The 68243-nt window shown below is 56.3% G+C and overlaps 3 protein-coding genes across 3 annotated transcripts; 1 reads left to right on the forward strand and 2 right to left on the reverse strand.

The window, feature by feature from the left end:
• Window positions 1-6301: 6301 nt before the first annotated feature.
• On the reverse strand, window positions 6302-8947 carry ARL4A (ADP ribosylation factor like GTPase 4A). Its single transcript, XM_031940724.1, has 2 exons — window positions 8424-8947; window positions 6302-7854 (listed from the first exon to the last, which is right to left on the reverse strand). Exon 2 carries the CDS (start codon window positions 7782-7784, stop codon window positions 7179-7181), a length of 606 nt encoding a protein of 201 aa, XP_031796584.1. The 5' UTR covers window positions 7785-7854; window positions 8424-8947; the 3' UTR covers window positions 6302-7178.
• LOC116419565 (basic proline-rich protein-like) lies at window positions 7783-15153 on the forward strand. Its single transcript, XM_031940282.1, has 9 exons — window positions 7783-8223; window positions 8386-8581; window positions 8711-8885; window positions 9804-11811; window positions 12060-12136; window positions 12755-12784; window positions 13658-13833; window positions 13975-14125; window positions 14802-15153. Exons 1-9 carry the CDS (start codon window positions 7783-7785, stop codon window positions 15151-15153), a joined length of 3606 nt encoding a protein of 1201 aa, XP_031796142.1.
• Window positions 15154-23861: 8708 nt separating this feature from the next.
• Window positions 23862-54155, reverse strand: SCIN (scinderin). Its single transcript, XM_031940283.1, has 18 exons — window positions 53784-54155; window positions 48146-48300; window positions 46887-47048; window positions 40549-40814; window positions 38156-38265; window positions 37443-37576; window positions 37000-37071; window positions 34828-34960; window positions 34143-34231; window positions 33308-33511; window positions 32507-32628; window positions 29850-29940; window positions 28049-28257; window positions 27263-27405; window positions 27005-27126; window positions 26357-26434; window positions 25389-25449; window positions 23862-24839 (listed from the first exon to the last, which is right to left on the reverse strand). Exons 1-18 carry the CDS (start codon window positions 53983-53985, stop codon window positions 24691-24693), a joined length of 2502 nt encoding a protein of 833 aa, XP_031796143.1. The 5' UTR covers window positions 53986-54155; the 3' UTR covers window positions 23862-24690.
• Between the last annotated feature and the right edge of the window lie 14088 nt (window positions 54156-68243).

Consider the following 68243-nt stretch of genomic DNA (forward strand, 5'->3'; position numbering starts at 1 on the left):
GAGTAACTAATTCACAGGATATGAACATAATGCAATGTCACGGTGTTCTCAGAAATCACAAAGGGATGCTTTCAGAGAACCGACCAGATCCACTAATAGGAACTGATGCAACGCAGTGAGGAGAACCAGGAAAACACCCTGTAAAATTAACAGAAAGGACCGTATAGTGGCCAACAAGCACTCCCCAGGCTCCTGCAGAGAGGTAAGGGGTTCGAGAGGAGCTGCTTTTACTTGATTGGTTTATTCTAGAGTTTTGTTTTTCGTTTTTTCCTTGCTCCTCCCAAGGGGGAGGGAAAATGAGGAGAGAGAATATGATTGTTAATTGAAAAAAAAAAAGATTAAAAGAACCTTCAGTTACAGAACAAAGATCTACACTAATTCATGGGGGAATTTCTTTTTTTCGTTTTATGCCTAATTTCGGAATTTAAAGGTAAATACCAAATTTTGACAATTGTCTAAGCCGGGTTTTTTAAATGAAAATGTGGTGACTCGGGGAGGGGAAAATTTTGGCGGTTTTAATAATTTTCCCAAAAACCACCCAATTTACCAATGTTGTGTTTCGGGAGAGGGTCGGGAGATGGGGGAGTTTGGAAAGCCCTGGGGGGGTTTGTCCCGCGATTACGGAGAAGGGTTGTTTTGGATGAAAATTTCCCCCCCCACCCCATACCCCCAAACCCAACCCCCTCCCCCCATCCCAAATACCCTCCCCCAACCCCCCAACCCATACTTCCAAAACCCCCCATACCACCCCATATCCCAAAATCCAACAATCCCACCCTTAACCCCATACCCCCCATACTTTTCCCCAAATTTTTTTAAAAACCCCCCCTTTTCCCTGGGGCCCCCATAAAATTTGTATTTCCCGAGTGTTTCCTTGGGAATTGGCTTTTGAGGGGGTTTTTTATTTTTTTGTGCAAAGAATTGGGCTTTGTTTTGTTTTGGTTCATTAAAACAGCAGGATGGGAAGAAGGAAGTTGTTGTTTGGGGTTTTTGAAGTTTGGGCTTGGGGAGAGGAAGGTTAGCTTTCGGGGTTGAAAAGGGGAGTGGGGAGATCCCTTGGGTTCCCCGTGACCCGGACCGTTGGGAGGGTGGGGAGGTTTGGAGGTTGGGGAGTTTTTGGGTGTTTGCGGGAACCCCGGTGTTTGTGGTTTTTGTGAGAGGGATGATGTCCTGTCCGGGAGTGTTGTTTGGCCGGGCGGGAACCGCCGAGTTGGGCCCGACCCAGTTTGGCGAGGGGAACCTGAAGGGATTGAGGGGGGGTGGGGGTTTCAGCCGTGGAGATTTGAGGACCCTTTTTATCCTGGGCCCTTGGGTTGGGTTTTGCCCGCGCCCCTGCCCGTTAGTGAAGGGCCCAGCGGGAGTGAGAGGGGAAAGTTCCCGGGAATTTTCCTGGCAAAAGGCTATGGGGTTTTGCCCCGGCCGCGGCCCCATTGTGGCCCGGCGGGCACTCCAGCAGTGAGAAGAGGGTGGGGGGTCGGCAGCCCCAGAGGTTTTGAGGGGTGTTTTCGGGATCCCTGGGAGCTGGGGGGGGTGGAGGGATAGGGGGAGGGGAGGGGAGGGGGAGAGGCCAGGCGGGGGGGGGGTTTGGGGGGAGACCCCCAGGCGGGGCGGGATTTGGGGAACCCCCCGGGGGCGCTGCGCGGTTCCCGGGGGTTTTTCCCGCGGGGGGAGGGATAGGGGCAAAGGGGGGTTTGGGGAGGAGGGGAGAGGTTTTCGGGGGCCCCCCTGCAGCCGAACGCACCCCGATGCTTGGGGATGTCCCGATTTCCGGGGGGGGGTTTGGGGGCGGGACCTCCCCGGCAAACCCAAAATAAGGGGTGCCCTGGGGCCCCCCGGGGGGGTGGGGTTTTGGGGCCCCGGGGTTGGGGAAGTTTTTGGGGGGGAAATTTCGGGGAGGGGCCCGGGCCGGCCCGAGATTATTTCCGGGGGGTCCGGGGGGGGAGGGCCGGGCCCGGGTGCGGGGTTTGGGGGCCCCGGGGGGGGGAAAGGGGTCCGGGCCCGGGGTTTTTGGGGGGGGGGGGGTGGGGCCCCTTTTGGGGGTTTTTCGCGGTCTGGGAAAGGGGCGGGGCTCCCCTGGGGGTGTTCCCTCCTTGGGTTTGGGGGTGCCCTGTCCCGGGGGGGGGGGGGGAAGGGATTTGGGAGGGGGGGGCAGGGGGTTTGGGGGAGGAGGGAGAAAGGGTAAAAAAAGGGAGGGAAAGGGGGGGGATAAAAGGGGGGAAAGGGGGGAAGGGGAAGGGGGGGGAAAGGGGGGGGGGAAAAGGGAGGATGGGGGGGGGGGGAAGGGGGGGGGAAGGGGGGGGGGAAGGGGGGGGGGGGGGAAGGGGAGGGGGGGGGGGGGGGGAAGGGGGGGTGGGGGGGGGGGGAAGGGGGGAGGGGGGGGGGTGGGGGAGGGGGGTGGGGAGGGGGGGGAGGGGAGGGGGGGGGGGATGGGGGGGGGGTGGAAAAGGGGGGGGGGGAAGGGGGGAAGGGGGGGGGGGAGGGGGGGATGGGGGAGGGGGGGGATGGGAAAGGAGGGGGGGAAGGGAAGGGGGAGGGGGGGGAAGGGGGGGGGAAGGGGGGGGGGAAGGGGGGGAAAGGGGGGGGGGGGGGGGGAAAGGGGGGGGTGGAAGGGGGGGGGGAAAGGGGAAGGGGGGGGGGGGGGGGAAAGGGGGGGGAAAAGGGGGGGGAAAGGAGGGGGGAAGGGGGGGGGAGAAGGGGGTGGGGGGGAGGAGGGGGGGGGGGGGGGGGATGAAGGAGGGGGGGAAAGAGGGGGATAAGGAAGGGGGGTGGGGAGGGGAGGAAGGAAGGGGGGAGCCTTCCGGGGGCCCCCCCGGGCCCTCCGGCCCTGGGGCCCGGCCCGCAGGCCCAAGGCCCGAAAGGGTTTCCGGGGGGCCCCCCCCCTAACGTGGCCGGGTGGGCCCCCGGGGGCCCGGGGAGGGTAAGGGTTTTTCTTTGTGCCCCGGCCCGGGTATCGGCCGGGGGCCCCCGGCTCACCTGGCCCCGGGGTCCCCCTTTTTTAAAGGAAAAAAATCACCGTAAGGCCCCCGCCCCCAGGCCGGGCAGGGCCTCCCCCTTCCCCTTTGGGCCGCCAGGCCCCGGGGCCCCCGGGCCCCCCCTTTGCTTCCCAGGGGGCCCCCCCCCTTTCCCTAAGCTGGGAATTACGGGGAAAATGCCGGGCCCCCATAGGAAACGCCGTGAGGGTCCCGGCCGAGGCCCCGGGAGCAGAAAATTCCGGGGGACTGGTCCCGGAGGAGGCCCAGGCCCCGGAGGGTTCCTTTTGGGTTTGGGCCCGGGTTTTGGGGCCCATGCCCCTTTCCCCAGCACCGGGCCCTTTCCTTTTGGGAACTGGGAAAACACCTTTCGCCCCCCTAAGGGGCATGAAAAAAAAAAGGCGCACAAGGGGACCCGGGAAAGGGGGGCGTTAAAAACAAACCCAGGAAACGCGAACCCCGAAAGAGGAAACAAAAGTTGGGGAATTTTTTTATTTGTTTGAGTTGGGGAGGGGGGGGTTGGATCCCCCCCGCCCCCTTAAACTTTTGCGAATTTTCACGGAAAAGAAAATTTTGGAAATTTTTTAACTGGCCTTTAGGAAAAACTTTAAAAATTTTTCGGACTCCAAGGCCTCCCCTTTTAAAAAGAAATTGAATTTGTTAAAGGCGAATTCACATTCATAAACAATGAAAACTGTCCTGACTCTCTCCCTGTAAGCACCGGTATCTAAAAGTTTGGACTTTGTTTTGAATACTTTGTTCTGAGAATGATTGGGAAAGAATGGTTTTCTGCCAGTCCTGGAAGTACAACGCCAACTGCCCACCACTAAGTCCTGAGACTGGCGGGACTCGGGATCCTCCAAGGCGGACACCCTGAAGGCTTCCCAGGAGAGATGACCCAGGCTGAGCACTGAAGAAAGCCCCGGGCCCCAGTGACCGAGGATGCCGAGCTCAGGAAGCCCCAAGGGTCCAGTGCGGCTGGAAGGATGCATGGGAGGGCCCTGCTGCGCCATCTGGGCAGGCCCTCAGATGCAGGCGGTTCAGGGACATCCTGGAGGACAGACATGTGGTGGCTCCTTCCTGGGCTGGTTTTCCTCTTTTAAATTCAGCTTTTCACTGAATGCTTACAAGAGGGAAGGACCAGCACCCCAAGGACCGGCTCATCTCTGGGTTACAAGATCTCCTAGATGGGACTAAAAGTCAGGAGAGGATAAAATAAACCCGCGCTGTGGCCAGGTCCTGGGGGTCATGACTCTGCACTACCGGTAAACAGGCGCCACAGTGAACAGGATGGCGAGTTGCTATTGGAAAAGCCGGATCTCTTGCTGTGGACGCCAACAACTTCATTTAGGAAAATCAAGAGGAAAAGGGAGTGTGGAAGACAGCTGTGCACACCAAGTGCCTACTATGTGCCAGACTGGGAGAAGGCAGCACAAGGATCTGAATCTAAAAGGAGAAAATGGGCACACGAGCTAGGGAGGAAAAGGGGCGGCCCAGGGCCGGGCCTCGGGACCCTCCAGGACACAAATGGACCCTGACAACAGGCTGGGCGGACTCACCAGGGTCCAGGGCCCCGCGGATGGGAGACCAGAGAGACAGTTAGTCAGCTTCAGTGATGTCTGTGATTTTAAAAGAACTATGACATGAGAGATGTTCCTATGGAAAAGTTACAATAGTGAGAATCCCACTGAAAGGGTAGGTGTGGGAGAAAGGAGGTTTGGAAGAAACCCAGAGGAGCCGGTCTTTGCCAGGCTGTCTGCCAAAGGGCCCCGTCTTCCAATACTTTCTCCTCCCACATTTGTAAATCCGGGCAACACTGTTGAATTTATCTCTAGTCCCCAAGGAGGGATGATCCTGCTCCTTTTAGGGCTCTGTCACAACTTCACAGCTTCCCGACTCACCTGAAGGCCCTGGCCCACCTGGCCAGCTATCGGGAAATGCATTTGGACCGTTAGGGATCAGCTCTTGGCTTCCAACAGCTTCTGTTAGACAGGGACTTTGTCCGGAGCTTAGTGAATACGGACACTTTCCTCCTATTGTGGAAATCTGGAACTTGATATTTAATATTCCAAAAGGCCATTTCTTTGTGCTTAGGGCATTTCCAAATTTCTTGAGCTAAAACTACTTTTAATTACGCTGAAAATTTAAAAAGCCAATGGAGGGAAGTGAACTTTTTCCCTTCTAACATGATTTGATGGTGACTGGAAAGACTGGGTTAATGACACAGAACGAATGGTGGGGTGAAAATTCTTTGGAGGAAAAAGTGATTTTCATCAAGAACAATGAGTACTTCCCTCCCCCCCCCCCCAAAGTGCTTCGCTTTTGGTGGATTTTCTGCAAACCCACGTGAAAATGATTAATAGAGCAGGGGAGGAAAACGGGTTTTGTAGTTCAGCACTGAAGGGTTGGGTTTCTCAGGCTTAAGTGACTTTCCATGAAGCAACACTAACAGTCATGATTTTAGCCACTCTTCAAAGTGATGCAGCCGTGGGAGGGGGGAGAACTCACACCAACTTCCTCCAAGCAGGAGGTCAGTGCCTCCCTAGTCCCCGACAGGTGCGGGGGAGGGGGGTTAGCAGCAGGGGCCCTGTAGTCTTTCCAACCCAGCAGAACCCATTCAAGTGTGGCCTTAAGAGACCCCGGAGGGGGCCAAGATCACCAAACCCCCGGTCGGTCATTCCGGAGTCCCGAGTGGAGGGGCGCTCCCGGGCATCAGGAAGGTCATTCAGGGCTCCCCCAGAGAGCAGTTACTTACAGGCAGGCCATGGGGGGTTTGTGGCCCTTCATAAAATGCTGGTGAAAAAAGCAACACAAAGGAGGTAACTAAGACATCTGGGGGGCGGTACCTCTTCTGAAAGCGGGTTGTTCTCCCAAGGGGACAAGCTGCGGCAGAAGGGAACAGGTGGGGGGAAGGGCAAGAATGACACAATGACAATAGGTGAGATAAGGTGAAGACAAATTTGTTCACCTGGAAGCCAACCGGGAGGTCAGATTACACCGCAGCTCAGTAGCTTATGGGAACCATTTCAAAGGCTGGAGCCTGAACATTTAAATATTCGATTGTTTTGTTGATGGCCCGCGGCTGACAGCGCCCCATTATGATCCAATACACAGAAGGCGAAAGCGCGTTCTCTCCCAGAAAGCCGGGGGTGGGGGCTTCTCCGGCGACACAGACGGGTGCCCCGCGGGACAAAGTTTAGGTTTCCTCGCGTCCCGTAGCCAAGACGCGCCGAAAGGCCCCCACTCCTTCCGCAGGGAAAGTCGCCCACGCCCCCAGAAATGGCCCCAGCCGAGCGCCTGTCACCCGTGCGGGGCCCAGAACACACAACAGCTGCAGCTTAACTTTTTATTTAAACCCGGATAAAACGGCTTCACCACTATAAAACCAAACAAAAACAACGCCGCTAAAGTGCATTTTTGGTCGCCTTCAGAACAAACAGTGGCTGGTTGTACAATTCAAGTGTCTTTACACGCAGAACGACGGCGATGGCAGTCAGAAGTCATTGCTGGTTGGTAGGAAAGGTCTGTTTGTAAGAGTCACACGAACCACGTCTTCACATTGAACTTCGGGGCTTCCCCGCCCCGGGGGCACCGTGAGAAACCCGACTTCTGCTCCGGCGGGTTTCCGAGGCTGCGCCCCAGCGATAGCTCAGGCAGCTGCCGGACGGGAGGAAGCGGCCTCGGCCCGAATCGCTGCCAGTCCGCTCTGTAAACAAGGACGCAGCGCGGGGCCGCCTCCCGATCCCGCCGAGCCCCCGCCGCTCCAGGGGGCCGGCGCGTAAGTGCTTCCGACACCGGACAAAGAGGCGCCCCGCGGCCCCCGGGCAGGGGAAATGCCCACCCCCCCAAGCTCCCGCGCAGCCCCCGCCCCCCTGCTGCTCCGGGGGGCCGCCCCCAAGTGCTTCCCACGCACAACAAAGCGGAGCCCGGCGGCCCCCGGCTGGGGGGGGGGACGTCCGCCTCCCCGAGCTCGGCCCCCCTCCCTGCCTGGCCCCCGCCCCGGCGCGTCGCACACCAGGCCACGCGCGGTCCATAGCTTTATTTCCCTAGTGCCTCGAGGGGCAATGCCTACAGCTGCGGGGCGCCGGTCGGTGCGAGCCCGCGGGCGGGCGGCGCCGGGGGCCGCGCGCTCCCGGGGGCCGCGGCCCGGCCCGAGCCCGTCCCCCCGGCCCCCGCGGGGCTCGGCTCGGCGGCGCTCAGCCCGCGGCCTCATCTCTTCTTCTTCTGCTGGCGCAGCATCTTCCTGCGCTTGAGGATCATCTCGTGCAGCTTCTCGAGGCCCTCGCGCAGCCCGTCGCCGATGATGGCGCAGGTGGGCTGCAGGTGCCAGGGGGTGGAGGCGGCCAGCTCGCCCACGGCCAGCAGGCGCGCGATCTCGGGCAGCGGCAGCGAGTCGCGCAGGTCCTGCTTGTTGGCCACCAGCAGCACGGGCACGCCCTGGTTCTCGGCCAGGCGCGTGATGCGGTGCAGCTCCGTCTTGGCCTCGTCCATGCGCTCCACGTCCACCGAGTCCACCACGAACACGATGCCGTCGGTGCAGCGCGTGTACGACTTCCAGAGCGGCCGCAGCTTCTCCTGGCCGCCCACGTCCCAGAAGTGGAACGTCACCGTCTTGGCGTTGCCCAGCGTCACGCGCACCTTCTCCGTGTTGAAGCCCTTGGTGGGCACCGTGTTCACGAACTCGCCGAACTGCAGCCGGTACAGCACGGTGGTCTTGCCGGCGCAGTCCAGGCCCAGGATCACGATGTGGAAGCACTGGAAGGGGGGCAGGCCGGCCAGGAGGCCGGGGCCGGGCTCCGACAGCCCATTGCCCATGGCCGAGGCGGGCCCGGCCGCGCCGCCGCCGCCGCCGCGGGCGCCTCCTCCTCCGGCGCGGCTCACCGAGCTGGGGGGCCAAGGACACTCGCGGTCAGACTGGCCGCCCGGGGAGGGCAGGGCGCGCCGCGCCCCGCCCCCTCCGCCCGGCCTCCCCCGGCTGCTGCGCTGCGCTGCGCTGCCCCGAACCGAACCCCGAGCCCGACGTAGCTCCGCTGGCGCCCGCCTCGGCTCCCGAGGCCAATCTGGCCGCTGCGAACTGGGAAGCCGGGCTCGGGCGCCGCGCCCCGCCCCCGCCGCCTCCCATTGGCCGCCGGGCGAGCCGAGGCCCCGCCCCCGCCGCCTCCCATTGGCCGCGCCGCCCCCACCACCGCAGCCCCCACCCCGCTCCCGCGGCTCTCTCGGCTGGCACCACCTGTGGCCCTCCAGTCCGGGAACGGCGCGGCCGCGCGCACGAACACCGGGGCCCCGCCCCTGCCGCGGCGCACGCGCCTGGGCGGCCCCCCCCGCCCCCCCCCCCGCCGACACCTCCCTCCTCCGGGGCAGGTGAGCTCGCCCCGCCCGGCTCCTCCCCGTCGACACTCCCCCCACCTTCCTTCAGATCCTCTCCCCCACCTCCGCGGGACCCGCCGGACTTACCCGCGCCCCGCCCCGGGCCCACTATGCTCGGGGCTGTCGAGATTTCCGGGGCCGGCGCGCGGGCCGAGCGCCTGCCCCAGCCCTTGCCCCGCGGCCCGAACGCCGCGGCCCGCCGGAGAGCGCCCGGGCAGCGGCGGCCCGGAAGGTGAGCCCGGAAGGTGGGAGAGCTCCAGCGCCTCAGGCCAGTCCGCCGGTCCGCACTAACGGTGCTACCGCGGGCCCCGCCCCCTTCGTGGCGTCAGCCCCAGCGTGGCTCCCGATTGGGCGCGCCTAAACCCGTCGCCTAGCGACGTCCAAACAAGGTCGAGGTTCGAACGCGCCTCGCGCCGCCGACCCTGCCCTCTGGCTCAGGCTCCGCCCCTCCTCCCTGCCCACAGACTTGCGGCCCCGCCTTCCTGCCAACGAGCAGCTCCTCCCCCGACTCCTGGCCCCGCCTCCCCGGCTAGCCCCACTCTCTTCCCGGTGAAATCCCGCCCTCCTTCCCGCCTCCCCCGGCCAATCGAATGAGGGGCTCAGAGCCCCGTCTCCTAGCAACGACCAAACAGGGGAATGTCTGGAACGCGCCTACGGAGGCCCCGCCCAGCTCGGTGCTGGGCCCGCCTCCGCCCCGCGGGGGGCGGGGGCGGGGGCGGGGCGGTCCTGTAGCCGGCGGCGCCCTCCTGCGGAGGGAGAGACCGAGGCACCCAGTGAGCTCCGGGCCCTGAGAAGGGGAAACTGAGCGCCAGGAGAATGGGGGAACCCCTTAAGGGCGACGACCCGGAGCCAAACCCCTGACTTGCCCTCAAACCCGCGGGCTCCGAAGTCCCGCCCGGCCGGGAAGGGCCGGCGGGGGCGCCGAAGTCCTGTCCTGGCGCCCCCGGGTCCGAAGAAGAAACCGAGGGTCCTAGGGCAGACCGGGGCAGGCCTCCAGGACCGACTTAAAGCAGCCCCTCCCCCACCCCGGCCTGGCGGTTCGGAGAGCCGGGAGGGAGGGGCCTTAGCCTTGGCCCCGCGGGCAGCCCCGCCCCCGGGTCTCGGAGGGCCGGATTGGCCCCCTTCGGGTCTTTCCTCCACTCCTTGAAACTCCGGGACGGGGACTGGCCTCGGCCCGGCCCCCCCCTTCCTCCCCTTCCCCCCTTTTGGCCCCGTAGATTCCCGGGGAAAACTGAGCAAAGGCGGGGGCCTTGGCCCCTCCCCCCGGGGCCCTCCCACCCCTCCCCGCTGCTGGGACCCCTCGAGCCCCCCGTTGGGGTCCCCAAACCTTCCCCGCTGTGGGACCTCCCCCGGCCCCTGCTGGGGACCCTCCCTAACCCCCCCGCTGCGGGGCCTTACCCCTCCCCCGGGGGGCCCCTGCCAGTCCCCCCCTGGGGATCCCCCTTTTCCCCCCTGGGGACCTCCCAGCCCCCCCCGCGGGATCCTGCCCCTCCCCCTTGGGAATCCCCCAGCCCCTTTGGGCCCGGCCCCGGGGGATAAAGCTGAAGCACGGGGCTTGGCCAGGCCCCACGGTTCAGCCGCGGGCGCCTGGGAGGGCCCCTGGGAGAACGGAAGTGGTGGGTCCGCCTTTTGCACCCCCGGGGGCCCCCGGGGGTCCCCCCTGGCGGGGCGGCCCCCAGGAGAAATCGCCCCTGGCCGGGGCCCCCCGGGAAAGGTCACCCTTTTGGGGCCCCAGGGAGGTCAGCCCTGGCCCAAGGGAGGTCACCCTGGCCAGGCTTGGGGAAGCGGGGCCCCGGGGAGTCAGCCTGGCCGATCCCCGGGGGGGGTCGGCCCCCAGGGAGGGAAGTCAGCCCTGGCCCAAGGGCCCGGGAGTCACCGGCGGGCCTTTGGGAGGGGTCAGCCTGGGGGGCCCCCAGGAGAGTCAGCCCTGGCCCAGGCCCCGAGGGGGTCAGCCCCCAGGCCCCAGAAGTCAGCCCTGGCCCAGGCGCCCCCGCCCCGAGGGAAATCACCCTTTGGGCCCGTACCCAACGGGGAAGGTCAGCCTGGCCCAGGCCCCAGGGGGGTCAGCCGGGGGCCCCAGGTCAGCCCTGGCCCCAGGGCCCCTGGGAAGTCCCGGCCCGGGGGCAGGGGCCCACAGTGGGCCCTTTTGGGGGAGTCAGCCCCTGGCCCCAGGGCCCCTGGGGTCCCAGGCCCCGGGGGTCCCCCCGGGGAATGTTTGGGGGGCAGCCCTGGCAAAGGGGGCCCCGGGGGGTCAGCCCTGGCCCGGGGGCCCAGGGCCCCGGGGGTCAGCCTGGGCCAGGGCCCCGGGAGGTCAGCCCTGGGGCCCCCCGGAGAATCAGCCCTGGCCCGGGGGGGGCCCCCGCAGAAGATCACCTGGGGCCCCAGGGAAGTCCGCCTGGCCCAACGGGAGGGGCCGGGGGGCCCCGGGAGTCAGCCCTGGCCAGGCCCGCGGGAGGTCAGCCCTGGCGGGCCCCGGAGAATCGCCCTGGCGGGGGCCCCTGGGAGTGCCCTGGCCAGGGCCCAGGAAATGCCCTGGCCCAGGGCCCCCAGGGAGTCAGCCCTGGCGGGCCCCCAGGGGTCAGCCCTGGCCGGGGGGGCACCCAGGCGCCCCCGGGAGGAGCCCTGGCCCAGGCCCCGGGGAGGTGCCCTGGCGGGGGCCCGGAGGGAGTCGCCTGGCCAGGGCCCCCGGAGGTCGCCCGGCCCCCTGGGGAGTCAGCCCTGGCACGGCCCCCGCGGGAAGTCAGCCCTGGCGGGTGCCCCGGGAAGGTCAGCCCGGCCCAGGCGCCCCCGGAAAGTCGCCCGGCCAAGGCCCCGGAAGGGTCACCCGGCCAGATGCCCAGCCCAGGGTCACCCTGGCAAGGCCCCCGGGGGGGTCAGCCCTGGCCCGGCCCCTGAGGAGGGAGTCGCCCGGGCCCGGGGTCCACCCGGAAGAGCCCCCGGGAGGTCAGCTAAGGCCCCCGGGGGAGTCAGCCCTGGCACAGGTTCCCCCCGGGAAGGGTTGTCTCCCTCTCCCCTGTGGTCGTTGCCCCCAGCTCCTGGGGAACAAGGTGCCCAGGGGGCGAGGGCCGGCTGGGGCTCCCTTCGTTGTGGGGAAAGGGTGGGAAGGGTCCCGCGGCCGGGGGCTCCCGGGGAGGCGGCCGCCAGGGCAGGGGGGAGGCTCCCAGGAGGGCTCCCCTGCCTCCTCGCGGGCTCCTCCTGCTCAGCTCTGCTGTCGGCGGGTCCCCGGGTCCCGCCCAAGGCAGGGGGCCAGGCGGCTCCTCTCGGGCCCGGGGACCCCGCCGTCGGGCTGGGGCTCCTCTCCCAGCCCGGGGGCTTCTCGGGAGGGCTGGCTCGGCTGGGAGGGGGGGAGGCCTGGGGTGGGGGGCGCAGCCTGGACAAAGGCAAGGAGGGCCCGGCCCCAGCTCATGCCTCAGTCCGGGAGGGAGCGGCTGTGGAGCCAGGCCCGGAACCCAGCACCGGCCACTCTCCTTCCAGGGTGTGCTCCTTCATGGGGAGGCTGGGGATTAGGGACGAGGCAAGAAAACAACCTCTGGTTCTGTTCGGCAGAGTGGAAAAGACATTGAATCTGGAGGAAGAGGAGGGGGTTCTCCCTCCGGACCGTGGCCAGTCGCGTCCTTTCTCTGTCCTGTAACTGTTGGGTCCTTTCTCTTCCGGAACCGTGAGAAACCATAATGAACAAAGTTAAATCCTCTCAGGTCTCCCGGGCCGCCTGGTTCCCCTTAGTTCTTAGCGCTGCTGTGCCAGCCCGACCATTACATCAGCCAAGCATTTATTAAGCCCTACTGTGTGCTGGGGACTGCGTGAGGTGCTGAAGATACAAACAGAACAGGACTTGCCTTCAGTGAGCTTGTGATCCGGGGGGAGAGTGCACAAAGCATCAAGTTGAGAATAGCTACAAGTAAAACCAGACCAATTTGAGGCGGACTGGGGGGGGTCCGAGCTCGAAGCTCCCTGGCAAGAGGTGAGAAGGGAGGGCATTCATTCTGGGGCCAGGGGGAGGGGGAGCCAAGGATGATCCCACCGCTGGAATGGCCCGTGTGTGAGAGGAAATCCTGGCGAACGGACGAGCCTGGGAAGAGCGCTTGGAGCCACATTGTGAGCCATGCAAGGAAAGGCAGGGGAGGTGAGCCTCGAGATGGGGAGGCAGACTGAGACTTGGATGGCCCCAAACCCAAGCCCTGGTTCTCTGTCTGAGGGGCCAGACTAAAAGGGGGCCCCCTTGGAAAGGGGTCCCGGCTGGGGACCCAAGGGGTTTGAACAACAAGCCAGGGACAGGGGGAGGAAGGAGGGATCCGCCGCAGGGTTGGGGGTTCCAAAGGGGTTTTGGAAGGAAAAAAATTAAAGCCAAAACCTCTTTTTGTGGGCCCCTTGGGGAATTTTGCCATTTTCTTCTTTTTGCTCTTTGGGTCTGTCCATAGACAACAGACTGCTATGGCCACCTATTTCAGGTCAGTTGTCTGCAGGCCTTAGGCCCAACATGTGAAACACGAAACGGGAATCGCGATCTTGCCACACTCTGAAATCTCTCTTGTGTCAACACTGGCTGGATCTTCTGAAGACTGGACAGTGGGTCAGGCAGCCAGTCCACAATGTGCATTTATTGAGCACTGACTGTGTGCCGGACACTGGGCTAGGTCCTGTCCTGGTCCTTGAGGAGACACTGTGAACACCACTAGGCAGAATGTGGGAGGCAAAGGAGCCGAGTCTTGGGGAAGCTAAGGAGACAAGGAGCCTTCAGGAGCCGGGGCCATATGTGAGGAGAACCAGACGTGGTGGCTGGGGAGGAGGGAGGGGGGAGCTTGGAGGGAGGAGGAAGCCGCAGAGAGGGACAGAACTTGGCAAAAATGGCACCGGGCAGCGGAGGGCGGCCACGCTGGAGTGCAGAGAGACTTGGGACTCCGCTGGGGAGGACGTTTCAGAGGCCCAGGAGAGAGATAGGGCCGGGGCTCCAGGAGGGGTAGAGTATGTGGTGAACGGAACCCCCAGTGCCCAAGAGGGAGCCTCTAATGGGGCTCAGGAAGCTGGCACAGGAAGTTCCCGGTTAGCTAGAAACAGAAGCCCTGAAAATTGTTCCTCTATAAAGAGAGTTTCTAAAAAGAGAATGATTTGTGAAAAGAGCGGGGTAACAGTTTCCTGGGCTTCCAGCAGGCCAGCCAGACCCTCCCCAATTCTAGCAGCAAAAGGCGGGGAGAGGAGAGGAGAGCCGGTGGCCCCTCTGCCCCCAGGTGATCGCTGGCCCCCCAAAGTGAGGACCCAGGCCCTCCCCTCCCCCTGCTCCGGCCTGAGGCTCCACGTGGCCACACTTGGCTTGCGGACAGCAGGAGTGGACTCCTCTGCACTTGGATGGACACAGAATGTGATGGGGAAAGGCTCCAGGCCGAGCTGCTGAGCGTCCCTGCCTGCTGCCCCCAAGTTCCTGCAGAGCCCAGGGTGGTGCTGGGGCCGCAGGAACCAGCCTGGGTCATGGTGGCTCACGGAAATGAGGGGAGACTGGATGGTCTTTGGGCTCGGGGACGCCCTTCCCACCTGGGAGGCAGCCAGGCGTTCTGTGGATGGAGAGCGGGGGAGGGGGAGACCCCAGGGTGAAAGGGCGACCCTGGGCCAGCCCCCCTCTGTCTGACGCAGTCTCCTCCATAAGACAATAGCACTGATAGCGCCTGCTTCCAGGTGGGCGAGCTGGGGAATTGTGGAGGCCCTGCCAGTCTTAAAGGGCCGGGCACGTGGGGCAAAAGGCGGGTCCTCGAGTCCATTGGCCTGCTTTGTGGGGACCGCTCTGCGGCCGGAGTCGGGTGTGGGAGCGTGTGGGAGAGCATGTGTGTATGTGCGTGTGTGAGCGTGGGTACATGTGTGCAGACACGTGCCCATGCACGCTGGGGGGGAGTTTCTCTCCCATGTCCCCGGCTGTTAGTTAAATGCCATCTTGGCAAGGGTAGCCGGACAGGATCGCTTCTGACCACAGAATACGGTTTTTCTTTCTGAACCAAACCCACCATTTCTAAGCCGAAGGAAACGGGGAGCCGCTGAAGCAGCAACAATTCTGTTCTTGGGACAAAAAGGTATTGGACCCTAAAGATCAGAATCTTCCCAACTCTGTATTGGTTCTAAACTCTTATCTAGGTTTGATCTAGAATTTGCAGCTCCTCCCACCGCTGGAGGGATGATGGGAGATGAGATCCAAGATTCTGCAGAGCATTGGATTCAGATCTGCCCAGCTGGCTCAGGCGCTCCCTTTGGGTGTGTGTGTGTGTGTGTGTGTGTGTGTGTGTGTGTGTGCTCGTGCTTGGGGGAAGAAGCCGTCTTGAAGAAAAGAGATCCCAAGTTTGGAGCTGAATCATTTCAGAAAGTTGGCCCTGAAAGCCAGCGTTGGCTGGAGCGCCCTGCCGAGTTTTGCTCAGTTTAGGATCCGGTCGGGGACGGAAGGGCGAGCAGGCTCTGACAGGCCGGGCCTTGGGCTCCCATTGCCAGATTTCACACTTTGGAACAAGGCCCAGAGCCCAGCCAGCCGCCCTTTCCCCAGAGGACACGCTCCGAGAATGGCTGCCGTGGTCTGAGACGGCATCGGTCAGGAGCCCTCCTGGCAGCCCCTGCAGAGGTCTCCCATCTGGATGCTGGGCGGTTGTCCCAGGGAAGCCCCTCTGAAGGTGCCGCCTCTGACCCAGCCGAACGCGTGAGGGAGAAGCCCTGGAGTCCCCCAGAGTCCGGTCCACAGTCCGTCCTTCTGCCCAGAGTCAAGGCTTCTCCGCCAGCCAGGAGTGCTGGTGGTTCTGTCATCTCAGTCTGGGCCTGGTTTTGTAGCCCCACAGGGGAGTTTTCTTAGCAGAGATACTGGAGACATCGGCCATTTCCTTCTCCAGCTCACTTTGCAGATAAGGAAACTGAGGCAGGTAAGGGACTTGCCCAATCTAGGAAGTGAGGCTGTATTTGAATTTAGGAAGAGGCTCTCCAGGCCCAGCACTGCAGCCACTGTGCCCCCAGGCCCCCGTCCAGGGGATTGTAGCAGTGCTTTTTTTAAACTTGTGAGAGCTCAACATTTTACAAATCCCTTCCCCTAAACTCTCCTACCTGAGGCTTTGACTTGTTGCAGGAGTTGTCACATTAGACTAAAATGTTGATGGATGCTTTCCCCAGATCCCCAAGGGATTTGGAAGGTGGCCATGAGCCACATTCTCTAAGGGCCCACAGCAGCAGCCCAGGCAGTTCCAGATCGTCCCCAGGCTAGCAGCTTGCAAAATGTTTGTGATCTGTTGGCAGCCAATGGCTTTTCCAGCCTCCTTCCAGCTGGGCCAGAACTGGAGACACGGAGCAAAGGGATAAGATATAAATTAATGAGTGAATATGCATCTATTGAGTGCCTACTATATGCCCTAGTGATAACGAGAGAAAAGCCTGGTTCCTCTCCTCAGGAGTTGCAGCAGCCTGCAAGCTCCAGATAGAAAGAAGGATTCCTGGTGCTCACATCTCCCGCCTAGGACCCTTCAGTTAAGCTTTATGTAGGGTAATCTGCCCTAGAGCTACACTTCCCAAAGTCAAAGCTGAAGAGCTTTGGGGGGTTTAAATATATCAGTGCAGTCTCTCTCTCAGCAAAGCCAGTCAGTCAATCGGGTTCTAATCTGCCGCCCCTTGCATCAAATGCATCGAGGGCCAGACCTGGAGTCAGGATGACCTGAATTCAAATATGGCCTCAGACACTGGCTGGACGACCCAGCAAGTCATTTAACCCCGTGTCCCTCAGTTTCCTCATCTGTAAAATAAGCTGGAGGAGGAATCTTTGCCAAGAAAACCCCAAATTGGATCTTGAAGAGTTGAACACAACCAAAGTGAGCTGACGGAAGCATGGCCTTTAAGGGTGTTTGTGTTCTGGATCTAAAGGGTATTGTAACATGGGAGCTGTAGGAGCCTGCCATTCCTTGACTTTGTCATTTCAAAATGAATCGGTGATTGGCCGATATTACATTGCAATCGATGTATGGTTTGTATAGATTTTTAAAATTAGTATTAGCATTTCTTTAGCTGGAATAATAACTGACATTCACATACTTAATTTGTGCTTCTAATAGCTTAGTATCTGAAGCCATAAAGAAAATTTAACTGAATTGCAAAAAAAAAAGAAAAAAGGAGAGATATGGATTGTAATCCAATAGTTGTATTACAATCTGTCTCAGAATTGGACAAATCTACCAAAGAAAAACTAATGGCAAAATTGAAAGAACTGCCAGAAAATGAAGAATTAAAAGATTTATGGAAGTTTCTGATAAATATACATATTTTTCAGCACCAGATGACACTTTTTACAAAAACAGACTATGTTACGGCACAGAAAAATCACAAATGTAAGAAGATACACATGAATAGATATATCAGGGATAACTATAGTATCAGACATCACTAGAAATAGAAATATTAATCTGAACATAAGGATCCCATTGACTTAGTTTTAAAATAATGTTATTTATATCTTATTGCGTTTTTTTATTTTGGTAAATATTCTCATTTTATATTTTAATCTGATACAAGCTGCAGTTGGGAGTGTTGTAGACTACGTGTGGCTCACTTACCACATGTCTGATACCTCTAATTTACAGATCACAAAACAAACATAAAAATCTAATCAATTCAGAGTTAAAACAAAAGGCAATCTTAAATGGATAGTTAATCATGAAAGTCTAAATAATGAATTGGTCAAAAGACAAATTATAGACACTAGTCAATGATTATTATGACGACCACATAAAATTTCTGTAATGTAGCTAAAGCAGTAGTCAAAAAAAAAAATATCTTTTAAAATATTCATTAACAAAATAGGGAAAGAGAACATAAACTGAATGTGGATTTAAAAATGAAGTCAATACATTTAACTCAAAACCAATTTACAAAAGGATAATCTTGAAAATTAGAAGAGAAAGTCAAACTAAAAATTAAAAAAAAAAAAACAGTAGACAAAATCAAACGGTTCTTTGAAAAGACCAACAAAAGTGATCAATTTTTAGCTAACATGATTAAATGAAAATCAGCTTTTATTAAGCTGATGAAAAATGAAATAGATTAAAAGATAAAATGGCAAAAAAATGAAAAGTTCCATTAGAACCACTTAAAATTATAGAACAAAAAAACACAAAACAATAGAGCATTACCTTCAAAAACATAAAATGCTCTAATAGAAGGAACATTTTTCTTTAAAAGTTTGGTAGAATTCTCATATACATCTACCAATACCCAGAATTCTTCCTTTCTTAGTTCCTTTTTAGATAGTTGTATTTCTTTTCTGAGACTGAATTTTTCTTCTCTGTTGGTTTGAACATTTGTATTTTTGACAGTAATGTATTCTTTTATTGTCATGCAACTGAAGAATAGGTTCTAATAACTAATAAATATCCATGTTGTCAGCTAGGTGGCACCACAATGTATAGAGCACCAGGCCCAGACTCAGGAGGACTCATCTCCCTGAGCTGAAATCTGGCCTCAGATACTTCCTAGCTGGGGGACCCTGGACAAGGCACTTCTCCCTGTTTGCCTCAGTTTCCTCATCTGTAAAATGAGCTAGGGAAGATAATGGCAAGATGCTCCCAATATCTTCTCCAGGAAAACCTCAAATGGGGTCATAAGAACAGGATGTGCCTTGAAAACGACTCAACAAAAGTGCCAGATGCTGTGCTAAGTGCCAAGTCAGCAAAAAAGTCAGTCCCTGCCCTCGAGGAGCTTACAATCCAATAGAAGATGTTGCACAAAAAGCAAATGGGAAGGGGAGGGATGCAGCTGAGCCAAGAGGGGATGAAGGTTGGCCAGCCTGACCTCTGACCCAGATTGAAGGTCTCGGACAGGAGGGATGTTCCCTCCTGGTGGCGTTGCCCTTTCTGGAAAGGAATTTAGAACCATCCAAATGAAGTCATGGAAATCTCCAAATCCCTGGACAGTGGATTCCTCTGCTGGGCAGATATTCCAAAGAAGTCACTGCTCAAAAGAAAGGCTCCAAGATTTATAGCAGTAACTTTTGCAGGTGGCCATTGATCAGGGGAATGACCAAACTTGGCGCTGTACCTTCTTGTAAGATGCGACAAGCACAAAGAAAGCACAAAAAAACTGATGAAAAGAGAAGGAAATAGAACCAGGAAACCACAGGCACGGATGACTCCACAAAGCTGGAAGTAAAGAACAACCAGCAAACGGCAGTCATGGAACACTGCAAAGTGATGAAGGCCAAGTTTGGTCTCAAAGAGGAAGCACAAAAAGACAGAACTCCCCGTTCTTTGTACAGAAGTGGGGGGTTCATGGCAGGAGAAGACCGCCTATCAAGAGAAGTTTTTCCAATAGAAGTTTCTCTATTAGTTTTGCTGTTTGTCCTTATTTTTTATAAAGGATTGTTCTCTGAAAGGTCATAGAGATAATGAAGGAAGTATAGGCCACATAAGAACCAAAAATAGCAATTAAAATCTATTGAAAACATTCTAGGACTCATAGAGGTAGTCAGATCACCTGCCATTTTCGGTTAATATGAGCTGAACCAAAAATGTCCTGGTAATCACAATAGAGCTTGTTGTTGTTGAGACTCCTCGATCCATCATTGTCCGTTCGTCCATCGTTTCCATTTTCTCATAGATTGATTGCCCTTTTTTATTTTAGCCTTTGCTATTATATTAGCGTGGAAATGGATTCCTCTAAACAGTACGGACCTTGTCGGGACAACTAAATTAAGAGAGTTGTTTTCACAGGTGACAGAATGCGGTGACGACTGAATATCTTTGACTCCATTAGGAGCAAAGCACATTTGGAAACCATCTTTTCCCACGAGATGAAACATATGCAAATGTATCCTAGTCCATTTAAATCCAGAATGACAAGTGAATAAGGAGCTGATGCTAGAGGATCTTCGTCATCAGAAAAAGCAAACATGAAAATGCTTATCAAGGCGTAAACTAGAGGTGCCACTGAATCTCTTTCTCCTGATTGCATTATGGGAGGAAATTGCTAATCAGTGTCTTCCCTTCGGTGTTGGTGGGAAGAGGGAGAAAGCTGCCGCACTTTTCGGGGGCGATGTGGCCGCTAGCATTTAAAGCCGGCCAGGGGGCTTCCGGATAGACGAGTGGGACGTGCTGCTGCCAGAACTTCTGCCCGTTTGGGTTGTGTGGTGGGAGGGCCCTTCCCGCACAAAGTCTCTGAATTCTAATGCTTGCGAGGCTGGTGGTCGACTCATGCTCCCTGCAAGATGGAGGCCAAACGGTCTTCAGCCATCCAGCATTCTACAAGGGGCCAAGAAGTCTCTTAGAATATCCGAGACAGGAGAAGCCACGTCATCTAGAAAATGGCAGAGCTGAGCAGTTGCTGACGCGAATGGGGCCATCAGGGGGGCTGTGGGGGTCCCTCTGGGAGGCTGGCAACTGCAAGGAAGTAAAAGGCTCTCTCTCCGGAGAGAATGCCAGAAAGTGCCAACCTTGCCGGGGCATTCTCACCCTGTTTTGTGTCTTTAGAAAATAGAAAGAAGCAGCAGCTAGGGGGTGCAGTGGATAGAGCACCAGTCCTAAAGTTAGGAGGAGCTGAGTTCAAATCCAGCCTCAGACACTTAGCACTTCCTAGCTGTGTGACCCTGGGCAAGTCACTTAACCTCAATCACCTCAGCAAAAAACAAATTAGAAAGTTAAATTAATAGCTTTGCCATCCCATGAGGGCATTGTGTAATAACTTGATAGATTTGCTAAATATGATATAGTGTGGATACCTGCTCTGGAGAACCAATCTGTTCTATGGCCCATGTTAGGAGTAAAGTATTCGGTCAGTCTGCTGAGGAAATTGCAAGTCTGGAAATCTTGACGAAAAAAAAAAAATTGACCAATTTAAGCCCTTGGGAAGTTTTAACTTTGTACTTTTTCATTCTCTTTTTAAATAAAAACCCATACATTTTGGCTGTGTTTTATCTCCCCCACCCTCAGCCCTACTATACCAATGATACCTAATGGTCTTGGCTCCCTGGCACTTAAAATCCTTGGCCAAAGCTCACTTGAAGACCTAATGCTGCTCTCTTTCCTCCTTCCTACATCCTTCTCTCACCCAGGTACCGCGCTCTTTCCTTGGGATGGTTTCTTGACCCTAATTGGCACATTGTTATAAAAGAGATTCCATGGGACATCTCCTCTGTCTTGATTGTTCTACTTCCTAGATGCTCTTAAAGAGCTCTGAAACATGCTCCAGCTTTAGTCCATTATTTTCTAATTTTTAAGGAGAGACCTTTCAGATGTAGTGATTTTCTAGCTGTTGAGACTCCTCGATCCATCATTGTCCGTTCGTCCATCGTTTCCATTTTCTCATAGATTGATTGCCCTTTTTTATTTTTGCAATCAGGGGAATCAATGGCCCCCTATTTATCCTCTTGGTAAGCATTTTGTGTTTCCTTTATCTGAGGACGAAGACATATCGCCATCAACTCCTTATTCAGTTGTCATTCTGTGATTTTAATTGATGAGGATGTATTTGTGTTTCATCTCCTTTTTCTTTAACACTCTCCTCCCAGTATTAAACATGAACAGGAACACTGGGAACTCGCCGTGCTTGATTTCTTTAAAGAACAGACAAAAAGCCTTAAACTGTGGAGGGGTCTGTTGCTCTCACCTGGACCTGTTCTCCTGGGGCACATGGATGAGCTGCTCCCTTTGTTCTCTTGCCCCCTACAAGGAAGATTCCTATGGGTGACATGACAGACTTTTGTAGGAGGGGCCCGGAGGGTTCTCTTCACCTCTCCTCCAGGCTCTACTGCTCGTGCTCAGGCCCTGCCTTCTGTTAACCCATGGCCCTGCTCTAGATCATACAGGAGCATCATCAGTGACTATTGAGAGAATGGCATATAGGAGAGATCTAGAACTGACAACTGCTCCAACCATCTCTCCATTTCCTGATGTTGACTTTCATGTTCAGATCTCCTTCTGGAACCTTTTTTTGCCTCCCAAGAATACGCTTAGAACCCCCTGATTCTATCCCCTTGATTTTTATATCTCTAGTGCTAAGGTTTCTCAATCTCTCCTTTTCTAGATTATCTGACTTCATTCTGTTAACTCGGATTTTGGTTTTCTGGGGCACTCGGGTGTTTTAAACAAAAGCTCTCTGTGTTTCCTGTGATTTCCTGAGCAGCGCCCGCCACAGAAGGCTGTAACAGTATGTGGCCTTCTCCAGCTATTTTCCTGTCTCGCGTCTCTCACATTTTAGGGGTATTTTGGGGTCCTTGTCAAGCCCGAATCCATACAGCCCTGGCTGATGTGAGCGGCCTTGCTTCATCCCACTTGTCTGCTGAATCTGTTTCTCTGTTGAGTGGAAATTCTGGTTGGGTTAGTGTATGGTGTGTGCATGTATTTCAGTAGTGTATTTGCCTTGAAACAGCCTTCAGGGAGAGTTGTGATTCATCCGGTCTTTTTTCTTGTGTCTTGGGGGACTGGCGCATGTGTCCATGTCCCTGGCTGATGCAGGGTCCCCAGGTGAAAGACGCTGGAGGTTCCCCTTCTGAACGGGTTGTGATCCTCAAAGGAAGAGCCTTGGAGACCCGGGACTTGTGGGCCTCCATAACTGGTTCTCTCCCTCCACTAACCATGTACTTAGGAAGGGGATTTTCAAATGGCTCCATATTGGGAAATGGTACCAGTGACCAAAGCTTTGGACATTTTCTCTTCATTTTTGGCAATTCTGCTCTTAGTGAGACTCCTCAATTTTGGTGGGCAGTCAATCACTCTAGAAAGGGAGAAGTTTTGCTTCTTCCCACTGAGGTCAAAATAGGGCCTATGAAATGTCCTTGGGTTCTGCCTTTCTTATTATTCATTAAATGAATGGATTGGAGTTTCTGATCTTTAGCAAGGAGGGATCCTTGGTTGCCAAGAACTCCATAATGTGTCTCAATGTGAACTTGGGGGTCCAAGGTCATTGAGGTGGCATAGGGACATGAATGGTGGAGGGAATGTTTGTACTTATAAAATTATTGATTGTGAGGAACTTAATTAGAACTGGACGCTACTTATTGGCACTTAGCAGAGGCTACAGGGAAGCCTAGTGGAGAGCAGCTGGGCCTGGACTCAGAAAGTTCTGAACTCGGGTCCTACCTGCGATGCTTATGAGCTGCTGGGCAAGTCACTTCACCTGTCTGCCTCAGTTTCCTCAACTGAAAAATAGGGAGCATAACACCATTTACTTTTAAGGCTTGTAAAGAGGACCGAGTAGGATCAGAATTGTAAAGCACTTCACCTGTAGGGTCCCATCTGCCTGCCATTTTCTGCTGCTCCAGATAACCCTGATCCGGCCTAGAAGGCAAGAGAAGCTTTGATCCAAAGGCCAAAGTTAGCCTCTGGCTAACATCCCACATAATTTAAGTCATCTCCAGGCTTGGGTCTTTCCTTGTCTGACCTGGTGCTTCAGGGGCCCACTGAGGAAGACGATCTGATAAACCCTTAAGTTGTCAGTAGCCATATTTGTTCTTTGAAGAACATTTATTCCTGTATTAAGAGCAATGCCAGAAAGGACAACATGTCCTTAAAAGGAATGAATCTGGAATGGCGAAATTTCTGGGACTGAGATATTTGGAGGGAGAGAGCTTTTTAGCATCTTCCAAATCATATTACGTACAGTCTACACAACACCTATACCACAGGGCAGCTAGGTAGGTCAGTGGGTAAAGCACCAGAGCCGGAGTCAGTAAGACTCATCTTCCTGAGTTCAAATCTGTCTTCGGACACATAATTAGCTGTGTGACTTAGGGCAAGTCACGACCTTGTTTGCCTCAGTGTCCTCGTCTGTAAAGTGAGCTAGAGAAGGAGATGGCAGATCACTCTAATATCTCTGCCAAGAAAACCCCACATGGGATCAGGAAAGAGGCAGCTGTGATTGAACTACAATGGCTTGAGCTGAAGGTGGCTTGTAGGAGGGAGCCAGGGAAGGACAAAGATGCTACAACGGCAAATTAAGTGACAGGGAACTTGGCAGCTTCTTTCTGGACTCTGGGCAGTGCCCAGGGGGCATTCTCTCTGTGGCACTCCCTCGATGGCACTCCCTGCTCTGATGCCCTAATGGGAACTAGAAGAACCGGTGAAAGGGGGCTCCCCTTTATTGTAGTTTTGCTCAAGGGCCATGAGTTCCACCTACAAGTCAGTTCAGTTGTGCAATTTTCCCAACTTGAAACGATTTCACCAATAAGATTAAAATAGTGCAAGAGATGAAGGGGAAAAAATATAAGCTCTTGAAATTGATCCCTGAGAACAAAGGGGCTTTCCACGGGTGGTCTTGCACCCACTGCCCAGAGGCAGCCCGGTGGTTTCAGATGTGTACTTGTCTGGGAGACAGGAAGACCTGAATTCGAATCATCCCTCAGACCCCGACTAGTTGTGTGACCCCAGGAGAGACACTAAATCTCTGTTTGCTCCAGTTTCCTGCCTCCCAGAGCTGCTGGAAGCACCTAATTAGGTACTTGCCTCTTATTATACCTTGTATACATGTGGATTCCTAGATCAAGCCAGACTTAGCCAACAACATTAATAAAGTAACTCAGGGCAAATTAACGACATAATGATTTAATATTCATGTTTATTCATGTGTTTAAATATTTAAACACATTTAATAGCACAATGAGCTGAGGACAACTGGAGCTGATTGTCACTATATAAGGCATTCATAGCAATTGTTTCTTTTAATATTTAAAGTCTTATTCAAGATTTTAGCCTGTGTTACTAAATATATTTCCAAGTTCGAAAAGCAAAATCTTTTTTTGTTTTTTGGTTTTTCACTAAAAAGTTTGTTTTTAAAGCCCAGGAAAATTAGACTAATAATTAGAAAAATTAGAAAAAGATATTCTTGTTAGAAAATGTTTGGCATAATTACACAGACATTAATTTTCCAGAAAGAAGAAAAAGAACCTAAGCTTTCTTAATGAACTCGGCCTTTCCCGAGCTGTATTCTCCCAAGCAGCATTCCATTCAGCCAAGCCTGATTAAGCACTTCTATGGCAGAATTTTTCTCTATGGGGAAGGAAAAGTCACCTGGGAAAGCAGCCCCCGCAGGGCTAGTTCCCACCCGATGAAGCCCCTTGGGCACAAAGAATAGGCTCCTTTCCTAGGGGCCTGCCAGGGAAGGATTTGGAGGCAGTGAAGTGACAAGAGAGACTCCTGGACCGGTCTCAGAACATGAGCCCCTGGCCTCCCTTAGCCCCCCCGCACAAGGAGAAGCTTTGACCCCCACCGCCCCCAAAGTCCCCGAATGATCCCGTGGCACTGGGGAGCATCATCTTGTGCCCCTGAAAGGCCCTAACCCCAGGCTGGCAGTCTCAGGGCCATCAATGCCATCAGCGGAGGAAGAGAACGCAGCAAATCCAGGTGACTTGTGCCGGCGGCGGGGACATTTACACTGACTGGGAGTTCTCCTGCCACCTGCTCGCGTCCCATCCCAGGAACCAGCCTGTGAACGTGGGCGGCTCGTACCCCTGCTTGACGACGACGATCAGGGTCCCCTGGTCTCTCCCAGAAGGATCTGTCTCCAGGTAGGCTTTGGCTGGGAAGAGAATGGCCACAGCGTCAGGGTCAGTCACCTGTGAGCGAACTGGATGAGAGGAACGCTGCCATCCCAGGGAGAGAGAGCCCAGTGGCCATGGCCATGACCTGGAGGGGGGAGCCGTAGAGGCTGCGCCACAGAACCAGAGCTTGGCAAGCTGGGGGGGGGGGGTTATGTCTCATGGTTTTCTGTGACCTTGGCTGGCTCTGCTGTAAAAGAATCCCTTGTTTTGGCTCTGGAAAAAGCATGAACACCCACCCACCTGCCAACCTTCCAGCCCATGAACATTTATGAAGTGCCTACTGTGTGCCAGGAAGGAGAAAAGTGGGAGGGACAGCAACGACAAAGTCATCCCCTATTCACCAATGTCCCAGGGGCTGCCGGGTCCAGCCCCCTCATTTGGCAGGTGGGTGGTTGGAGGAACCGGGGAGGGGGGTGTTTAGTCTGAACATCTGGGGATGATGGTTTTCAGTGGCTGAGGTGGGGTGAGCCTCGCCCTGTCTGACCCCCAAAAGCAGAGCCCCCCCATCCCCCAGGCAGGGAGCTCACCAGACTTCATGGATTCTGCTCGTTCCACCTCATTCGCATCTTTGCCGATCCAAAGAAATATCTAAAGGGACACAAAGTCGGTCGGGCCGTGTTCACGGTGGGGAAGGGCCCAGGCGGCTGAAGCCGTCCCGGGAAGCTTGGGGATCCTAGTCCTCGCAGAAAAGGCTGAACCCTTGGCTTCCTTTCTGGCCTGGAACCCCAAGTCCGGGCCAGCTTGAGGGGAGGCGGGGAAGCCCGGTAGCCTTAAGTCTGCAGCATCAGGCCTTAAACTGGGATAATGACTCCTCCATGCTACTTGTGCTTCATGGGCTACAATCTTTTTTTTTTGGGGGGGGGGGCTGTAAAGTGGACAGGAGAGGGCACCCAGTCCTGAGGAGCGGTTCTGGGCAGTGGTGGGGCCGCCTCAACCAGGGCCGGGTGGGGATCCTGAGGCACAGGTTGCCTCTGTCTGTACCCCGGCATACAGCAGGGGCTTAATGCTTGTTGACTGAGGGGATGAGAATGTCAGGGCAGACTCTGGGAGCTCCGCCAGGTCCTGATCGGCTCTTTGCTCTGGCTCCCCCCCAGACATTTGATTTCATCAGGAGGGGGTGGGGGAGCAGCACAGGCTGCCCCCCCCCCACGGCCCAGGGTTTGCCTGGGGCACGGAAGGCTCAGAGGAGGAGCCGAGCTTGGGGGATCACAGGGGCCCCCACAGCCCTGCCCCCAGTCTTCTGGCCCTCCCGGCCCCGGAGCCCCTGCCACACAGCACCGAGTGTCGGAATCCCCAGTGGGCAGCGCAGGGAGGCAGGGCAAAGGCGGCCCCACGGCCCAACGGGGGACGCGGACGTTAAGTCCCTTTCTTGACCCATCGGGAGGTTACTCTGGTCTGGGCCACATCCGGCTCCGCCCATAGGAGGCGGGCGTTCCAGGACCCCCTGCAGGACAGAACCCGCCCCCAGGGCCGGGCCCCGCCCCGCCCCCATTACCTGCTTCCAGGTGTCCAGCAGCATGACGTCATCTTCCGCTAAGTCCTCCTGGGTGAATTCTCCCGGCACCTCCTCGATCTGAAACACACGGGGCAGACCTCTGTCTCTGCGTTTCCCCGCTGTCAGGCCCCTGGGGGAGGAACCCGGGGAGCGGCCTTGCCCTGGGGGGCCTGGAAGTGTCACTGTTACTGTTAGCAACGGGCCTCAGGGCCCCCCGAGGCAGGCCTCCCGGGGGGCCGGGACTTGGGGCCCCACCAGCATGAGAGCGGCCACGGGCCGGGGACACGGAGAAAGCTCCCGCGGCCCAGCAAGAACGCGCCTTCCAGAAGGCTTCGCGCCCAAGGATTTCCGGAGCCAGCAAAAGGGCGGCCGGCTACAGCGAGCGTCAGGGGCGCGGGGATGGAGGCCCGGGGGAGCGTGGCTGGAGGCCGGGGGAGGGATGGAGGCCGGGGGGGGAGGAGGCCCGGGGGAGCGGGCTGGAGGCCGGGGAGCGGTGAGGCCGGGGCCCTTGGGCCCAGCCTCCCCCGGGCCCCGGGCCCCCAGCCTGTGCCGGGTCCTGAGTGAGCGGGCCGCAGGAAAGGCGCGCCCGGCAGTGCCCAGGGCCGGAGCCGAGCCCGCGCGGAAGCACGCGGCCCGGGAGATACTCACGAGAAAGCGGCCGGTCTTGTTGGAGCAGCCGAAGAGCCGGGGCGGGTGGTCTTCCACCTGGGCTTCCAGCAGGGGCGAAGTCTGGTACGCTTTCTTCCCACCCAGAGCGGCCCAGAATTCCTCTGTGGGACAGGCGAGAACAGGCTCGAGGGGGTCCCCGCCACCCTGGGGGTGTTCCCGCGCCGCCGGTCCCGATTTCCCCGGCCGCCTGAGGCCCGGGCAAGGACGGGAGGCCTGGCCCCCGCCCGAGGCGCTCACCTGGCTCCTGGCCCTCCGGGACCCTGGCGGTCTGGCACTGGAGCACGCCGCTCAGGTAGCGGGCCCCCTTCTCCTCCTCCTCGCTGGCTCCCCTCCCCACCCAGGTGTAGCCGCCCTTCCGCGGCAGCTTCAGCACGAAGACGCTTGGAACACGAACCAGACCGCCCCCACCTGGAATGGAAGGACCCCGGTGCCCGGAGCCCTCCCCGATTCCAATGGACACAAAAGGGCTGACCCCGCCACTGGGGATAACCCCCCAGAGGGTCTCAGGATGCCCTTTCTCTGCCCCCTGGACTTGGGGCTCCCATTGCATCCCGCTGCCTTCTTGGCCCTGGGCTCGCTCTTTTCCCCCAATCCCAACACTGACATCCCTTCCCAAGACCGTCCTCCCCGGCTCTGTTTGGCTCATCCCTCCTCATTACTCAGACTCCCACAATGCCCTCCTCCTATGAGGAACGTCCTGCCCCGTGGCCCCCCCTCTGCTCCCCCAGGATCTCCGCGAGCCCCTCGGCTCAGGACCGTCCCTCATCCGGCCCCCTTCCCCGCCGGGCCCAGGTTCCTGCCGGCCCACGGTACCGGGGCTTTTGGGACATCAGGCATGTGTGCTCCCGGACATCCTGGGCGCCTGAACCCAGGGGCGGGAAGGAGAAGGCTTTGGGGGGGGGGAAGCTACCTCGGCCACAAGGAGCCCTCTTCTCGGCTCACAAAACAGGCAATTTAAGAGCAGGAGCGGGGAGAAGGAGCCGGGGGAGGGGGACGGCAGCGGACCTCGGGAGGAGCAGACACCGGCCTGCCGAGCCCTTCCCCAGGTGAGGGGCTTTTACCTCCACGATCCTGGTGATGGAGCCCAGGTTCCGACGGATTTGGAAGAGGCGCGTGGCGGCCGGGGGGGCCTGGCCCCCTTTCCTGGACGTCCCGTTCTTGTAAACAATGAGGGGCTTGTCTTTAAATAGGCTCAGCAAGTGCGCCGGCTCCTTACCTTGGGAGACACGGACCTGGGGGCGGGGGACAGGGCTGTGAGGAAGGAGACCCCCCTCCCAGATCAGAAGGGGCGGCTCTGGAGGTCCCCGGGCACGTGACCAGGGGGCTTCTGAAGGCTGGATCAGGTGGGGGGATGCCACAGCCACGCTTGGGGGGGGGGGAGTGGGAAGAGCCCAGACCGAGTTTCTCTCTGCCTGATTCCCCTAAGGCTCAGAGAGAGCCATGGGGACACTCCGGATTTAGTGTCTGTTGCCCAGCCCCTCTCCCTGACACATGGAACCACCGGGATGTGCAGCCCCCCACCCTCACCTCCATTCTCCTTCCATCTGCCCAGCATAACCTCCAGCAAGAAGGCCCAGAGGGCAGCTGGGAAGGGGGTCGGGGAGGTCCCAGCGGCCTGAGCAGAGCCACGGCTGGCACCGGGGTCTGCCAGGGAAGACACCTAGGATGGGCACCAGCCAGCCAGGCCCCTGCCAGGGACCCCGCCCATCTGGGAGCTCGTCAGCTCAACTCTTGGGCCTCAAGTCACGCGGTCCACAAGCTCTGCAGCTCCGGCCGCGGCCTGGGCTTGGGAAGTCCAGAGTGGGGTGTGGGTCCCTGCTCCTTTGGGAAGGGGCCACGGCCCAGCAGGGACAACCATCTGCTAATGAACCAGGCAGGTCTGGGACCCCCCTTAGATGTGGGGAAGCCGTGCCCCTGGCCTGAGGGGTGCCCCGGGCTGAGCCTCAAAGAGAGGCCTGCTCCAGGCAGGATCAGAGGCAGCAGGGCCCGAGCCCCAGGGACAAAGCCCAAGCCCGGGGAGCAATGGATTTCCCGGCTGCCGAGGCTGCCTTCATGTGGGCAACCCTGCGGCCTGGCCCGCCATCTAGTGGCCACAAGCAGCCTCTGGCTTGGGCTGGGTTTGCCCCGGCCAGCTCCGTGCCCAGAGGGAGAAGCCCCCCTGGCTCAGTCTGTGGCTCCATTCAGCTCGCACCAGTTCCCAACGTGGCCCCTCAGCACCCGCGGGGCCCGCAGACCCTCTCCCTCGGAGGGCTCCCTTCTGGCTTCTGCCCCAGTGCCTCTCCTGGGCCGGGGCTTTGAGGAAGCACTGGGGGACACACCACACTCAGGATCAGTCGCTCCATGGGGGGCCACGGGGGCTCGGCTGCGGCTGGAGCCCAAAACGGCTCCGTCCTGGGCTCGAGGATGGCGCTTAAGCGGGTACCGGGAACAGAGGCGCGGCCGAGCCCCCAAACGCTCCCCCGGCCACTGAGAACTTGGGCACTTGGGGGGTGAGCGCGGGGCCCGGGGCCGGGCGGGCAGGGGCCGGGCAGGGCACTTCTGCCCCCGAGCCCGAGGCCTGCTGAGGCTGTGAGGGGAGGCCGCTCCCCGGAAACAATCCTGAAAGCCTGAGAACTGACAGGCCCGGAGGCCTGACCGGAGCCTCATGGGACTCAGTGTTGTGTGTGCAGCAAGGGCTCAGTGGTGCGCCCCGGGACCCTCTCCAGGGACGCAGAGCTGCCAAGGAAAGCTCCAGTCAGGGGGAGGCCTTGGAATAAACTGGTGGCTTGCAGGCAGCACTGGGGGCCAAGGAAGACCCGCGGGTGAGGAGCCGGCGCGCACTGACCTGCACCGGCCTCCCTCCCAACGAGCGGTCCAGCTGAACGGTCAGGAACGCCGAGGCGGTCAGCTCGTCCCTGGTCGAGTGGGCGCCCTGCCTGCAGAGACGGACAGAGCAGCGCCCTGAGCAGGCGCTCCCCGCCCGCCGGGTCCCGGAGGAGCCTCAGCGCCCCCGTGTGTAACACGGCTGCCGTCGGCCTCTGCTGAGAGGCCGGTCAGTGTTGGGGGTGACGCCCCGCACCCCCAGTGCGCCCATCTGCTCCTTTACACGGAGCTTGTGCCGGGCAGTTTAGCCTGAAACGCGCCCGAGACAGATCGGGGGTGACACGGTCCGAGAGGCTCCGGGGAAGCCGGGGGCAGGGCTCAGTCCCAGCCAGTCAGCGGCCAGCAGGGGGCAGCCTCCGGGCCCAGCTGGGGCCGCCTGGGAAACCCGCCGTGCCCGGACAGAGCAGCCAAGCTGCCCCTGCAAACACAAGGGGCCGCCGCTGGGAACAGCGCCCCCTGGCCCCGGGAGCAGGGCTGGAGCTTAAAGGAAAAGCCGAAAGGAGAAGAGAGCTCCGAGCGCACAGAGGCCGGCGGGGGAGGGGAACACGCCGCGGGCAAAGCGTCCCGAAGGAGGGGGAGGGGCGGCTTCAGGCCCAGAGGCTTCGTGAAAGCCACTGAAAGGGGATGAAACGTGGGCCCGCGGCCGGATGTGGAAAGTGAGGAACGTGACGGGGAAAACTCCAGCAGGCAAATGCGCGCTGGCGCCTCTGGGGGGCGGCGACAGTCAGACCGAGAAGCGACAAACCAGGAGAAAACACGTGAAAACGGCTGGAGGAGAGACTGGGAGGCCACTAAGGAAAAGGCCCCGGCGGTCTAGAATATTCTAGAAACACTCCTCGGAAGCGCCGCCCTCCCCGTGGCGCGGAGGGCCCGAGGAGCGCTGGGGCCAAGCTCCGAAAGCAATTTTAAACGTGTCAAGTTCCTTAACATTTGGCGACAGCCAGGACCGCCCAGGGGCTGTAGCTTCTGGAACAAAGAATCGGAGGGCGTAGAACGCGGAACATCCCGGAAGGAGAAGGACCGGGGTCACCCGAGCATTCCCTGACTGCCCAGCCAGTCAGCGTCCTCCAGAGAAGGGGGGGAGGGGCTTCGGCGGAGAGACTCATCCCTACCGGGGAAACTGGACAGAAAATTCCATCCAGAACATAGGACTCAAAAGGGAGACAACCGGGAACACGTGGATCGGGGGGCGTGCGCTGGTGACGTGTGGGGTGGGATTGGGGCCCCCCGACTTGGGGCTTCCTTGGCTTCTGGCCTGGGATCTGCCTCGGCAAACTGAGCCCTCCCCCCCCCCAGCCTCCAGCCCTGCCCGAGGGCGATTGGAAGTCCCTGCCTCAGCCTCGGGACTCTCCCAGAATTCCGCGCGCTCCGTGATGGGCTTCTCATGAACTCTGCCAGGAGACGCCTCGTGCCGCTGCTCCGGGACCTGTGCGGTTGCCCTTCTCAACCCCCGGCCCGTGCACGGCCTCTGGAAAGGAGGGAGGGGCGGGAGCGGGGCAGACCCCGTGAGGAGGAGGCGCGAAGGAGGGAGGGGACGCGCCGCGCCCTGAGAGGGAAGAATCAGTCATTTGTACACAAGTCTTCTAATCCTGCGAAGCAGGAGGGGGAGAAAGGGAAAGGAAGGGGCGGGGCGGGAGAGAAGGGCGGGGCCGGGAGAGAAGGGCGGGGCCGGGAGAGAAGGGCGGGGCCGGGAGAGAAGGGCGGGGCCGGGAGAGAAGGGCGGGGCCGGGAGAGAAGGGCGGGGCCGGGAGAGAAGGGCGGGGCCGGGAGAGAAGGGCGGGGCCGGGAGAGAAGGGCGGGGCCGGGAGAGAAGGGCGGGGCAGGAACGTGGGGGAAAGGCCAGGGAAGGATGGAAGACAGAGGCCCGGGCGGGGATGGGGGGGAGGGGGAGGGGGAGGAGGAGGAGGAGGAGGAGGAGGAGGAGGAGGAGGAGCAGTGATAGGCGGTAAGGGGGTGCGTGGGATGAAGGGTTTTAGGGGCCCCCCAAACACTTGGGGTGCAAAAAGGCACCGATTGTCCGCCGCACCCGCTCCCGACCACAGTACACCACACATGCACATGCACACCAACACAGCACACCGTGCACACCACACACCGGCACCCCTGCACCACACTGACACACCACACGCATACACACCCTTTTACCAGACTTGAGAAAGATTTTTGGTTTTAGGAAAGTCCCAAATGGGACCCTTGCGTATGTAAAACCATCTGTCACTTTATAGGCTGGGACCCCGGCCGGAGGAGCTGCTGGGCTTCTTGCTCTACCCACAAACCCGGACTTTGAGGCCACTGAACACGGCAGGAAGCCAAGGACACTGGAGACATCCTGTGCGGGCTTGCGATAACCCGCGGGTTATGCGGCTTTTTAAAGGGTGTGGAGCGCTTTTAAATGCCCGTTTGCCCCTTACGACAACCCTGGGAGGCAGGGGCCATGATTGTTCCGGGTTTACGAACGAGGAAACTGAGGCAGAGATGAAGCGGCTCGCCCAGGGGCGCACGGCGGCAGGTCTCCTCCGGACTCATTCCTTCCACCGCAGCAGCAGCAGGAGGATGAAAGCCCACGGGCAAGATGGCGCCCCTCGGGCTTGGGCCAACCAGGGGATGGTGGGAGCTTACCAGGTGTAGATGATTTGTCCTTTGGCGTAGGTGTACAGTAAGATGTAGCAGTCCCCCCCATAAAACTCTCCGTAAGTCTTTGGGTCCACTGGCACCTGGCCCGTGCTCTCCACTCGCCAGATCTGGGGTTGGAGGAAAGAAGGAAGACTGATGGAAAATCGGGCAGGGGGGCGGGGGCTTTAACGGACCCTTCCGTGCCTGGGGAGCCGCATGTGAGTCTGCCTGCAGGCCCATCCCCAGGCGGACTTCCTTCCTCCCAGCACAGCCGACAGACCCGGCAGCTCCAGTTCACCGGGACAGCACAGAGCCCCGGTCCGAGTGGCCCTTCCCTGCACCTTGGTCCCCGGGCTTTATGTCCTGCTCACAGATCTAGGACTAACCAGGAAAGCCTCCCCGTGGCCCTGGCCCAGAGTCTTCCTCAGGTCACCTGTTCACTGGGCGTCCGGAGCTCTAAGCTGGACGTGCTCCAGGGAGCTCACACTGCCCATCCATACCCTCCAGGTCCGTATCTGCCCCCTCACCTTCCCGGGAAGGGGCCTGGGATGGACACTAGTAGTTTATGGGCCCGGCCGAGCGATCCAGAGGCCCTGGCAAAACCCCGAGCCAGGTCAGCGCGGCCGGACCGTCTGGATGAAGCCACCAAGTGGTGCTTTGGGGTCCAAAGTTTCCCCCTTCCCCAAGCACTTGGCCAGGACGAGAAGGCCGGCCACCGGCCCAACCGCCGGAGCCTCCATCCCCCTGGGCGGGTCAGAGCCCCGCTGAGGCCACGGTCTGGCTCCTGCCTCTCCCAGCAACCCCTACCTCCACGGTCCCAGAGCCGTCGTCCACCATGTGGTGCTGGGCTGCCATCTTGGGACACTCGTGTAACTTCTGGGCATCGAAGGGGACCTGCTGGACCCTGGCCACCCTGTCCGTGCAGACCTTGCCAAACTCCTCCGGCCCTCTCCAGTCGTTGAAGAATTGCTTGAACATCGGCGTCTCGCCTCCCTCGGGGAGAACCTGGATCTGAAACGGAGGCACAAGCAAATCATGAGGAGGAAAAGCCCTTTTCCAGCCCCAGAAAGGGGGCTGGGTGTGGAGGCCCGGGCCACTTGGGCCCAATGGTGGGGCCTTCCGCGGCGTCCGGGCAAGAGTCGGGCCCCTGACTCCCCGGGGAGGCAGGGGGGGCCCGGGGCCCCTCGGCGCAGAGCCCGGGCGGCGGGCCTGGGGCTCCCGGAAGTCCCTCCCTGGGGAGCAAGGGGGGGGACCGCTCGGAAAGGGGGACCGGGGAATGGGCCTGTTTGGCTAATAAGGGGCCCGCCTGGAGGGGTGTTCTAGGAGGGAGGGGTCCCAGCCGCCATCATGGGCGCTTCCGGTCCCACCGAGTCAGCCTCGGGTCAGCTGCTCCCTCTCAGACTGACGGTCCCCCCTCTCCCCCTCCCCCATGGACAGGCCCATTAGCTCCAGGGGGGCAGGAGCCTGGCTTGGTGTTCCCTGCTCCCCCCCCCCCCCAGCTCTTAGAGGTGAGCAACCCCTCAAAACGTCTCAGGTGGCCCCGGGGTGGATGAGCCGGGCCCAAGGACAAGGGACAGGGATAACGGGGGCTTCCGGCTGGAGCTCGGCAGAGAGCCCCCTTCCGGGCTCCTCTGGCACCTACTTGGGTGTTGAGGGGATAATTCATCTGCTTCAGGAAGTCCTCGGCCGTCTTCATGGCTGCCTTCCTCTCCTTGGGGTTGGCGTCTTTGCCTGGAAGGTGAAGGACACAAACCCTGGGCCAGGGTCTCACCCGTGATGGGGACACAAGGTTCCTCGTCTGGGAGCCCTGCGAGCGGCTGGGAATAATGCAGGGCCCGGGACCGAGGCAAGGGACCGTCGCTGACCCTCACCCTGAGCAAGGGGAGGAGGGAGGGAGGAGGGAGGGAGGAGGGAAGAAAGAAAGGAAACAGGGAGGGAGGGAAGAGAGAAGGAGGGAGAAAAAAGAGAGAGGAAAGGAGGAGGAATGAAGGAAGGAGAGAGAGAGAAAATGAGGAAGGGAAGGAAAGAAGGGAGGGTGGGCATTGCAAACAGGCACGGCCCAGGCAAAGGCATGGGAGGGGAGGGGCTGTCCCTCAGAGCACAGAGGGCAGTCTGCCTTAGGTGAGGTTCAGGGAGTCTGAAGGGGAACAGTGCCCAAGACGCCCAGGGAAGGAGATGGGTTATGGATGTCACACCTTGGAGGCGGGGGAGCACTGAGAGTCTGTGAGCTGGCAGTGGCTGGTGGGGGGGGGGGTTCTGGGCTGGGGGAGCACCCTTGGGAGCACTGCGAATCTCCCCGAGGCCCGTCAGTGCCGGGACCCGCCTACCTTTCCACACAAAGATCTGCCGGGCCGCCCCGTGGTCCAGGATGAAGCACTCCTCCGAGAGCAGCATGGACTTGGAGAAGGGGTTTTCCTCTGAGACGACGGACACTTGCATGGCCCCCGAGGCGTCCGAGACCTGGGCCGGGAGGGGAGTCAGGGGCGTCCTCGGCCCTTCTCTGGACCCTCTGGCTCCGGGCAATGGAAAGAAGCCCCGCCCTGGCCTGAGGATCCGGAAGGGCCTTTGGGGCAACCCCAGGGACCACCACACGCTGGAGGCCAAGGCACCCAGGGAGCCGGCCTGGAAGTCCCTGAGGCGGGTCTGAATCCAGGCCTCCCAGGGCCGGAGCTGCTCAGGGACCATCCCCCCCCACGTTTCCTGTCTTAGGATCACCGACAATCGCCAGCCTAAGGAAACGGGCTCAGAGGCAGGGAGCTTCCCTCAGCCTTATGCCCATTTTATGGATGCAGCGGCTGAGGCTCACGGAGGGAAACGGGCAATCCGGGGCTGGGGTTTGGGCCGAGCCTCCCTGGTGTGTGCATCGGCTCGGGCTCCCCTCCAACCCGCGTCCCAGAGTGCGCAGTGGGAGACGGAGCGGCCTCTGTCGTCTCTGTGTCCGTCTCTCCCTCCCTCCCTCCCCCCCCTCTCTCCTTTCCCTCCCCCCTCTTACCCTGGGTTTACATTTCCAAGGGGGAAGCGGTCAGAAGACTGGATTGCCCGGGGCCCGGGATGTTTCATAATGGCCCCCTCCAGGGGGGCAGGAGGCCAAGGGGGAGGGGGGCCCCTTTCCCCGACCCAGGGTCAGGGGTGGGGTCCCGGGCCGGGCCCGGGATAGAATCCCCCTGGGGGGCGTGCCCGTCCCAGTCCCCGTCTGGAGGCCCAGGGCAGCCCGGAACGACCCCGACCCCACTCACCATTAAACCTGGCCATCTTCCCTGTTGAAAGGCCCGGGTGTGTCCTCCCTCTCCCTTCCTCAGCTCCCTTTCCCAAACCTTGGGGGATGGGGGACCCCAAAAGGGGCACCTCCTCCAGGGGCTGGAGGCCCCCTCGCTGGGGACCCCGTGGGCGGCAGCAGGGCCCGCCTGGGCCTCCTCAGGCCCCATTCATTGCACGTCCCAGGACTGGGAGTGAATCCGAAAAATGGAAGCCCTGCCCCCCAGACCCGGGAGTGGGGGCGAGAGCTGAAACTGGTCCCGGCTGAGAAGCGTTCCCTGCCCTTCGGCTCGGGGCTCAGAGAGCTGACAGTGCCCGGAAGTCCCGGGAAAGGCCCGGAAGGGGGAGCAGCGGGGATGCTCCGTGGTTAAGGCCCCAGGAGGCTGGGGACAGACGGGGCGTCGTGGGCACCGTCAGGGGGCACTGGTCCGGCCCGGGCAGGGACCCCTGGCACAGGAGGCCCCACGTGCAGGAGCCCAGGAACTCCCGGCTCAGGAACAAAAGTCAGCGGGCCCCAAACCCCAGGAAGCACCGCGGGAGGGGCCGCGGCCGGACGCACCCTTGGGCTCTTTTTTAGTTCTCAGAGCCCTGGAAACTTGTCTTTGCCTGCGGGCAAGGGAGGCAACAGGAGGGTGGGGGAGGCTGAGGCCGGGGACCCCCCTCCGGCCCTCCTTAGTGTCCCCCAGCTGGGCCCCTCTGGGTCCCCCGCCCCAGATCCTCCAGGACACAACAGGGAGAAAGAACAATTGCCGGGGACCTCTGACCCTCTGGCCAATGTTACCCAAGGTCCCAAATTGGTCCTGCAGGAAGGAGGAAGGGCAAGGAGCCCGGGGGAGGGTCCGGCCGCCCTAGCCCCCCAGCGGCGAGCCCAACCAGGCTCTGGGAATGCTCCGGAGGCCGGACAGAACCGGCTCTTGCTGCCCTGGGAGTCAGGGCTGGTCCTGGGGCTGAGCCAGGGGTGGGGGGGCATGGAGGTGCTTGGAAAGCAGCGGTCCTGGGAGGCAGGCGCCTGTTGGAGCCCCCCATGAGCGCTCCCCCATGGGAAGGGGTTCCCCTCGTTGGGGGAGGGGGCTAGAGCAGGGCGGCTCGTTCCTGTCAGCACTGGACCACACAGGCCCGAGTCTGACTCCGGGAATGATCCATGGCCAGGTGGGGTCCCAAGGGACCCCAAGGGACCTTGAGAGGTCTCTAAGGGGCTTGCCCAGGGATGGGCACCCCGTCCCCTCAGCCCCCCCCCCCGGGACCCTTTCCACAGCAGTGGCCTCCAGCTGACTCCCCTGGGAGGGTTTGCCAAAGGGCACAATTTCAAGGCATTTCTGAGGGAGATAAAAGACCTTATCAGGGAGTGGAACCGGGCTGGGCCGGGCGCACCCACTGACCTCTGGCACCCTGTGGGGCAGCTGCCTGTGGGGTTAGGGGGGCATGCCAGCTCCAACACCTGTCTGTGCCCATGGGGGGGCCGGGGCACCCAGGGGAGCGCCCCCCCCCCCCCCCACTGCCCGCCTGGGTCCCGCTCCCAGGATCCCGCTTAGGGCCCGTTTGGAGAAGGCACCAGAAAAATGTCCCCTCAGAAAGCCTCCTGGGGAGGCGGCGAGGGCTCCTCATGAGCACAGGTGAATCCAGTGGGCGCCTCCAAGGATGAACACGGGCCTGGAAAAGCCGGGGCCCGAGTCCATCCTAGGCCTGCCCGCCATGGTCCGGGGGTCCTGATGCCAGGGATGCGGTGCCCCATGTCTCGGGGGCCCTGAGGCCAGGGCAGAGGCTGGGGCGGGGGTGAGCGGCACATCACCACTGCCTGGTACCAGGGGCAGCGGGCCCACCCTGGAGGCAAAAAGGCCCCTGTCGGAGACTTCAAGCCCTGTGGGCTCTTAATGGCGGTGCCTCAGTTTCCCCAACTGTAAAATGGGGATAATAACAGCACCTTCCAGGGCTGTGGGAGTGAACATTTGTAAAGTCCTCTGCAAACCTTCACGATCCCTCTACGGGAGCCATTACGGGAGAATTAAGCAGAAGAGCTGGCAGGTGGCTCAGGGGGAACACAGCCCCTCCCAGCCTCATCTCCCCAGCTATCTCTGTCTGTCTGTCTGGTCTCAAGGTCCATGCCCTAGCTGGCTCACGGCCATCGCACCCCCCTCTCCCACCTACCTCTCTCACCAGGTTCAAGATCCAGCTCAGAGTCTGCCTTGGCAGGAAGACCTTGGTCCCCCCAGCTGAACCCCCAAACTCTTGTACTGACCTCTCTATCCCTCCCCCACTCTAACGCGAGTCCCCGGAAGGCCAGGATCATTCCGCTTTCCTCCTGGTATTTCCAATATCCTGGTCCATATCTGAGCCCACATGTGCACGAGTCACTATCGAGGCAAATTTCAAGTGTGGGAAATATTCTTGGGCACCCACTACCCGCCAGGCCTTCGGGCCCCAGCCCCGCTGCCGGCCTCCGGATGCACGTCAGAGCAAGGACCGCCTGGCCCTGGTGTTCAGGAAGAAGGCCAGAAATGGCCCGGAACACCCTGCGGGGGAAGCCTGGGAACAGGGGGACACACCTCTCTGGGGGCAGCCACACTAACCTCAGAAGCCCCTTTACAAGAGACCCGCGCCTCGGCGTGGACGCCTCCCGGGAGGAGAATATCCTTCCCTGGCACTGCGGGCATCTCCCACCTTGGGGGGTTCTCCTGACCTCCAGCAAAACCTGCCTCTTTGCCACTCAGCTTCCCCTCGGAAGTTAGCCCAGGCCCCTTGGAAGAAGGAAATGCTGAAGCCATCTCATAAGAGATGGGGAGGGGGAGGAGAGACAGGGCAGCAGGAGAGTAATCAGAGCCCAGGAGGAGACCCCCCCCAACATCCCCCCGCTGTCTCAGAAGGCGCACGCAGCCAGCAGCCACTCACGGGCCTTGGGGCCTTTGTTCCCCACCATGGTTTTGGGCTTGGCCAGGTCACCTAATGACCTCAGGACCAGGTCCTTCCAGTTTGGGAAAGGACAGCCCACTTCCCTCACTGTGCTCTTTCTCATTCCCAACAGCACTTTCAGGATGACTTTTTTGGATCGTTTCTAAAATTATTTCTTTTTCCAGAGAAAATCCCAAGAGAAATGCACCCCCTTCCCCCCCCCCCCCCTTCCCCAGCCAGGAGGCTCATGGCCAATGTTTGGTGCCAGGGAGCGGGACGGTGACATGTTTCGTTTCCCTTCACTTTCATTATTTGCTTTTCACAGAACAAAAGGAACAATGGGCCCAGGGGACTTGTTTTCCAATAATTTACGTGTTACCTTTCAAAGGCAATGCTTAGGGGGAAGAGGGAAAGCACTGGGCAAGAACAAAAATCGGAGGAGGGGGGCCAAGAGTGAGCGACAGGTGGCTCCAAAATGTGTCCTAGATGAAGGTGCCCGTGAAGGACAAGTCAGGTAAGAGCAAGTGCTCTCTCTCCCTCTGTCTCTCTCTCTCTCATTCGTTCATCTATTGACTGATCTATTTTCCGTCTATCCATCCAAACATGATCTCTCTCATATCCATCCATCCTTCCATCCATTTATTGATCTCTCTTCTCTTCCATCTATCTCTCTACCCATCTATCTATCCATTATCTATCTACCCATCTAACAATCTTTCCATCTATCTCTTCTTTCTTTCTTTCTCCATCTCACTATTCATCCATCCATCGATCTCTCTCCTTCTCTCTCTCCCCCTTCATCTTTTTATGTACCATCTTTCCATTCCTGTCGACCTCTCTCTCCTTCCATCTCTCTTCCTTCCATCCATCCCTCTATCCATCCATCCATTTTATCTATCTGTTCATCAGTCTATCTATCTGTCTGTCTGCCAGTCCATCTGTCCCTCTATCTATCATCTATCTATCTACAGTCCCCTATCATCTGTCTGTCTGTCTATCCATCCATCTATGTATTCATTAGCCCTCTTGGTGATGTGGTGGCTGTAAAGATGTTGATGTTCATCTCTGTAACATGGATAAAAAATGTTAAAAGGCGCCGGGCCGAGGGCGGACCCCGGGGCAGCCTCTGAACAATCCTTCCACGACCACATCAGACAGTCGGTCAGTAAATAAACATTTATGAACACAGGGCCCCTCCGGTCCGAGACGACATGATGGCACCGTGTCATTCCCGTGAGAAAGCTCTTTGAGAATCGCGATGTAAGTGTCCCCAGTGTCCCCAGCCCTGCAGCTCTGCCACAGGAGCGCTTCACACTCACTGGCCACCCCTTTAATAAGGTTCTAAACGAATATGAAGGTTTCCTAGGGAACAAAGCAAGCTCGCTGGCCTTTCTCTCTCGAAGATTCAGGTCAGTTCTAAAGCCCACATAAGAAACTGCTATGAATGTCATCAGTCAACGCTACCTGCCGAATGAATCAACTGAAATTGGACCAAGACAGGACAAGAGTCGCGGCTGGAGGGGCCCCAATCTGGGGGGCAGCAAAGGCTAAGACAGCACAGGGAAGTGATGAGAGGCGGGTCTGGAAAGGGGCCGTTGGAGGAGAGCGGCCGGCTGAGAGACAGGCGGGGGAGCCAGCTGGGACTCAGTGACTCGCCTGGGGCCACACAGCTTGGAAGGGTTAAGGGTCTGAGACCACTGGAGAGCAACTGGCAGACTGGAGAGACTCCTCCCAACGCTTGGGCGAGCCCCAAGGAGGCCCTGGGACGTGGAAGTGGAGCTTAGATAGTGGCAGGAGCCATGTTGGGGAGCATCATCCCAAGCTCTTGCTTTCTGGAGACGGGAAGGTGGCGAGGAGCCCGCAGGGCCCCAGAGGGGAGGCTGGAGCCAGGGCTGGGCTCTCCCCACCAGCTCCCCGCCTCGGCCTCAGCCGGCCAGCCTGGGGTGGCCTTGATCTCCCTGGCTGGACCCCGGCGCTCTTCCCTCCCTCCCCCCCTGCCCTGGGAGCCGCGTCTCACACCTACCGCCAGGATCTCCGGGGGCTCGAACCCGTCTTCCACGAAACTCAGCTGGGCCCGTCCCTGCCTCTCGGTGTCCCGGATGTCCACGGCCACTTGGTTGGCCTTCAGGCGCTCAAACTTGTTGCAGAAGGAGCCGCACCACTGGTAAATCTCCTGTGGGACCAGACAGAGCCTGCGGTCATGGCCCGAGGCGCGGAAAGGCCCTGGGGGAGGACCCCAGCTTTGGGGCTCTCCCCCCCTCCCTCTGCTGTCCCAGGCTAACGGCTGTCCCTGCTCTGGGGCTGGAGGGGCCCTCCGGGAGCGCCCGGCCCGAGCCCCGTTCTGAGGAGACGGAGGCACAGCCTGGGGCCGGCCGGTCCGAGGGAGCAATGCAGGCGCTGCAGCCGGAATCCTGGGGCGGGCGGGTGGCCTCCGGGCCCTCGGGGACCGGGTCAGCACCCTGGGCAGCCGCCCGGCCCCTGCTGAGGGGCTCCATGGACACGAGGGAGGGGTCCCCCTTCTCCCCAACTCCCGCGGTTCCTCACAGCAGCTGCTCCTCAAAGTGATGGAGCCTGGGAACGGATTCCCGGCGGGGAGGGCAGCAGGCACTGGGCTAACCCGGCTAACGGGAACGTCCACACACGGCCGCCGGGCTCCTCTTGCCCCTCATTTAGATATTCAGCACCTGCCTCCCCCAGCGCCCCTCCCGGGGCAGAGCCGGGGGCAACGGCCCCCCAGGGGAGGGTTGGAGGGGGGGCTGTGCCCCCAGCGGGGGCGGTTCTGAGGAGGGGGCGGCATTAACTGGAGGGGGGAGGGGGGCCTGGGCAGGGGGCAGCGCCTGAAGGGAGCCTGGGAGGAAACACCTGGGCGGTACCGCAGGTGCGACTGTGTGTGCCTGGGTGCGTGCCTGGGTGGGTGCGTGCCTGGGTGCGTGCGTGCGCTGCGGGGCCACAGCTGCCTTACGGAACCCACGGTGGGACCGCAGGACGCCGGCCTAGTCACACAGCGGGGACCCCCCGCCCCGGCCATTTCCTGCCTCCCGCCGCCCACAGCCTCTCAGCATCCCTCCCCCCTCGCGGTTCCCACTCTCTCTGTATCCCTCCCCCTCCCCACAGTCTCTCTGTACCCCTCCTTCCTCACGGCCCCCACAGCCTCTCATTACCCCTCCCCCCTCGCAGCCCCCACAGTCTCTCTATACCCCTCCCCCCCTGCCTCCCTCCCCCTGCAGACCTTGCCCTTCTGAGCTGCAACAACAATCTCCTGCTCTGCCCTCCCGGGTGGCCCAAGGGTGGGGGAAGGGGCTGCCCGGGAGGGGCGAGCTTCGCCCGCTTTGGCACAGACCCCCCCCCAGGTTCCCCCTCTACACCCCCCCCCCCCACGGCCCCTGGGGACCCCGCCCGGGGAGAGCTTCAGGCCACCTTGAGCCAGAGCTGGGGAGGGGGCGGTGACCTGTGGTCTTGTTCTTAAAGGACAGATGAGCCCCAAGCCGGAACTGCCCCTTTTCAGGCTAAAACTTCTTGTGGTAACTTGAGCTTCAGGGCAGCCACAGCACCGAGGGTCAGGAAGCCATGAATTCAAACCTTCCCTCGGACACTTCCTAGCTGGGCCACCCTAAGCAAATTGCTCCCCAGCCTCGGTTCCCCCATCTCAGCGTCTCCCTCCCAAAGTTGTCACGAGAACGAGGCATTGGTGCAGTTTTGTTGTACTGACTGACGTGAGCTTACAAGAAGCATCTATTACGCACCTGCTGTGTGCCAGTCATTGCGCTGGACCTTGGGGACGCAGGCTAAACGCCCGCTTGCTCTCTCCTCATGAAGCTCCCAGTCTGTGGGGAGTGAGGGGGCAGCTTGTGAGCCCATCATTGTTCTGGGTCACGTTAGGAGGGGAGAAATCCCCAGCGTTGCCAGCGGGCAAGCACCGGTCCCAAAGTACCATCAGGAGGAGACTGCGGAGAGGTGAGAAATCGGGGAAGGCTCGTGTGGGAGGCCCTCCTGGACCGGAGGGAGGAAAGGAAGGATTCTAGCACTAGAACCTGCCCTATTCCAAGAGCATTTGATATTCTCTCTCTGTGTCTCTCTCTCTCCTCTTTCCTTTTTTTCCTGAGGCAATTGGGGTTAAGTGACTTGCCCAGGGTCACACAGCCGGGAAACGTGTCTGAGGCCGGATTTGCGCTCCGGTCCTCCTGACCCCGGGGGGCCGGTGCTCTCCCCACTGCGCCTCCCAGCGGCCCGCAGCATTTGATTCTCTCACTGGGGCAGAAAGGGGGCTCCGAGGCTGTAGCCCGGCCCAGGCAGGCTCAAGGGCCTGCTCAGGAGATGGGGGCCACGAACCCAAACCCGCACACGTACATGAGACGACGCACACGGATGCTCTGACTCCCACAGGGGAAGAGTGTGGAGTGGGAAGAGGAGGGCAGAGAAATGGCAAAGCAAAAGTCTCCATGAGTGGTGATTCACTCAGCTTAGGGGGAACCAGGAATAGCTGAGAGCGCCCTCCCCCCGCCCAGGGACCCTGGAAGTGGCTCTGGGGCATCTGATTTCAAGCTCAGTTTTAGTTTTGGTTTTTATTTTTAAACTATGAGGTCAGAGTCCGATATTCCAGCAAACCAAGGCCGCAGGCAAGGTATAAAACAGGAAGTAGAAATGGCCCATGGAGAAGGAGGCAGAATCCGGGGGGCTCATGGGAGGCTGACTCAGCCCAGCCTTCCTCCCTACCTCTTTCCTAACATGAGCAAACAACCTCTTTGCAGGGAAGGCCAGGACGCCCTTCCTGCTCCCAGGGGCGACGATTTTCCTTAAGGTTCTATTCTGACCTCTTTGTGCTTTGATGTGTGATTTATTGTGGCCCATCGGCTTCCAGAGTGTGATCCAAGTGGGAGGGACAAGTCCTTCGGTCTCCCCCACCTTCCACCATCGGCTCTAAGATGCCAGGATAACGTCCCACCTACTGTTCTGTTCTCCTAGTGACCAAGCCCACGGCTCCGGACCACTGGCCAGTGGAAAGCAGTCTCATAGGGTGGCTAAAGCACCTCTATGTGGGTCTGCGCCGGTGCTGGACATAAAAGTACAAAGAATGAAACCGTCCCTCCTTGCCAGGAACTCATTCCAATGAGGAAGAGAGCAAAGACGCGGTTAAACACGGTCAGGATGTGTGGTTAGTGTGTGTGTGTGCATGGAAAGAGAATAAATGCTAAAGAGTAAAAATCAAGGTTGTGGGTTACATGTTAGCTGTTCGGGGAGGACTCAAAGAAGGGGAACAAGAAAAGCTTCCTCTAGATCATGGTCCTTGGCTGTGTCTTATTGACATTAGGACAGAACTACTAAAACCTCCATTTTTTGTTTCTAGAACGATGAATCACTCAGCTGGGAGAAAACAGTGCTGACTATGTGCTAACCGCTTGTGATCATTATCTCATTTGTTCCATACAACAGCACGGGGAGGGAGATGCTATCAATATGTCCGTTTTACAGATGGGAAAATGTTGGTCTGGTTCTTCACACTGACTGAACCTTGCTCTGAGCTCTTGTGAGCAGTAACAGGACCTAAAACATGAGATATCCGCAAGATCTCTGCAGAAAATCAGCATCTCTATCACAGAAAGAGATGCAGTCTTACCTAGCTCTAAAATTCTATTGATTTGGGGGAAAAAAAAATAACAAAAGGAAAAACAAACCAAAGTCGCAAGCCTAATTAGAGAGCCACAGCCTGAGAGAGAATGCTCTCAGCATTCACAGAAGTTCTGGATCTTGAATGTCAATGGACCAGCTTCTGCTTGGTGAGAACCGGGACGTATGATGGAAAGAAAGCTGGCTACGGCATCAGGAGAAGGCCTGGTATCCGTCCCAACCCCATCACTGGGAGCTGCCCATTAAGGGGCTCGGAGCACTAGGACCATAGAAAGCTGTGATAAAAGTGCCCCAACCTCTCCCACACAGACTTGTGTTTGTCCAGTGAGTAAGTGAATGCATGAATAAATGGTGTTGATTGGAAAGCAAACAAATAATCTTGGCCCAATCTTGATCCCAAGACCGAGCCAAAAAGGAATGTTGCCTTTCAGCCTTTGGGTGGGGGTGCATGTGGCTGTGTTGTGGGAGCTTCTATTTTAGCCCAGTGTTTGCCAGGTGCCCTCCTGCCACTCCTGCGTGGGAACTGGCCTGGTGACGGGGAGATGCTGCCAGGAAAGCTGATGGATTGTGCTGTCACAGCCCCATCGGGGAGCCTGCTTCAGCTCTTTCCTATGCTGAGGAGGAATCTACAGAGTTGTGATAATGAAGCCAACAGAGAGATCCTTGTTACCAAATGTTGTGTGAGTTTCGGGGGGCCTCATCTTTTAAAAATCTCTGGATATTATGTGCAAAGGATATTTATCTATTTGTCTGTACAAAGAACAGATCTAGAAGGATTCACAAATGATGGAGGGGAGTCCTTGGTTTCCCAACTTGATTTGGGCAAAGCTAAAAAGTCTTTGAGAGAGAATTCAGGTCACGTGGGGAAATTATTTTGGTTGCAATTCCCTCTGTTTCCCATTCTTGTGTCACCCCATTATACCTTTAAATAAAAGGGGCAACAATTTCAGTTAAAGTCATGTCATGGCTTATACTACCCAGCCCTCTACCCAATTTAATAATCCCTCTATGACCCTCCAAGCACTAGACATTCAGCTCCAGTTTGAATGTTACTGGAAAGGAACAGGGCACTCATCCCTTGTAAGTTCTAGACAATTCTAGTTATTAAGAATGTTTAAAACGGAAACAACACTACTACCCTGGTCATATTACCTCAGTGGTCTCCTTTGTAGACATGACTCCAGCTGACCTCTCTGGCCTTCGTCAGTTTGGGGCACTGACTGGACTAGATGGCCAAGAGCTTTTCCAGTTTTCAAATTCTATGACTTTATGATCGAACAATTAATTATGACAGGGAATTTCAACTCATCGAAAGAGGGCCAAAGTCAATCTAACGACTGAGAATCATTTGTGCCAATTGATTATTCCACAAGCAAGTGGTGAAGCCATGGATTAATGTGAAATGCAAAGAGCTGAGAGCTGGTGGCTGTTCTATATTAATAACAATGGTAACAATAAGGAATACCAATTAATATGGTCAGGGCTTTTAAAGAGCTTTCCCTTTGTCATTTCTCATTTATAGATGGAAAAACTGAGGCTGAAAGAGTAGGAGTGACTTGCTGATCATTCCTTTGTCAGAGTCCTGATTCAAATCCACATCTCTTATCCTTCCCTAACAAGGTTGTTTCCCTGTATTTTTTTTTTTTTGGGGGGCCCAAGATATTTATGGTTGGATGATCTTCCTCAGCACTCTGGTTATCTATACCGTTGAATGCTCCAGAAGCACCTAAGCCATCTTGCCCCTTACTGCCAACAGGAATTCATTCTCCAAGATGGCCAGAGTTAGTCTGTGGAGGACACGAGACCCCAGAGGTGACTGACCCAACAACCCCCACCTCACAGGAGAAATGCAATTTGCCTGAGGGATGGAGCACACCCCAAAATTATACCCAGAGCTCATGTTCTAAATCTAGCCTTCTTGGATATAAATGAGGGAATCCCCGACCCCGCTGCTCTGTGTTTAGGCAAATGGTTTCTCCAGAGAACGCCAAGAGGTTAGCCGCCTTTGCTCATACAAGGTCTGTTTTCACCCAAACTATGGAAAAAAACTAGTACTGGCTTTCATGACCTCAATTAAGAAAGCAGAGGAAGACCTTTCAAAAAGGAAATTATTTTGGAATGTTATTCAATCATGGCCATCTGGAGGGAGTAATCAAATCTTTCTCCCCATTCAATGAGAAGCTTTGAAGTGACAGTTGGCATTCTTTGCTAGTTTTCCCCATTCTTCTTCATCCAAAATCTATTTCCCTCTTTTCACAGAAGCTTTGGAGCTAATTCTCCTATTCTTCACCCAAGGCAAATTTCCATCTCCTCAGAGAAGCCTTGGCACAAAGTTAGTTAGGTTGAATGGGACCTGATCAGTGCCATATTAATGGAATAATTTCACTATAAACTGATTATATTTTTCCTTTTTTCTCCTTTGGGATCCATGATTTTGTGGGCGAGGGCCCCCCAGTCACAATGCAGGTCATATGACCCATTTACCACTTGGGAAACTCCCCTCATTGCCAAGTTCCCACATCATTGCTTCATGACCAAACTAATAACGGCCTTCAGACTCAGCCTTCAGAGCAGAAGTACAATGTTCTTTTTTCCTACTCCCTCATCAAGACAAACTTACCGTTCCAAGGTCAATGACAAAGCAATCTCCCTTGTTGAAGCTGGCCCAGCTGAAGGGGACCTCCGTGGCTCGGACCATCCGGCGGCCCTTGATGTGAAACAGCCTCTTGGCAGACAGGTCGTTTGTAATGGCGTGATTGAATCCGGACGCCACGCCGCCGGCCTGGACGGAACAGGAGGGGTGGTCACAGAGCGGAGAAATGAGACTTCTCCCTCCCACACGGTACAAGGAGCCCAACAAGTCTCAGAAGAGGCGCAGATGCCGCATGAGCACCTTGGAAAAGGGACGGGCGTTTTCTTGGTCGCCTTGCTCCCTGGGGGGGTCTGAGTGGAAGGGTTCTCGGGCCTCACGTTCGGTGGGCCAGCGGTCCCCAGCTGAGCTCGCCCCACTAGAACCCCCGTAGTTACAGCCCATTCACCTCTCCCCACAGCAACCAGGGAGCCTCCTCCTGCTGATTCTCAATCGGCATTTCAGAAAGGATCATTTTAGGGATTCTGGGAGCCCCAGCATGTTCAGGGTGTTTTAGATTAAGAACTCACTTGGAGGGGGGGGAGACTGAGCAGATGACTTTTGGTCCTGGGTGTTTTCAAGGCTGCCCATCTCTATCAAGCACAGCTGTGGCTCCAAATACCCTCTGATTCAGCCTCTGATAATTCCCACTTAATTAACAGAACATGATTTGAACTCGTGCCCAAAGCCGCTTTCCCTGGAGTTCCCCCTTCTTTCAGGGCTCAGTGCTGGCCACTAAGGCCTCTGCCTTGGTAAAGCTACACTGTCTTCATGCAGATGCTGAGCCAGGCAAGGCCGTCTGCTCTAGCCCAGCTGCAGGACCCCAGGGGACCCGGCTCCCCGGGAGCATTTGGTCTGTGTCAGGGAAGAGTAATTTCACCTGCTGATACGGTGAGGAACAAAGGGAAGAGAACCTTCCTTCCACCTCTGCATCAAGAAACCAAGACCCTGACACTGTGCGAGCCCTTCCTTTCTTAGGATTGTGGGAAGGAAGCCCACTGATGCTCTATGATGGCCAAGAGATGATGACCCATACAGAGTAAACAAGGGACGCTACAAGGGGATGGCCTGAGGGCTGGGACTCAGAAAGCTCCTGGGAGGACTGGTTCAGGCTGTGGCTGATTGAGAATGGGAAAACTTTAGCTAACTGGGTGCCATCAGCAAGTTGTCCACTTCTAGTGTTCTGGAGACTAGAAGGAGACAATCCCCAGAAGGAGCTGGGAGGCTTTTGCTTTGGGGAGACGGCTCACCTTGTATTTCAGGCCACCTTTGAAATAGCCAACAAAGTCGGTGGTCTCATAATCCTGCAGTTCTCGGCTCTGCACAGGCTTCCCACCCAGGTAGTCGTCCATCTGCATCGTATAGATGGCGGCCGCTCCGCTCTCATCTTGAGTGCATTCCTTCCCTAAAGTAAGAGGCAAGGACACAGCATTGATTCAGGGAGACCCAGGCCTGAGACCATCACTGCAGCATTGATTCAGGGAGACCCAGGCCTGAGATCATCACTACAGCACTGATTCAATGGGATCCAGGCCTGGGACCCTCAATACATCATCGATTCAATGGGATCCAGGTCTGAAACCATCACTACAGCACTGATTCAGGGAGATCCAGGCCCGAGACCATCAATGTGTGGCTTCAGGATTTCTGCTAAAGAAGCCTCTTACAGAAATGGCCCAAGAGCCAGGCTTGGTCCTTCCCGAGGGGGCTTTGAATCAGACTCAAGAGTAACACTGAGGGAGAGCTTTGAGATGCTTTACCAGGGGTCCTCAAATTACGGCCCGCAAGCCAGATGTGGCAGCTGAGGACGATTATCCCCCTCACCCAGGGCTATGAAGTTTCTTTATTTAAAGGCCCACAAAAGAAAGTTTTTGTTTTTACTATAGTCCGGCCCTCCCACAGTCTGAGGGACAGTGAACTGGCCTCTTATTTAAAAAGTTTGAGGACCCCTTCTTTAGACACTGGTGATACAGGAGAAGGTGGCGGTCTGGCCCAGCAGTGCTAGTGATCAATGAGTTTGCTTTGTTTTATTTTATTTTATTCTCAGGGACCAGGACTAAGTCCCCCTCCCCTCCAAGTTATTGCTCTCTTCCCCTTGGGGGGAATGGTTCAAGGTGGGGGGGAAGCCCTGGCTCACATCGAAGCTCTGAAATGCACTGACCAGTGTGATCCCGAGAAGGTCACAGCCGCCACCCCAGCCCCACCCCCAGCTGCCCCAGGCCTCCGTTCTGGTATCCGCTCTCTGATGGCTAGATTATCCGGCCTCAGATCTCAGGATCTTCTCTAGGTCTTCTCTGCACAAAGCTAGGGTGGTGCCGATGACTCCCAGGGCCATTTATCACTGTGGAAGTGCAGTCCCATGATTGGGGGCACGGCCACTCACACACCAGCCTCCCACAGGCTCACAGGCAAGAGAACGCGCAGCATTTGACAATCAGGCAATTCATACTTAGGGGATGTGGGTGATGCTAGAAGGTCCTTAGAAGCTGTCACATCTGCCCTCCCATTTGACAGATGAAGAAACTGAGCCAGGGATGAGATACTTGCTCAAGATTACGGTCATTAAATGTCAGTGCACATGTAGCATTTCCAAGGCCTATCTCTGTTCTCCAGACAATCTTATCTCTGTATGTACAAAGAAGCAAAAGAAAAACTTTTCTTTTCTTTAAAGAAACATTTCTTTAAAAACATTCACTTGTCTTTTAATCTCTCTAGCCTAATCTGCCTTATTTACAGTGAGTTGGGACTGTGAGGTCATCTATGGAAGTGATTCAATCTTCCCAGGCCCTATCCTGGTCCCCCATTTTACAGATGAGAAAACTGAGGCTCAGAAATTGAGTGAGACAGAATTTGAACCTAGGTCCCCTTTCTCCAGTGCTGTTTTGCCCTCATCTCCAATAATTAATTATTATTCATAATTAATAAATAAATTCATCGTTAACTTTCAGTTTCTCTCCTCCCCCCTCTGACTTTCGTTCTCCCTCTTTGTATAGCAAGATGAAACCCAAATCCCTTAATCCCCACACCATAAAATAAAAGGTGTTTGAAGAGGCAAAGGCAGAGCCAGAGCTCTGAGGCCTCTCCTCCCGCTCTCCGAATTTGGGGTTTTCATCGGCCAACGGGTTAGGCCGGCTCTTGCCCCTCACCGGCAGCCCTCCCCTCACACTCAGACCCTGGGGTGCTGCTCAATTTGCTCTCGCTCCCCATCCTCCTGCTGAGTCCCAACTCGCCCAAGTTCCCATTTCTGGTCTTGGTGCTTGTTGGGAAGAGGAACTGAAAACTGCCCAGTCGTCCTTGGGGGAGCTGACGCCGAGTTCCGTCCCCCGCCAGCCCTCGGCTGATTGAGGGTCCCCCAGTGATTCCTGGGTCCTGGTGAGTGATCTCTGCCCAGGACTCGGGGGATCATCTTTTGGCTCCATCCTCAGGGGCCATCGGGGCAGCCCCCAGCAAGCAGAAAGCTGGATTTGGGATCAGGGTTTTCCCTGCCAGGAAATGACTTAAGCTCTCGGATCCTCAGTTTCTCCATCAGGAAAATGAACCTATTTACAATTCCTTTTCCCCAGAATTGCTGCAAACCTCAATAGGGAAAATGCCCAATCCGGCAGCGCTTACTGTTTGCTGGGTCACCAGGAGGCGAGGGCAGACCCTGCCCCGGAAAGCTTCACGCCCAGTGGCCAACAAGCCCTGGTGGGAGGGGCCTGGGACCCGGCCCCACAAAGAGCTCTTGCAGAAGGTGGTATTTGAGCCCAACCTCAGAAGCAGCCCCAGGGGGAGGGGAGGAGGCAGGGCCGGCGTTATTAACAAAACAGGGGAGGGAGGCTCAAAAGGAGGTCTGTGTCCAGGGGCGGGCTTGTTTATCCAGGGTGGCTCCTGGAGCTGCATCTGGTGAGTCCAGGTAGACGCCCTGTGGCTCCTTCCAAACCCAACAACCTTTTCAGCTCTAGCCGGGCCCAGGGGGGGGATGCAGAGCCAGCCTGCAAACAGCTGGTTTGCCAGTGGGCCCTAATCACAATGTAACAGCTGGAATTCATATCTAATTTTAAGGTTTCCAAAATGCTTTGGAAACACGATCTCATCCCATGACTCGGGGAAGGCAGTGCGGTTGCCATCCTATTTTACAGATGAAGAAACTGAGACTCGAGCCTCCAGCTAGTGAGTGTCTGCGGCTGGATCTGCCCTCGTGCCTCCCCAGTGCAGGAACCCTAGAGGAAATGACTTCCCCCTCAGAATCTGTGGTGGAGAAGACTAAGAGTGAGCACGGTCAGACGCAGCCGAGCTTGGGGGGAAGAGAGCTCAAAGAGGAAACAGATCCCTCCGGGATACTGGAGTTTTTCTTTTCTTTCGAAGTAAAGAGGAGACTGGGTGCTGATTATTGCCCTTGGGCTAACAGCACCTCCCTTTCCTCGGGACACCATCACTCTCCCCATTTTTCTGGGCCAGTCAGAGGCTGCAGCCCCCACTCCCTAAGAAGCCCCAACGCACCAGATTTCAAAATCTAATAAGAATGAAGCAAAGTCAACAGCTGGGATGGGGGGGGGGGGGCAGGGACAAAGGGAATCCCCCCCGAACTGGGGCCGGGCCCTGGATTAGAGCAAAGAATGGCCTTGTCTTGCAAATTATTAGAGAAACGGCAGAAAGTGTCAGAATTAGAATCTTAAAAGGTCTTTGCTTCCCCCTCGGTGGGATTTCATGGACCCCAACTTTCCCGCCGGATGTACTTCCTCTCCCCGAGCACTCCCTGAGAAGGGTCCCCCAGATTCTCCAGCCCCAGACTGGAGACCCCCCCCCCCCCCCCCCCCCCAGGGTAGATGGCCTCCAGATAAGCACAGCCGGAATTCAGCCCCGATACCGGGGGAAGAACCGGACCCGCCGCCAGCTAACTTTCTTTTCCCTGGAGCCATTGCCGATGGCCAGCGGGTCCCGGGGCACTTGTGGCCCGACGCGTCTACACTGCACAGGCCCAGAGCTCAGGAGCAGTCCCAGGAGAACACGCCCAGATCGGCTCCTTCCCTGGGACCCGCAGAAGAGCACCCCTGCTTTCCAGCCGAGGAAACCGGAGCCCAGTGAGGTGGGGGTTCTCTCATAGTCATCCCATGGAGGGCAGGAGCGGAACCGCAGCCCAGGTCTCCTCCGCTCCGGATCTTGGGCGGCAGGAGGCCGGAGATGCGGCCGCGGGCTCCGGCAGCCCCAGGGGGGGCTCCAGTGACACTCGGAGCTTTCTTAGCTGGAAGAAAACCAGCCGCACTTTCCCAAGAGCCCGACGTGGGGAGAACGCCCTGAGCCGCGGGGAGGGGAGCGGGGCAGACACAATAGCCCCAGGAAGGACACACAGTCCCGGAGCAGGTCGGGTCCCGCCCTCCTGTCCCAGTTCTCGCCTTCACCGGCCGGTTCACTTCCCGGCAGTCCGAATAAAAGCCTTTGCTCTCAGGGCCACAGCCGTGTTTTGGGTGCTCCCGCCCCCCCCTCCCCCCCCGGGGTCCCCCTACGACGGCTGGCTCCAAAAGTCAGATTAAGACAGCCTGAGACCATTGCAAGGGCGGGGCTGGCCACCGGCCCTCTCCCAGAAGCCTCGGGGTCCGGGAAAGCAGAGAGGTCTTTAACACAGCTGGGCATGAGTAAAAGGAAGAAGCGGCTTCAGGGCAGACGGAAGGCCGAGCACGAAGGACGGGAGGCCGTGTAGCCCAGTGGTACCCAGCCCGATAGAAAGGCGGTCCAGCCAAGCGCTCGAGGATGCTGCGGGGAGCGCTCACGAAGCTAACGCTGCCTACGTCGTTAACGTTGCTAACATTTCCCAGCGCCCAATAACCCATCAATTATTGACGGCCACAGGTGTCTCACCCCTCTGATCGCATCCCCTCCATTTCACAAATCAGGAAACGGGGCCAGGTAAGTAACAAGTGTCAGAAGGAGGACTTGACCCTCGGTCCTCCCACACTTTCTAAATGGGCGAGCCACTTCTGTTGTGTTCCTGGCACATAGTAGGTGCTTATGAGACCCTTGCTCCCAAACCTTGGGGGGGGGGGGTCTGGGCTCATCCTCAAGAGAAGATGCCTCAGCAAGATCCTCCCATCCCAGGACGGGTTCAAGGGCTGGGGGGGGGGGGGCAGAGAAGCTCAGTGGGGAGGGCAGGTGAAGGGACTGTTCCAAGGTCACCAACTACCACGCAATAAAACCCCAATGCCACCAAGTCTGTACAATTCCAGTGTCTTTCCTTAAACTCGGGCCGTGGCCAGGCCGGGGAGGACGCAGACTAAGGAGGTTAAAGCAGGCGGAGCGCCAAGGCTGGGGAGCCTGGGGAGGTTCAGGAAGCTTCCCTAAGGAAGTGGTCCTCGAGCAGAGCCCTAAGAAAAGCCCAGAGGGGAGGCTGGGAGTGCCGAGGAAAGGGCGCAGGCTTGGCTGTCGGTCCCCAACAGCCCAGGTCTCCCACTTAACTGACCCTTCGGAGCCTCAGTTTCCTCCTTTGTAGTGTGAGGGGTTGGGTTTCTCTGTGGAACTAACGACCCTTTGGATCCTGGGCCCATCTTGAGCCCACTGTGAGCCTCAGTTTCCTCATCTATAAAGCGAGGTCCCTTCCTGCTCTCCATCTCGGAGCTCCTTGCGGAGCCAGGTCCTCCGCCTCATCCCGCACCGAGGCCCGGAGGAGCGGTTGGCGCTCGCCTCTCGGACCCGGACCCCCGCCCCTTCCCCAGCACAATCACGGAGCCGGCCCGCCGGCCGCTGGCACACACCCTCCCCAGACCGCTCTCCGGGGCTGGCAAAGCGAAAGAGGGGGGAAGAGGACGCTCGGGTCTTAGTGGTCACGAGCTGCCCGCTGCAGCCCCGCCCCCGAAAGACCCGATTCCCCCCCCCCCCATTTCCTTCCCCACTCCCTCCCCCCGCCGTCCCTACCGAGCCAGAAGTGCAGGCGGTAGGAGAGGTCCTTGCGGCTCCCCTGGCGAGTGCGGAGCACCAGGTAGGCGTCCCCCACGTAGAAGCTGCCGTACTGCTCGGGGGGCACGGGCACCAGCTCCATCTTCTCGATGCGCCACACCTGCAGGCCCGGCTGGAGCCCGGCCCGGGCGAACTCTTTGTGGTACAGCTGCGGGGCCATGAGGGCGGGGGCGCGGGGCAGAGTGAAAGGGGGCGCTGGGGCAGCTGGGGCGCGCAGCGGCTCCGGGACGGCGGGCGGGGGGCCGGGGCTCCCCCACGGGACGGGACAGGAGGCGGGCGACGGGGCTCGGCAGCGAGCTCGGCTCTGCCGGGAGGAGCGCGCAGCCAGGTTTATAGGGCGCCTGGGGCCCAGGGGCGGGGCCGCCCCCCTTCTTCACCCTCAGCCCGCCGGAGGGGTGGGGCCGAGTCCCTGCCCCCCGCCCCTCGCGCGGAGATGCCCGCCCCCTCACCTAGGGGCTCTTGGAGGCGTGTGTGTGTGTGTGTGTGTGTGTGTGTGTGTGTGTGTGACACCTTGGCCGAATCTGAGAAGCGAAAGGCTGTGATAACTGATAGCACACGCACACACTCACTCACACACGTACGCTCTCTCTCCACACACACACACACTTTCCCACACACACGCCCCCGGAGAGCTCCTCTCCTGAGAGGTCCCGCCCGGGCTCCAGGTGTGCTCTAAGATGAAAGCAGGAGCCCGGCCCGCAGCGGAGCAACCCTGCCCCGGTTTCCCTTTTCTGCGCAGCCCCCGCTCCCTTTGGGCTGCCGCGAGGGGTGACGGGGTCGGGGCGGTGCACTGCCCGGCCGGCGGCCGCCCCTCTCCGGGTCCGGGAGCCCCAGCGGGCACCGAGAGCTGCTTTACGAACACTTGTTGACTGGCGGGCTGATGCTCCGCGTAATTCTTCCCCCCACTTGCCTCGGCGCTTGCCAGGGAGCCCGGCTGGGCGCTGGGGGAGTCGCTGGGTGGCACAAGGGGGCGGGGGCCCTTCCTGCGTGGGAGGCCTTGCCTGCCGCTAAAGCCCCCGCCCCCGGGTAATCCGGGCTGGGCGCCCAGGCCGGAGCGTCGGCTGATGACCTTGCTTGGCTCTGGGAGACCCGGAGGGGACCGGAGCGAGCCGGATCCCGGCCTGAGGAGAGCCCAGATCGAACCCTCCTTGGCCCTTTCTAGCAGGGACAGTCTCTCGGAGCCTCAGTGGCACCTCCTCCACGTCGTGACCCTCGGGGTGATCAGGGAGAGCATCCCCTCCCCAGCCCCCCGGGGCCAATTTCCTGGAAAGAGCCCGAAGCCGAAGGCCGGTCCCGCGGGCCTCTCTGCCGCCCTCGGAGCCGGGAGGGGAGCGGGAGGCCGCCTCCTTGATTCCCCCGGGGAGAGCCCCCGACAGGGATTTCTCCTGGTCTTGCCCCTGGGGAGGAAGGGTTGTTTGTGTGCCTGGTGGCCCGCGGGGCTGCATCTCCCCGCTCCCGCCTCTCCGAGCCTCCCGCTCTCCCCTAGCCCGGAGCTGCTGAGGCTGCCATGGGCACGAAGCCCTCCCCAAGTTTGCCCCGAAGCCGCTCCTGGGCTGCCCGCTTCCTCTGAGCCGGGAAAGGCCGCGGGGAGCGCTCAGGGCAGGGCGGCCCGGCAGGATCCGATTCCAGTCTTGACTTTTCTTGTCCCTGATGCCCGGAAGCTCACGAGGCGGCACTCGCGCCGCCTGCACCATTTGCTTTTGATTTTTTTTCTCCAGTTTTTTTCCAAATCCAATCCGGTTCTTTTCAAACCGCTGGGTTTTCCAAGCTACGCTCCCAGGAGCAGAGCTGCCCCAGGGCAGGGATTCTCTGCCGGGACTTCAGCTCCTTTCCCTCCACTCCGTGAAATTTGAGCTTCCCAGAATGTTTTTAAAAGTATACAATGGATTACAGGGGATTGCCGGCCGCTGGGCGCCACAGCAGAGAGAGCACTAGGGCTCGAGTCAGGAAGCCCTGACTTTAAACCTGGTGTGACCCTGGGTAGGTCACTTAACCCTGCTTGCCTCAGTTTCCTCAAATGTAAAATGAGTCGGAAAAGGAAATGACAAACTGCTCCAGTAGCTTTGCCAAGAAAACCAGCAATGGAGTCACAAAGGAAGGGCATGCCAATTACAACAGAGAACTGTAAAGGAAATGAATTCTGTTGAAATAGCCATATATTTTAACGTATTTATCATGTATTGGACTGCCTGCCATCTAGGGGAGGGGGTGGGGGAAGGAGGGGATAATTTGGAACAGAAGGTTTTGCAAGGGTCAGTGTTGGGAAAATTATCCATGAATATATTTTGTAAATAAAAAGCTAGAATAAAAAATTAAAATTAAAAAAAAGAAATAGCAATCTATGTGTGTCTGTGCAAATGTATGCATACAGTGTGTGGGGGGTGGACCTGGTCTTCCCAGGAACACCCCGAGAGGCAGCTGGCCCACAGAGGGCCAAGCTGGCCATGGTTTTGGCAGCTGATGGTCTAAGATGGGCTCAGTTTGCCTCTGAGCTGGGCCATAGTGGGTTTTATGCCAAGAAAACCCCCCATGGGGTCATAGGAAGTTGGGTAAAACTAAAAAATGACTTACCCCCTGAGGCAAGGAGTTGCTATCCTTTGCTATCACTAACAATAACTTTTAAATGTTCATCTCTAGCGCTTGTGGAGTTTCTCCTGTGTGCTGAGCGCTTTGCAAATATGGTCTCACTTGGGTCTTCCAGCAAACTTTGTGGTTATTCGGATCGTCATTTTACAGACCAGAAAACGGAAGCAGACAGAGTGAGGTGGTCGTGCCGCCAGTCAGTTTCTGAGGCCACATTTGACTTCAGGATGTCCTGAGTCCAGGCCCCAAACTCAAGAATTGGTATCAATTTTGCTTTTACAAAGTTCGGTAATTAGTGAAAAGCTGTAGCCAGAGTCATAAGAAGTTCCTTGAGCTTGTGCTTCTTTCTCTACTTCAGGTCCTGGGGAGAGGGGGGGGGCAGGCTCAAAAGGCTGGCTGCCAAAAGGTATCCCACCCCCAGAGGCCCTCTCAGGGGAGCCCAGCCAGTGGACCAGTGGCACGTTAGCAGGACAAGGTATCTCGGCCCGGCTCGTCCCCCACTTGTCCTGGATCAGGGCTGAGCCCTGGGCTCTTCTGCGCACTGGACACTCCCAAAGCCCACTCGGAAGGTGGGAAGGCCCAGCTGGGGGTGGCGCCATCTTGGATACAGCCCTCTGGGTGTTCAGTGACCGTTGTGATGAGAAGGGCAGCCTCCCGCCGGCAGCGCTGTTAGTCACCCATGCTTTGTGATGAGGGGATTATCATTCTGTGGCATTTCAGAAGCCAAACAAAAGGCCCCCCCCCCCCCCCCTTTTTGTTTCTTTAACACAATCAGTAATTCATCAGGAGTCACCGGGCTTGGGCAGGCTCTGCAGCCGGGCCCTCCATGGCCATCCTCACAGCTTAGCTCCCAGAGCCTTCCGCCGACCCTGCTGTGGACATAAAGGGCCAAGGGAAACCTCTGCTGGGGCCGGGACTCCCTCAGGTTAAGGGTTTGATCCTTCACGTCCCACCTCTTACCTACTTGAGCCCAAATCTAGGAGAAGGGCCTTCCTTGGGTTCCTTAAGAACTGGCTGCTGATGGTGGAGGCCTGATGACTTACAGGCAATCCTCCCGCCCCATTCTCCTGCCTCTCCCCGGTCGAGAAGCTGGCCAGCGGCCCCACCTTGGCGCAGCGTCACAGTTCAGGTGAGCTTCTGTTCAGACAGGCCTCTCAGGTGAGCCAGGGACCGGTCTGGACCGGTAGGAGCCCATTCCTCTAGCCCTTGGCCTCCCAAACACCAGAAATCAGCCTTCCCAGAGTAGGGCTCGCTTTGCCAGCTCCAGAGACTTCCCCAACTGCATTTTATTCTAAACTGCTGATCTTCGGGGTTGAAGGCTTTCCTTTTCACCACATTTACAATTCAAAAAAACTTTGAAGTGATTATAGCTGCTCCGGGGCCCTGGGGCTAAGTGCCGAGGTGAAAGTTCTTCTGATCACTGTCCCCTTCAGGGGACACTCTCACCCTCAGCTGCTGCTTTCTTGTCAGCGGCCCCTGACCCCATCTCTCGGCTGAACCTGCTCCTGATGGCTGGAACAACGAACTTTCTGCAGTTCTCCCCAACCCTGACCCTCTGCAGCCCCTGCCCCACGTCCCGCCTGCTTCTGTGCGTGGTCTGTGCTACCTGCTGACTCCTCAGTCTCCTTTGCTGAGACTATTCCCTATTCCCACATTCCCACCACTGAGTGTGACTATATCTCTCTCTGTCTCTGTCTTTGCCTGTCTCTGTCTCTCTGTCTGTCTCTCATCCTCTTCCTCTCCTCCCCTTTTCTCTTGGTGAGCTCATCAGTTTTTATAAGTTGTTGTTATCTGTTATTATATTATGTTATTATATATATATATATCTGTTATTATATTATGATGATCATCTCCTGGATTCCTAAGTGACAATAAGAACCCCACAACCCCTCTTCTGATCCTGCGGGAACGAGGTGCCAGGCTTAGGGAACAGAAGGCAGGTGAGCTTGGGCCTTGGGGAAAGGCTGGCCAGGGCCAGCTCACGGAGGTCTTTAAGTGGCAGTGTGAGGAGTTTATGGGGAAAAGTTGGCCGTGCCTTTAAGCACAGCAGTGGGGACCCTCTCTCTTTTGTCAGTTTCCATCTTCTCATGGAGAAAAGGAAAGCCTTCTTCGGGTCAGGGAAGTATTTTGGGTTGACTAGGAAACGTGGATTACTGATTGACTTTTATAACCAACTGGCTTAATCGTGCATGTAAAAATACCAAGTTTAGCGGCCCGAAAATCCTGCCAGTCCCTGAATTCTCACTAGAGAGAAGTTCAAAGAGCTGGGGAGGTGGACATGCACCATGCTTTTATTGTTTTTCAGTTTCTCTTCCATCTGGGTTAAAGACTTCTCGTTATCTTTTTATAGAAATCAAAGATTTAAGATAGAATTGAAGAAACATTTAGATGGATATGGAGTTTTAGAGAAAGAAAAACCAAGAAGAAACTCCTTTCCTTTTAGCAAGAATTCTTTACTCTCATTTTCTAGTTGTCTTTTGTTATGTGAACAGCCTTTCACGGCAGCATCTTTGAAAATGAAAATGATCTTGTGTAAACACTTCCTGGCAAATAAAAGTTCAGCACGATGGACACATGGTCCCTCCTGCATCTGAGCTCAGGGCCACAGTTAGTGATCGGACTTCAGGAAGGAGCTGCTTCTTATCAGCTTGTTCTATTGACGTAGCTCAAAGAGTATCATGGTAGGAAAAAGAACTAGATATCTACTTACAAGTGAATTCTGTCGAGCACTTGAACAAAGCAATTAGTGCCAATGTAATAAAAAGTATAATAAAAATTGAGGAAGAAAGCACACTACCAAAATCTTTATGTGGTAGAAATATTGTCCTAATATCCCCAGGAAAGGGCAAAACAAAGAAAGAGGACCATAGAAAAACTTCACTGATGAATATCTTTTTTTTTCCATTGGAAGGGATTCTGATAATATATCTAAAAAAATTCACCATGTCAAAGTTGGATTTATGAGGGGAATATAAGGACAATCAAGTATTAGAAAAACATTTAACATAATCATATGAGCAACAAAATAACTTCATGAACAGAAGTCACAGACAAAATACTGTCCTAAGAAAAAGTCATCCTTCTTTAATAGACTCCAAGGTAGGTATTTGTAATGAACAATTAGAACGATTTACAAGGAGAAACATTTGACATTCTCAATCAATTCAGGAATAAAGCAAGGATGCACCATCTCAGAATTATTTCACATAGTTCCATCAGTAACAGCGACAAAACAGATGGAAAGTAAAGGAAACACATCAGTAGTTAGGAAAGAAATCTCTCCATTTGCAAACGATATTACAATTTGCTTAGCAAATACCACATAATCAGTGAAGATTATTAAATAAATTCATTAAATAATGGAATACAATGGGAATTCCAAATCTTGCCACTCTACTGTGGCCTTCTTCCTTCCACCACACGTCATCATAAGTAAATAATGAATAGATGAGCTAAATATCTTAGGGCACATCATTTTAAAAAATTGAAGGAAGAGAAGAAAGTGCATTTTCAGATCAGATCTCTCTATTCCAGTCGAATTGATCTGAGACCCCTTCCCTGCACACTTTTTTCTTCTCCTGCTTTCCAGCTGTTGTGTAAGCAGTCCTCCATATCTGGGGAACACCTACCTTATAGTATTCTCAACTTCCTTAAATGCACAATTCAGATTCTTCCTCCTGAATAAGGTCTTTTCTGTTCTCCCTCTCCTCAGTTACTGAAATCATCTCCCTCCCTCTTGAAATTAATTTCCATCACTTTATATAGTCTTTAATGTATTTACCTGCATCATTGGGATTTTCTTCCCACTCATCTTTAGAAAGTAAATTCAGCAAGGGCAGAGATCGCTTCATTTTTGTTCAGTGCCTTGCAAACTTTAATATATATATATATATATATATATATATATATATATATGCTGAATTGGAGCTGAACTGATAATCAAAACACAAAGGACAAATTAGAGTATTGTCATTATTTAGTTAAAAAGTTTCAGTATAAACCACATCAATGCAGCTAGAATAATAAGAGAAATTACCGACAAAGAAAATATTATTGTATCAAATATCACTGGTACACATGTAATGTCCAAGACACATAGAAAAGCAATATAAACACATGGGAACCAAATGCATTTCTCTACAAAAATATAGTCGTCATTTTCCAACTATTGACATTTTCATGGGAAAAAAGAAATGTTCCAGATCACTAATAATAAGAAGAAATACAAATGAAAAGAACTCTAGCATTTCACTTCATACCCATCAGTTTGACAAAAATGAAAGTAGAAATTTTGGAAGGATTATGGGAAGTTTTGAACAATTTTTCACTTTGCTGTCAGGTTTTTGCTCCCTAAAAAGTCCTGCTGTGGACATTTGGTTCTACACAGGACTTTTCTGTCTTCGCTTTCTGTGGTTGGGGTTCAAAGGGCATGAATAGCTCCCCATAATCCTTCCAACATTGACTGTATTTTTATTTTCATCCTTGTCAAACTGATGGGTGTGATTTGTATTTTTTTCTTATTTTTAGTGATTTGGAGCATTTGTTTTTTACTATAGTTAACTTTTGATGAAGCAATAAACTGTTTGTTGAAGCCGTTCCTGAAAAATATTTTAAAATTAAATGAGAAAAGTCACTAAGCTATTCAGCAAAGTGGGTGCCCATCCGTGGGAGAGGAAACTGCTTTAAAAACATAAATGGAATGTTATTTTTTGTGCCATATAAAAGAGTAACTAAAGGAATTCAGAACATCAGGGAATAGTTCTGGGAACTGGGGCAGGGCCAAGGAAGGCTGTGCAAAGTGGTGAAAATCATGTGTGTGAAAGAAGGGCTAAAAGGGGGCTCAAAAAAAAGATGAACCGAGGGATCTGAGGGCCGTGGGGGAGGCGAGGGAACAGCCACCAGTAGGGAATGTTGCTTTTGCTATCAGAGATGACTGGGTGCGAACTTAGTTTTCTCTTATTTTGGTGAGAAAAGGAGGGAGGAAGGAAGGAAAGAAGAAGGAAAGGAAGAAGGGAAGGAAGGAAGGAAGGAAGGAAGGAAGGAAGGAAGGAAGGAAGGAAGGAAGGAAGGAAGGAAGGAAGGAAGGAAGGGAAGGAGGGAGGAAAAGGAAGGAAGGAAGGAAGAATAAATAGAACTTTGCAAACTTGAAAGGGCTCCATAAGTGCTAGTCCTTGCCATAGGGGCAGGAGGACTGTTGCTGTCCCCCACATGGAGGAGGCAGGAACTTGTTTCCCACAGGTGTGAGGACAGGTTATCCCTGATGTGAGAACGGCCGAGATGGGCAGCAGCTGGCACCCTGCCAGGAGGAGGTGCCCCTCACACCGGAGCCAGAAACGGGCTCTCTCAGTAGGCACTGGCCGCCTGTCCCTCCTCTCCGTCTGCCCCTTTCCTGCCTGCCTGTGTTCTAGAGGGGCCAAGGCCTGGGAGGGAGAGGCCGCAGCCCTCCCCGGGTGAGGCTGGCATCGGAGCCGAGCTCATGGGCCTCAGTTCTTGGCCCGTTGCTTTCTGTCGGGTGCCAGAGGCTGGAGATGAGCTCTTAACCCCGTGGGTTTTGAAAGGCGAGGAGATCAGGCCACTGGAAGTTTGCCCCCCCCCCCCAGTTGTGCCAGGACCAAGAGGAAGCATGAGCTGGCCAGGCCATCCCTCCCCCGTGCCATCTCTGGAAGGGCACTGGGACAGCCCAGGCTGTGCAGCGCTGAGCCCCTCCCCCCCCCCTCCTGGGACCAAAGTCCTGCCCGGGCGGCTGCGTCCCTGGTGCTGGGAGCCAAGGTGGGTAACTTCTGTTCTTTGCAGCAAACAGCTGGGCGAGAGGCTAATTAGCGGTAATTGGGTAACTGGGGCTGGCGCTCGGGGCGCCCGTGGTTTGCCAAGCAGAGGCTCCTGGCCCGCCCCTCCCCCCCTCCCTCGGGACCCGGACCATTTCCCAGATTCGGGATGCAAACTTGTCATTAAAATCATTGCAAAACAGTAACCCAGCAAGGCCGGGACTCGGCGGGAGCCCCCTCCCCAGCCGCTCTTCTTGCTGAGCTTTTTTCCGCCCCTCTGCGTTTTTCTTGACAGACTCTTTGGGCGATTATGCAAAGCTATAAAGCGATTCTGCCCCCCCAGGCCCTCCAAGCCCCTCCCCCCCGACCCTCCAAGCCCCCGCCCCACCCCCAGGCCCCTCCAAAGCTAAAGGCAGCGTTGCTCGGGATTCTCAGTGGGGGCGACCAGTCTGGGGAGCTGGGAGGGCGCTCGGGGGTGTCCCGGCCCAGGCCCCTCCCGTGCAGTCCGTGAACGCGGGGCATTGTTACAGATATTTTCATAGTGGTCCCTCACGGGCTCCTTGCGGACATTCTGAGGAGTCCTGGCCTCCCCGGGGCTGCCGCGGAGGACCCGGTCCTCTCTCATCGTCTCTGATGAGCGCGAGCAAGCGCACGTAGCCGCCATCACCGCCGCCGCCGCCGCCGCTCCCGCCCCCGCCGCCCCCATAATGCAGAATCCCAGGGACAGATCTCTGGACATTTCCAACAAGCGCTCACTAGCCTCTGCTTGCACACTCCAAGGACAGAGAGCTCACTCCCCGTACTTTGCCATTTTCAGTAGCTCTAATATGGGCGATTTTCTCCTTGCTTGAAGCTTAATCTGGCCTCTACACAGCTCCCAGTCATTGCCTCGGTCCTGCTGAGCAGGGCCCCTTCTGTGGCCCAGACCTCACGCCAGCCCCATCACCGCTCACGCTGCCGGTCTGGGAAACTCCCCGCTTCCTCAGAACACTCTTGCAGGACGTGGTTTTGAGGCTGCCCACCATCGGAGGCCGGCCTGGTGCTTTGGAAAGTGAAGCCGGCCGAGGGACCCCCCCCCCCCATCGGTCCCCTCGGCCTCAGCTTCCTGGTCTATAAAAGGGGGTCCCAACCTCCCCCTCCCTGGGTCAAATGTCCAGTTGTCTGCAAATGTTAAGGGGCCCTTCCCAGAGGCTGCCCTGATCTCACCACCACGACTGGGGCCTCTTCCCACACTGCAGGCCCACGGTAACCTCCCACCAAGGAAACGACCATCTAACAAGCCCCCTCCCCCCGCCAGTCACACTACAGTGTAGTCTCCACGTGAAGTGCGGGTCAGACTATGAAGTCACTCCAGGCCTTGGAGACTCCTCAGTGTTCAAAGATTCTCTCTCTGTCTCTCTGTCTCTGTCTCTGTCTCTATGTCTGTTCTCTCTCTCTCTCTCTCTCTCTCTCTCTCTCTCTCTCTCTCTCTCTCTCTCTCTCTCTCTCTCTCTCTCTCTCTCTCTCTCTCTCTCTCTCGCTCTCTCTGTTCTTTGTCTTTCTCTGTCTCTGTCTCTCTCTCTCTCTGTTCTGTCTCTGTCTCTCTGATCTTTGTCTCTCTCTGTCTCTCTCTCTCTCTGTTCTGTCTCTGTCTCTCTGTTCTTTGTCTCTCTCTGTCTCTGTCTCTGTCTCTGTCTGTCTCTGTTCTTTGCCTCTCTCTGTCTCTCTCTCACTCTCTCTTTTTCTCCCCCCATTTGTCTCTCTGTCTCTCTTCTTCCCCCAACTCTCCCCAGACACCCTAAAAAGGAGAGAATCTGCAGGGAGAAGGTTTTCTGTATCTCCTCCAAGTCAAAGTAACTGCAGGACACTTCACTAGTTGGAAGCAAAGTGAGGGTTTCCTCACAGAAAGCTTTGACCTTGACTTGAAAGTGACCCCAGAGATCCTACTGTGATACTCCCATTTTACAGGTGAGATGACTGAGGCCCAACAAGGGACAGAGTCTAGGTTCAGCCCCAAGTGGCTTCAGATTCCAAACACACGGATTTTCCTATCATCCTCAGCTCCACCAATAGCGCCTCTGCCCCTTGGGGTTTTACCAGCCTCAGGCTCTTGCCCATTTTGGGGATTCTCTTGGCCAGGGCACAGGGAAGGGTCCCGTCAGTGCTCCCATATCCTGTGGGAAGACAGCATGTGTGCAACTCCTGGGAAATGATGGGGAAAAGCAGGCTGCCTGACCCAGCTCAGAATGGGAACCAACCCCCTCCAGAACTGCCCATCTCCGTTCTTCCCCTCTTGCAGGCGCACACACACGGCAGAAAGGAGCCCACTTCATTGGTCACTCCATGAGGAAAGACATGTGCAGGTAGAATATGTTTTCATATAAAAAGGCCCCATGGGCAAAAGTGCCCTGGTCAGGTGGGCGGGCGGCAGCGCCCGAGCGCCAGGGCCCCTTCCTCCAACCAGGCGCGCGTGGGGATGGAGAGCGGCATTTTGGTCAGCGTGGATTTCTAGATAGAAACGCTTCTCCAGGCTAGCTGGCTGCCGGCTACTTAAAACCGCTTTAAAAAGTGCCTCCCGAGCAGCCATTAAAGCTCCCATCTCTCTTTGGGGGCAAATGTCCCCATGTCTGTCTTTAATAAGGGAATGGCTCTTCCTATCAGGGGCAGGAGGTGCCTTAAAGACCCTTAGCCTAGAGGAAGTATTGAGAGACAGAGATAGAGAGACAGAGATGGTGAGACAAAGAGAGAGATAGACTGAGACAGAGTCAGATTGGGAAGGAAGGAAAGAGGAGAGACACACAGAGAGACAAAGAGAGACAGAGAGATGAGACACAGAAACAGTCAGCAACAGAGAGACAGTGAGGCAAAGAGAAAGAGAAAAAGAAGGAAAAAAGAAGAAGGTGGAGGAGAAGGAGAAGGAGAAAGAGGAGGAGAAGGAAGAAGAGGAGGAGGGGGAGGAGGAGAAGGAAGAGGAGAGAGAGGAGGAGGAGAAGGAGGAGGAGGGGGAGGAGGAAAAGAGGACAGAGAGCTTTAGTTTTCTCCCCCCAAAAAACCTTCCAGAGCGCTCATGAGAGACGCCTCTAGGACTCGGCAGCTGTTCGGAAAACAGGGCTTCCAAACTGCTGGTCATGAATGTGGACATAAGCTCCCCACACATTCACACCCTAAACCTTCCCAGCACAACAGACCTAAGGCCGGGAAATTGGAACTTTGCCCCAGGGCGCTGACAGAACTCGACTGTAGAGAAACCAGAGCTGAAGCCCTGGTGAGCAAGAATCATTTGTTCGGTTCGAAGCCGCCAGCCAGAAGGGTGGGGTTCCTCCCCGACCTGGCGCTCCTTCCTTCCCAGCCCCGGCGGCCAGCCCTGCCTCTTGCTCAGGACCCGGTTGGTGGCGTTTGCCCTAAATACCAAGGCCGGCCTCCTCCTGGCTCTCCCGGGACTGCCGCGCCCAGAGACCGGAGGGCTCCAGAAAGCGGTCTTGTAGCCTCATGTGACAAGGGCTGTCCTGTGGAAGAAGAGCCGGGGGCCTTGGGAGAGGCGGATTCAGCTTGACAGAAGGAAACATTTCCCAGGAATTAGAGCCGGCCAAGAGTGAGATCATCGAAGGTCACCTCCGGAGGGGATTCATTTTACAAACAGGGAAACTGAGGCTACCTTAAGCTGAGTGACAAATGGCTCCACACAGGCAGAAACATGGGCGGAGGCGAGCCCGAGCCCAGGATCCTCGCTCCAAACGAGGGGCTCTGTCCCCGGGGCTGCCTGCCCAGAGGCTGGAGCCACAAGGAGACAGAGGGGGATTGATTTCAGAAAAAAAATAAGAACGTTCTCCATTGCAAAAGGTCATTGAACAAATATGTTTCAGAATAAAATACTGTTTAAAACTGAACCAAGTCCAAGTGTATTTTTTAAAGGGTAGAATTGGACTTGGTACATCCTGAATATGTTTGCTATTAAAATAAAGACCAAAATAAATGCCTTAACCCCTGAAATAGAAGTGAAGAAGAGAGCATCTTAGCCCTCGGTTCCTCCTTGTAGCTCTGCCCTCACGGTCCCCTGCATTAGGAGCATTAAAGTTCCAGTTAAACTTCCCCAGTCTTTCCCCACCTGATTCCACCTGCTGGGTCCCCGGGCCAGAGACTGGCAGGGTGCCAACAAGGAAGGACCGGATAGCTCATTACACTCTCAGGAGATTCAACTTGGGAGGCGGAGCCTGGAGGAGAAAGTTAGGATCTACAAAGGTCTTGCATTGTCGACCTAATCAAATAAGATGATAACATTTATCTGGGGAACACAGGGTCCAGAAGCTGGAGGAAAGTCGTGAATAAAGTAGGAAGGAGGGAACATAGCAGAGCTAGTTCTCAAAAGTCCACCACAAATGGGAATCATGAAACAATCTGGCGTTGCTTAAAAAATGAGAAGCCGACCCACGGAAGAGGGGAGGTCCACAACCTGGGGAACGAATGAATCCAGGAGCTGAGAAATGGATAAATCCAAAGACCTGAAGAAAAGCCTGACTGACATATAAAAACTGCTGGGGAAGTTGGAAAGAAACCTGGCAGGAAGTCAGTTTATATCAACACCTTTTCTGATAAGATAAATACCAATGGCTTAGAGATGAAAAGTCACATCATAAACACGTTCAAGGAGCAAGGTAGAAATTACTTGTCACGTCTATGGAGAAGGGAAGAGGTACAACAAGGGATTGAAGGGATCACAAATGACAAAATGAACATTTTTAAAAAGATCAAATAAGATGATAACATTTATCTGGGGAACACAGGGTCCAGAAGCTCGAGGAAAGTCGTGAATAAAGTAGGAAGGAGGGAACATAGTAGGACTAGTTCTCAAAAGTCCACCACAAATGGGAATCATGAAACAATCTGGTGTTGCTTAAAAAATGAGAAGCCGACCCACGGAAGAGGGGAGGTCCACAACCTGGGGAACAAATGAATCCAGGAGCTGAGAAATGGATAAATCCAAAGACCTGAAGAAAAGCCTGACTGACATATAAAAACTGCTGGGGAAGTTGGAAAGAAACCTGGCAGGAAGTCAGTTTATATCAACACCTTTTCTGATAAGATAAATACCAATGGCTTAGCGATGAAAAGTCACATCATAAACATGTTAAAGGAGCAAAGTAGAAATTACTTGTCACAAGGGAAGAGGTACAACAAGGGATTGAAGGGATCACAAATGACAAAATGAACATTTTAAAAAAGATTACATTGATAAAGTTTTAATACAAATAAAACAAATGCAATTTTAAAAAGAGAAAAATAGTTAAATAAGGGTGAGGATCTTGGCTGCACATTTTCTGATAAATGTATCATTCCTGAGATGTAAAAAAAAACAAAAAAACAAAAAACCAAAACTGATTCAAATTTGTAAGATTAAGTCATTCCCCAAATGAAATGATTAAAGAATAGAAATAAGCAGTTTTCAAAGGGAAAAAAAATCCAAGATATTCAAAACCTTATGAAAAATAGTTCTAAACCACTAATAACTCGAGAAATGCAAATTAAAGCAACTTTGAACTTCTATCTCACATCCATCAGACTGGCAAAGAAGGCAAATCGAAAATTATCAAATGTTAGGGAGGCTGCTGGAAAACAGGTCACTGCTGATGAAGCTGTGAATTGGTCCAAACTTTCTAGACCATTTTGAACCATGCCTCCCAAATCCCTAACCTGTGCTTACCCTCTGATTCAGTGATAGTGCTACCATGGAGCATCCCACGATCAAAGAGACAGGGAAAGGACATATATGTACAGAGCTATTGATTGCAGCTCTTTTTGTGGTGACAAAGAACTGGAAACCAAAGAGTGCCCATCAGTAGGGAATGACTGAACAAGTGATGATGATATAAGAATCTCCTAGAACTCTGTTTTTTTTTTTTTTTTTTTTTTTTTTTTTTTTCAGAGAAACTTGGGAAGATATGATGCAGGATGCAGAATGACAGAATCAGGAAAACCATTCATATGGCAACAACAATGTAAAGAAAAACACTTTGAAAGACCTAAGAACTCTGACCTATACCATGATCAGCTATGATTTCAGAGGACCTTTGATAAAATATGAAAGAGAAGGTGA

The sequence above is a fragment of the Sarcophilus harrisii genome, chromosome 5 (genome assembly GCF_902635505.1).
Source record: "Sarcophilus harrisii chromosome 5, mSarHar1.11, whole genome shotgun sequence".
Lineage (NCBI taxonomy): Eukaryota > Metazoa > Chordata > Mammalia > Dasyuromorphia > Dasyuridae > Sarcophilus > Sarcophilus harrisii.

Excerpts from the sequence above, each read along its gene's own strand:
- LOC116419565 (XM_031940282.1), top strand. The coding sequence starts at position 7,783 with ATGGCCGAGGCGGGCCCGGCCGCGCCGCCGCCGCCGCCGCGGGCGCCT. Across the intron at positions 8,886-9,803 it reads CTAGCCCCACTCTCTTCCCG|CCCCCCCCGCGGGATCCTGC; the intron begins GTGAAATCCCGC and ends GGGACCTCCCAG. Across the intron at positions 11,812-12,059 it reads CCGGCCACTCTCCTTCCAGG|TTCTTAGCGCTGCTGTGCCA; the intron begins GTGTGCTCCTTC and ends GGTTCCCCTTAG.
- ARL4A (XM_031940724.1), bottom strand. The coding sequence starts at position 7,784 with ATGGGCAATGGGCTGTCGGAGCCCGGCCCCGGCCTCCTGGCCGGCCTG.
- SCIN (XM_031940283.1), bottom strand. The coding sequence starts at position 53,985 with ATGGCCCCGCAGCTGTACCACAAAGAGTTCGCCCGGGCCGGGCTCCAG. Across the intron at positions 48,301-53,783 it reads CCGCCTGCACTTCTGGCTCG|GGAAGGAATGCACTCAAGAT; the intron begins GTAGGGACGGCG and ends CTCTTACTTTAG. Across the intron at positions 26,435-27,004 it reads ACAAGACCGGCCGCTTTCTC|ATCGAGGAGGTGCCGGGAGA; the intron begins GTGAGTATCTCC and ends CGTGTGTTTCAG.